The sequence below is a fragment of the Acinonyx jubatus genome, chromosome C1 (genome assembly GCF_027475565.1).
Source record: "Acinonyx jubatus isolate Ajub_Pintada_27869175 chromosome C1, VMU_Ajub_asm_v1.0, whole genome shotgun sequence".
Classification (NCBI taxonomy): Eukaryota; Metazoa; Chordata; class Mammalia; order Carnivora; family Felidae; genus Acinonyx; species Acinonyx jubatus.
The window spans coordinates 167,785,793-167,857,881 of record NC_069381.1 but is presented as its reverse complement, the minus strand read 5'-3'; the positions used below and the strand labels follow the sequence as shown (position 1 = coordinate 167,857,881).

The 72,089-nt window shown below is 39.1% G+C and overlaps 1 protein-coding gene across 1 annotated transcript; it reads left to right on the top strand.

Moving 5' to 3' along the window:
• The first annotated feature begins 24,947 nt into the window (after positions 1 to 24,947).
• Positions 24,948 to 66,717, top strand: FRZB (frizzled related protein). Its single transcript, XM_015086920.3, has 8 exons — positions 24,948 to 25,033; positions 34,717 to 34,812; positions 35,583 to 36,330; positions 43,779 to 43,823; positions 57,839 to 57,904; positions 62,031 to 62,235; positions 62,610 to 62,673; positions 66,312 to 66,717. Exons 3-8 carry the CDS (start codon positions 35,853 to 35,855, stop codon positions 66,426 to 66,428), a joined length of 975 nt encoding a protein of 324 aa, XP_014942406.1. The 5' UTR covers positions 24,948 to 25,033; positions 34,717 to 34,812; positions 35,583 to 35,852; the 3' UTR covers positions 66,429 to 66,717.
• Positions 66,718 to 72,089: the final 5,372 nt, after the last annotated feature.

Below are 72,089 nucleotides of genomic sequence, written 5' to 3'. Positions count from 1 at the left end.
AGCTGCAGGCCAGTGGCAGAAGATTAAGCCTAAGTTGAGCCACAAGCAGCCGCAGGGTCCTGGCTGCTGGTGTGCTCTCCCATGGGTACCTATATGTCCCAGGTGTACAGACTGCGGTGGAGGCTTGTGACAGGCGTCAGGCCAGCAGCTGGAAAAGCTGGCTCCAGTGCATGCTAAGTGATGGAGGACAGCCTCAGGAACCTATGCTGCTGTCTTGCACTCATGCAGCCACCGAAGTCTGGACTGGCTGCCAGTGCAGTTCCTGGGCTCTGGCGTGGGTGAGGGATGAGGCAGCAGGGACGGACTCAGGAGGCTGGTGTCCGCAAATGCAAGTATCTGTGGGGAAAAACCTGGTGGAATCAGGAGGGGGTCTGTAGCAGCTGTGCTGGCATCAGCTTCATCAAAGTCTTCTCGATTTGTGTACAGAGCAGGTCACTGTGAACCATGATTGCTTCTGCTGTGTGGTTGCTGTTGGTACCCCCTACTCTTCTTCCTTGTTCCTCACGGTCTCTATCCATCTCAGCTTTGCCATTTTCTGGGTGGAGTGAAGCTGAAGTACGACCTTCATGGGGTGCCCCAAGGCTGGAGAAGCTGGTCACTCACCCCACTCTTTCTTTCCTGGTGAGGGAACTCTTTCTAAGAGTTGGAGGATGGGTTGATACAGGCAAAATGAAGCTGTCTTCTTTCTCTTCTTCAGTGGTTATTCTCAGATTTTGTTGTTGTTTCACTGTGCTGCCTAACTTTTAAGTGGACTCCAAGGCTCTCCCAGCATGGTTTTAGTTCTTAGGTAGCCAACTGTTGCTCTCTTTGGGGGGAATCAGACTGGGGTTTCATATATCACCATTTTCGTGATGTCAGTCCTGCCATTAAAAAAAAAAAAATCTCCATCAACGGTAGTCCATTCTCCAAATGAAAAAGCAGGTGTTATTCAGCATAAATGTCAAAATACCTGAGGTGAAGGAAAAAAAATATTAAAACTGATGACTTTGCTAGTTCAAAATCATGATGATGGTCACTCCATTGATGACTTAACATTTTGAAGTTTATAGTGTCAGAATAGATTTCACTTATGTTTTTATGGTTTAAGATTTTAGGTTTCAATTTTTTTAGATAGTCTGTTTATAAGAGATTGTGTAAAATATATTAAATTAATTAATGAAGTCATGCATTTATTGCCATTTTTTAGTTTTATTTAGATATTTTAGACCGTCCTATTGAAAGAGCGGACCTAGGCTGGCCGACTCCATTTTGTTCTGTGTCCTCCATCTTGAGTGACTACGTCCCCGACAGATGGCCCCCTTTCCGGGAAAACCACAGAAAGAAATTCCCGCTCAAACCTCAGACCACGCCTCCTCCCCTTGAGTAACTTCCCGTTCAAACCACGCCTGGCAACCTGCACAACGGGACTCTGACCCTTCCCCAGCCAATCGGCTAAGGCCATGACCATCACCCCACCAACTGCCCCTAGATCTCTATAAAACCTTTGTGCTTTTGAAACTCGCTCTCTCTCTGGCATCTCACTGCTGCGTCGGTGCAGGTAGGGGATTGAGCTTGAGCTAGCTCGAATAAAGGCTCTTTGCTTTTGCATCAGACTCGGCTCCCTGATGGTCTTTGGGGATCACGAATTCTGGGCATAACACTATGAATTAATCGTTCCTATGTATTTGAATTCTTCATTGCATAAGGCTTGGTGGGGTGCAAAAGCTACTTCAAACCCTAAAGGTCTATTTTCCTAGCTTCCCTTGTGTGTTTTGTGGGGTACATGACTTAGGCTCATCTAGTCAGATGCAACTACACTGGATACAAAGTGATGCAAGAAGGTAAGGATAGATAAGATAGATAAGACAAGATAAGGATAGATAAGGACTCTTGCTGGCAGCAGAGAAGGGCATATCCTCACCCTATTTCCAGGGCAGTAGAGACAACATTCTTAACAGTGGTGTCCAGAGTTCAGCTGTAGCAAGCTGTATTTTTTAATATTCTGGGTGGTGTCAATAAGGTTCTCTCTGGATCATTTCTATGGCTTGATTTTGACACTTCTGGTTGCCCAGTTTTCAACTCTGGTTTTCTAGCTGTCCTGGCTATTCAGTGACATGCTATTCAATATCCTTTCACTAAACCCCCCTTTTACTTAAATCAAAGTTGTCCTTTTTTGTTCTTGCAACCTGGAGGATTATGACTGCTAACCCCATAAATTGGTCAGATAAGCTCTCTTTGTACATTTATAATCCATGGGAGTTTATGATCCACTACAGTGGGTTCATTTGTACAAGTTATGTTGCTGCAGTGTCGATGTAACAAAGATGTATACTTGCTGTAGTGAAGTCGACAGGAAGAGGTTATACAGCTAATATGTGGGAAGGGAATCATTTGAACTCCAAATGTACATTTTCCAATATACAACATAGAACTATATATAAAATTCCTTTGAACATGGTTAGTTATGACACAAATATAGTGGATGATGTTGGTATATCATAGTGAAAAAATGGTCAACTTTCACATATTGCCTAATTATTTTGGGAAAATTCTCATTCACAAATACCACCAATTTTACTTATAGAAATATTGCAAAGTGGATGAATATAAAGCAAGTATTCAATACATTTGAGTAATTTTCAATGTAACACTATCAATATATTCCTTCTTGCAGTGGAGTTCTGCCTGAACCAAATTAAAGGTGTCTTCCTTGGCCTGACAATGTTGGATTAACTTTGGGCCTTTAGGACATAAATTCAGATTAAGTCTTAAATTTGTAAATACTTAGCAATACTTACAATTATGCAATACTTATAAATACTTACACCTCCAATCTCCTTTGAAGATTGATAACAATTCAGATGCTCTCAATGTCTGGCCACCCACCTCTTCAAAATGAGGAATGAGAAAATGGGATTGGATTGCCAAAGATGTCTTTGAAAAATAGGTGCTTGAGGATGTGTTACCTCTGAGGATGCAAGGATCCCTTCCCACAAAATGAAGACCAAATTTATAGTTGTTCTTTTACACTCATTGTCTCGTTTGAGGCACACAGCAGTGCTATAAAGAAGGTGAGCAGGAATTATTTCTGACTTTTCAGTGAGAATCCTGAAGGTCGTTATATTAGATACCCGGCTAACGTGTGCTGCAGCAGGGACTCAAACCTATCCTTCTGACTCCTGGCCCTGTCCTCTGGCCACCATGAAGGAATCTGACAAAAGATTCTTCTCATTGCAGTCTGGGTATGTTTAAGTTTCTCTCTCTCGGGGTGCCTGGGTGGCTTAGTTGGTTAAACATCCTACTCTTGATTTTGGCTCAGGCCATGATCTCACTGTTTGTGAGATCAAGCCCCACATCAGACTCTGTGCTGACAGTGCAGAACCTTCTTGGGATTCTCTCTCTCTCCCTCTCTCCCTCTCTCTTTGTTCCTCCCCTCCTCATGTGCTCACACTCTCTCTCAAAATAAATAAATTAAAAAAAAAAAAGATTCTGTCTGTCTCCCTCTGCCCCTCTCCCCCACTTGTACTTTCTCTGTCTCAAATAAAAAATTAAAAAACTAGGGGCGCCTGGGTGGCTCAGTCGGTTGGGCGTCTGACTTCGGCTCAGGTCATGATCTCGCGGTTCATGAGTTTGAGCCCGAGTTGGGTTCTGTGCTGACAGCTCGGAGCCTGGAGCCTGCTTTGGATTCTGTGTCTCCCTCTCTCTCTGCCCCTCCCCACTCACAGTCTGTCTCTAAAAACTAAATAAACATTAAAAAAAAAATTAAAAACTAAATAAAAAAAGATTCTTCTCACTAGGTTTCTTCACTTTAGAAATCCAAGGTTTTTATCTGAAACATTGATTTATCTATACATTTCCACTGAAACTACTCACAAAACGTTTTCTGCTTACTGTTTAAATTTTGTGAAATGCGGTGGTGCTTTGATATGATGGAAAAGACCAAGGCCACTGGCATTCCTAGGTTACCGCAGAACACAGTCTCAGTCCTCACAACACAGCCTATCTAGTTCTGAATCCTCACTGGTCCAGAGCTCTCCTGGAGCTGAGATTTTGCTTTGCAGGTCAAGTGAGAGAAAGCATCTTTTTTGCCAAGGAACCATAACCCACATGTTGCCAACACTCCAAATGTGTGTATATATGAGGACACATCAACATCCATGCCCAAATTCTAATCACCATTTCCCCTCATATACTTACCCTGATCTCTAAACCTCTGAAAAATACTTCCTTCCACCTTCCGAAATTATGGGATGTTCATCCGAGTATGACACATGTCATACTGGCTGTCTCACGCAAAAACTGCAGCTAGAATGGGCCACTCTGAGTTGCCTGCCCCCCTCACCACTGAGCTACAGACCTGTACCACCCACCCTCACTAGTGTTAGCATGGTGGGCTAGTCTCCCATGTAAGGAGGAGAACTTCATCCTTCCTCTGGATGATGCTTGGGTCAGGATGGGGCTGGAGCAGAAGGGGATTGTCCTCCAGGAGGGTTACTTGGACCCCAAATGTAGCATATAGTAAGATAGCTCTTTGAGTTTGCATTCAGTCTTTTTGGCTTCCAGGGCACCTCTGGACCACGAGGGTAGTTGAATCTGGACCTGGTTAAAGAACTATCTACCACATCTTTGCATAAACCATCATTTCTCCTTAACTCTAGGGCCCAGTGGCTGAATTCCTTAGAACAAACTTTCTCTTTGGAAGTCTACAGTTTCCTTTTGTATTGTGGTCTTCACCGAGTCCCTTCTCTCAGTCCACCCCTATTCCAACAGGCATGTTTAGATGTGTCTGAACACCAAATGTGACAGAATTTGTGGTCTTTGACCAAAAAGCTGTTTTGCCTTTATATAAATCAGATGATGGAAATGGAACTGAGGGAAGGGTTTTCTTAGGAGTAACCAAGAACCTCACTTTTTTTTGTTGTTAAATCCAATATTTATGTATGTATGTATTTATTTATTATTTAAATGTTTATTTTTGAGAGAGACAAAGTATGAGCAGGGAGGGGCAGAGAGAGCGGAAAGCCCAGAATCCGAAGCAGTCTCCAGAGCCCAATGCAGGGCTCGACCCCGTGAACTGTGAGATCACAACCTGAGCAGAAGTCAGACACTCAACTGACTGAGCCACCCAGGTGCCCCAAGAAGCTCATTTTGAACTTCATCTCAGGTTGGGCTCTCTCCTTTACTCTTAACACCTTCAATCAAATTCAAAATGGAGCATCAAAAACTCTGTTTCTGGTCAAATTATTTGTATATGTGCTGCCGAAGTGAGCACTCTAGTCAAATTATTTATATTTTGATGCTCTGTGCCAAAAATATCTTCTCAGGGGAAATTTTGCTTTAAAAGTTATTTGTTACTTGAACAGATAAACAAAACAACAACACATAAGGCAATAAACCCAAGTGTTTATCAACAGAAGAACAGATAAACAAAATGTAGCGTATACATACAATGGAATATTATTCAGCCTTAAAAAGAAAGAAAGATTTGACACCTGCTACAGCATGGGTGGATCTTGAAGACATTATGCTAAGTGAAACAAGCCAGTCACCAAGGAATAGATATTGTAGGATTTCTCTGACATGAGATTCCTAGAGTTGTGAAACTCATAGAAACAGAAAGTAAAATGGTGGTTGCCAGGGGCTGGCAGGGAAAGGGGAATGGGGAGTAAGTGCCTAACGGGGACAGAGTTTCAGATGGGGAAGATGAAACTTTCTGGAAATGGATGATGATGACTGCCATACAGCAAAATGATGTAATCAAGGCCGCAGAAATATACACAAAAATTGTTAAAATGGTAAATTTTTATTACATATAGTTTACCATGATTTAAAAAAAAAGAGTAGTAAAAAATACTCTCCAGAAGTTACCATTTTTATTTTTCTGGTGTATTCCTCCAAATATTTTCCTATGCATATATGTATGTATGTATGTATATGTGTATGTATACCTAGAATTGTGTTTGTATATTCAACATAAAGTATTCTCTATGCAGCTTTCTTTTTCTTACTTATTCCATCTAGGACCCAATTCCAGATCAACATATAGATCTACTCTGTTCCTTTAGGTGGTGTCAAAATATACTCTTATCTTGAAATAATCTAAGTTGGCTTTTTTGTTTTTTGTTTTTTTTAGAGGGAGAGGGTGCAAGTGAGCGAGGCTCAGAGAGAGAAAGAGAACCCCATGAGGGGCAGAGGGAGAGAGAGAGAAGCAGGGCTTACCTGAAGCAAAGCTCAAACTCACCCAATGCAGGACTCAAACTCACAAACCATGAAATCATGACCTGAGCCGAAGTCAGATGCTTAACTGACTGAGCCACCCATGCACCCTAAATAATCTACGTTTTTTATTAGTGTCCTACTGCTGGACATTCAGAGTATATTCTTCTTTTTTTAAATCAAACAGGGATACTTGGCTGGATCTCAGGGTCATAAGTTCAAGCACCACATTGTGTGTGGAGCCTGATAAGATAAGATGATGAGATGATGAGATGAGATGAGATGAGATGAGATAAGATGAGATGAGATAAAAATGGGTGAATGCTATCTTTAAAAAAATAAATAAAAATAAAAATAAAAAATTAGGAGCACCTGGGTGGCTCATTCAGTTAAGCTTTTGACTCTTGATTTCGACTCAGGTCATGATCTCATGGCCTGTGAGATCTAGCCCCCAGTCCGGGCTCTGTGCTGGCAGAGCCTGCTTTGGATTCTCTCTCTCCCTCTTTCTCTTTACCCCTCCCCTACTCTCTCTGTCTCTCTCTCTCTCTCTCTTTCAAAAATAAGTAAACATTTTGAAAAAAATTTAAAAATTAAAAAATCAGGGGTGCCTGGGTGGCTCAGTCGGTTGAGTGTCCCTCCGACTTTGGCTCAGGTCATGATCTTGTGGTTCATGGGTTCGAGCCCCATGTCGGGCTCTGTGTTCACAGCTTGGATTCTGTGTCTCCTTCTCTCCCTGCTTGTGCTCATGCTCTCTCTCTCTCTCTCTCAAAAATAAATAAACGTTAGAAAAAAGTTCTTTTAAATTAAAAAATCAAACAATACAAAAGTGAACATCTAAATACATGTCTTTGAGCACTTGGGTCAACATGTGTGCTTGACAAATTTCTGGAAAAATGGCCTGTAGCTGAAAAAATATCTGTTTTAGTAATATGCTAGATATTGTCAAATTTCTCCCTAAAATGTTTGTACAAATTTACACTCTCACGTACAGTGTATAAACATCTATTCACCACTCTCCAGTAATGGATATTATCAAATTTTTAAAACTCTGTCAATTTAGTGAGTGAAAACTAACCTCTGAGTGAGGTTGAGCATCTTTCCTAAGTTAGTTGATTTGTAAGAGCTTTTTATGCCTATTAACAAAATTAACTTTTTTGTCTATTAAATATTTGGCAAATTTTTTTTAAGTTTATCATTTGTCTTTATGCTTTTTAAGAGTTATACAAAACTTCTAGATCATCATGTAGACACAAAGGTATCCACTTTCTCAAGATGAAAAAAATTCTTCCTGTCATTTCTAGTACTTTTATGGCTTCTTTCTTTACTTTTAAATCATTGGTATATTATTTTGGTGCAATATTGAGGGCAAGAAACTTGGCTCTTTCATAAAAATAGTAGCTACTCATTAAACACTTTGTGAAGCATTATGCTACTGCCTTCTCTTCGTCGCAATCTAAGCTGTATAGCACACAGGGAATGAGGCAGGCTCAGCAAATTCCGATGGCCTACTTGGTAACATAGCTGGCAAATGGTAGAGACAAGTCTTGTGCCCTAGCAATGGTCTCAATAGCGAATCTGTTTGCAGAATGTATGACTCTAGAGGTGAGCTCTGTTTTCATACTGTGCCACTTTCTTCATTTTACGTAAGAAGATCTGAGCTCTAGAGACATTACACGAATAGAAGCAGCAATTTTAAAAACCTGTCAGAACTCCTGAGTCCCAGCCCAGTGTAAGGCTTCTCTTCCAAAAAAAACCCTTTATTCTCAGACTTTCGTGGGTCAGCACAAAAGGATATGCAAGACATTTCTCCATGATGCTGCCTGGCAATTTTACCTACAGGGACTGTGAGCCTTCCTAGGTGCTCCTTTGGCGCTGTGGGAGGCAGTGAAAGTCTGTAGGTGCAGTGGTGAGGAGCACACCCAAGCACTCTCACAGGATTGAAATCCGGGCTCTTAACCCGGGATGGGGGGGCGGGGAACTTGGGGATATACTGCGGGACGTGTGTGACCTAGGCTTTGTTTTTATGCGTGTGTATTCTTTCTCCTGGGGACATAGTTCATACCAGTCATAAGGTTTTCAGAGAAGGTGGGGAAAAAGGTGAAGAATTTTGGCACTGTACATGTATAAAATATTTCTTGAATGAAAGCTTGCATTGGACTGTATTTCTTCTTGAAAGATTTCTCGATAGAAATTCCTTGACTAACAAAGGTAAGAGTCTGTTATTTTACCATCAGCAGACGTGTAAACATTTAAAAAATTGTTTCCTTTTCCAGAGCTCCCTGCTCCCTTTTTCTGGAATCTTTCAAGTTTGAGGGGCAAAGTACTCCTGAAGGTCAGGGATGCTACCCAGATGGTTGTGATCTGAACACTTCAAGGGCCATGTGTTCCCTTAAACATAGAGTCCTGGCTGTGCTGTGGCCAGAAACACAGCCATCCATGTCTTCAATTAGTGCAGGGCCCTGGCTCCCATGAGGACACCGCGTCCCATTCAGCCTCAAGCAGAGACGTGATTTCCGCTAAGCGGGAGAGAGAGGAGGGATGAGATGGCAGAGCCTGACACCCGGCAAGTGAGATAACCTTTGGATTGATCTAGAATGAAGCCTTTTTTCCCTCCTAAGCTGCAAGTCTTTGAAATGCTCACTGGTGTCTTTGGGGTGGGAAATTAGCATAACTTCCTTCTCTCACAGTCCGGTCTTCCAGCCTCCCAGTGGGAGCTCTCTTTGAAATACGAGGAGTGTGTGTGGAAAGGATTCAGGAGCAAGGCTTGCGGGCCAAGAAGAAAAGCAACCGGCCTATTTCCCATCCAAAGAGTAACCAAATACAGCTGTAACTTTAGACTGAGGTGCTTGGGAAAGTGATTTTTATTATTATTTATTATTTTGTAAGAAGCAAGTGTCCATTGCTAAGGAAAGGATATAAAACGTGGTTGAGAAAACCTAGCTTTGATGATGTAGTCTAATATATTATGTAAAATTTTAACAAGTTAGCTGATTTTTTTCTTAGGAAGAAAAACCTCACAAGTGCAATTTTTTTTGAGACAAAATGACTAAATATCGACTTAGAAATACAGATAGGAGATTCCCAAATACCCCGAGGGTACAAAATGCTTACAGCCTGTTCCTATTTCCTTCCGCATCAGTTACATTCAAGTCTGAGCAGTTATTAAAGGAAGTTAACATTCTCTTGTGTTTTGTCTACCTGTGGGAGCTATCACAAGATCTCAGCTGAAACAGGAAATATACAATAAATCCCCCTTTTATGACTGGAAGTGAACATATTTTATGGTGTCTGCAAGTCATGTAACTTTGTGGGGGAAACAAGTAAATTACATTGTAACTTATGGATCACTAACTAGTTTCTGCTGAATAATAACCTATTTTGTAGATTCGCCACCTCTTTGTAATTGTAGCTTGCGTCTGCATCGCAGGTAGCACATAATCAACTGTGATACTGAAATAAAGAGAAAAGACGTATTTGACATTGGGTTTGTGAAAGGTTATGTGTAATGAGATTGCCTATGAGCAAATGAGACCAACAATGATATATTGTGTCTTATTAGATTGAATAGACAAAAGTTAGGTGACTTAAAAACTAGTAGATGTTTCAAGAATATGGTTTATTGGCTCAACATTTTTTCTTAAGGAGTCTTTAACTTACGAGTCTTTCTGTCATTTCAAGAGAAATTCAGAGAAGCTATTCTTTAATTACCGTTACTAAAAAGTTAAGTTTTAAAAGAGACAGGACACAAGACACAATCTTATTTTTTACATATTTTTATTTTTATTTTTTATTTTGAGAGAGAGAGACAGTGAAGGAGAGGGGCAGAGGGAGAGAGCGAATCTTAAGCAGGCTCTACACTCGCTCAGCGTGGAGCCCAGTGCAGGCTCGATTCCACGCCCCTGGGATCATGAGCTGAGCTGAAATCAAGAGTTGGACAGTCAACCGATTAGTCACCCAGGCACCCCTCAATCTTAATTTTTTAGATCCAGTTTATTTGGAAAGCCTATACTGGCAATCACCGTATCATGTGCATCTGAGCCTCTTCTTGCTCAAGTCAGTGTATCCACCTCACACCCAAATGTGGTGGTTGGTGTCTCTTGATTCCTGCAGCACTTCTCCCATGTCTGACTTTGCATCTCCAGTCTATCCCCTTTGCATCTCCAGTCTATCCCCTTTGCATCTCCAGTCTATCCCCTTTGCATCTCCAGTCTATCCCCTTTGCATCTCCAGTCTATCCCCTGGCCAGGAGCACATGTAATCAAGATAAGACTCGCAAAGCTTATCCCTTGTTTGGACCCTATGGAAGGTTCCAGTTTCACGCCTTTAACGTCTTGAGAGGCCTGGGCTCTGCACGTCTGCAGTGTCAGGTTTTGATATGTGATAGTTAGTGACCATGAGTCCCGCTACAACCAAGGCCGTGTCTCTAGAAGGAAAGGCAACATTTCTTCAAACAAATGGAAGACTAATTCATCACAGAACTCATTCAATCCCAAAAGAGACCGAACTGCAAGTGGAGTAACGGGATTTCAGTATCAAATACATGCAGAAAAATCTCGGAATCAACCTGCCAACAGTCCTTGCTCTGAGTGTTGTGATTGGCGACATTCGTAGTGAGGCATTTTGTGAATCAGAGAATAGACTGCAAATACCAGAAACTGCTGGACTATTAGCTAAAGGATTCAGTCTTGAGTGAGACACGGTTCGCATGAATGCCAAAGGAAATGCTTCCTTGTGGCTGCATGCATTATGAGTAAATTAGGGAAGGGCCTCATAAAATGGGGGGGGGGGAAGCACACAAACCAAATTAAGAAAATGAAAGAATAAAAAAGAATCTCCTTCCGTGAGACTAATGCACCGAACCTTTTAACACATATACATTTCTGCTCTATGTGCTGTTCACTAGAATACACTGTAACTTAAATAATAATACAAGAATGGATTCAGTGATTGTTACTTCCTATATTTTTTGTGCACAACATCTAGGCCTTTTGTCATGTACCAAGTTGAATCCCAATCTTCCATCGTTGACAAAGAACACTTCTTCTTCTTTAAGAAAATTTTTACTGTTTTATTTATTTTTGAGAGAGAGAGAGAGACCGCATGAACGGGGAAGGGGCAGAGAGACAGGGAGACACAGAATCGGAAGCAGCTCCAGGCTCTGAGCTGTCAGCACAGCTCACAGACCGTGAGATCATGACCTGAGCCAAAGTCAGACACTGAACGGGCAGAGCCACCCAGGCACCCTGACAAAGAGCATTTCTATATTTGTTTCTTTAAAGCAATCCTCCTAAAAGCCAGAATTCTGCAGAGGATATTATACCAGAAATATTTGACATAAGGTGATATTCCCTTAGTGGAGGTGACCACATTTCCTCCTTTGTTATTAAACTGGTGAGGCAGTCCTTGATGAATAAAACAAGAAAGAATCGGATGCCAAAACAAATTTTCCGATTCACTGTACTACCCAGCATTAGTACTTGGTTTGACAGATTGGCTCCCTTTTTGCTTGCTATCTAAAGGTACAGTGTGGAATTAGGTTCATCTTCACTTCAAAAATCCAAAGATGTTTCCCAGATGAATTTAGAGTTCATTAAAGCAACCATTAAATGCCTTTTTGTCATATTTCATATGAGAGGTAGTTCAGTGTCCTCGAATTTGCGTGAAAAGTCAGATATACCTCAAAGGATCCTAGAAATCAAAAGGAACCAGTGCAGTTGTCCCTGGCCTGATGCCTGGGGTGATGGCTGTGACTCTGTTTCCATGTAGCCTGGCCATGTGTCACAGGAGATACAGCTCTGCCTGCAACAAAGTCCAAAGGGCATGAGACAACATGGGTAGAATTTGAACTTAAGTATAAACACATAAAGATACGCATGATAATATTTTTCTTCTAGAGTGAAGGTAGTATAGTCTCTAATTGGTCTATATATGTAGTTTTCTCATCTAATCCACTTGAATACATATTATAAAGTAATACATGTTTATTGAAGAAAACATGTATTTATTGCAGAAAATACATGTTTATTCAGGAAAAATAAAGACAAGCAATAAACACAATGTTATTAGATCACCTCAAATCCCACCTTTATGAACATTTTATCTAGGTATAAAGAGGTATCTATACAGATACGTACATATATACATTCTAGAGTTATATGTATTCCTTTTTTAAATGTTTTTTTAAAGTTCATTTATTTTTGAGAGAGGCAGAGCATGAATAGGGGAGGGGCAGAGAGAGGGGGGGACACAGAATCTGAAGCAGGCTCCAGGCTCGGAGCTGTCAGCACAGACCCTGACACAGAGCTAGAACCCACCAACTGCCAGATAATGACCTGAGCCAAAGTCAGATGCTTAACCAAATAAGCCACCCAGGCACCCCCATTTTATAATATCCAGAATTTTCTTCGGTTTAGGGTTTCAAACAAATCGTAATATACAGGAGTTTAGTGCAGGGTACCTTCCCAGTACCAAGACAAAAAAGATTTTAAAGAGACATGTAAGAATAAACTAAAATTCCTAGATATCGAAATATCCTTTAAAAATAATTGGGAAGTAAAGTATAAATTAATAAAAAACATAAAGATTAAGTGTTCTGACAATACTCACTGATATAAGGGAATTATTCTGGTTGGAAAATGCATTTTGCTAAACACAAACTATTTCAAAAATAGCTTACAGCTTTTGCTAAGTCTGCAATATGCTAGAATTTACTGAACCTTAATTATTGTTACATTTTCAAGTAATAACCTCTGGTATTTAATAGCATCTTCACAAAATATCTGTGTGTAAATGGATCTTGCTATGTAAACTGTGTAACACCAATGTTGCACACTTCAGGATAGATTTGCTCCAGAAGTTACTGCAAAAATAGAATAATCTGCATTGGATTGATGTACTCTATCAAAAAAAAAAAAAAAAAACATGTAAGAATGCATTATGGAAAGAAAGCACTTAATGACAGAGGTAGGCATGGTCTGGGCAGAAATAGACATCCTATGAGTCTACTGACCATGAGTGGTGCCTGCCATTTTGCATACACACTTGCCTGCATTCATTTTGTTGTCTTTCATGCTCATCTCTGCATTTCTTCTTTTACTTACTCTTTTCTAAAAATTTTTGTATTTATTTAATGTTTTTAATTACTTTGAGAGAGAGATAGAGCACAAGCAGGGGAGGGCAGAAAGAGAGGGAGGCAGAATCGGAAGCAGGCTCCAGGCTCTGAGCCGTCAGCACAGAGCCCCATGTGGAGCTTGACCTCATGAGCCGCGAGATTATGACCTGAGCCGAAGTTGGACGCTCAACCGACTGAGCCACCCAGGTGCCCCTATTTCCTCTTTTCTATATATTTCAATTTTTTCTTGTCTTTTTATCCTCTCCCGTAATTTATTTTAGGTTCATGGAGGTTTCCATAGCCTTGTTCAAATGGAGGAGAACGAGAGAATCTGGTTCTAATTGTAATTCCTTATATTGACTCACTTTATCTCCAGTGAAACATTGATATGTTTCTCTGATACTAAAGAGGTAAACACACAATGGAAGGGAACCTTAGTACCATTAGCCTGCAATGTTATCTTTTAGCCGTATGTAGGTGGTAAAAGGAGAATACTGCCCTTGGAGTTGATGACATTAAATGGATTGGGTCAGGAGTCTGAAAGCCCTGGGTTCAAATCTAACTCTATTACTAATCAGCTCTTTGCTATTGGGCTGACCTAAAACTTACTGTGTTTTAGTGAGAATTAAATAAGATAATGTATTTCAAGTACTTAGCATTGAGCTTAGCATACAGGAAAAAAAAAAAAACTTTTTAGCTTGGCATGCAGAAAAAAAAATGTTTTAGGATGTGGAATAGACAATTGTTTAGGACTCCATTAATTAAGTTGACTCCACCAAGTGTTACTGGGGGTTACTTTGCCTCCATAAGATTAAAATACCTTTCCAGTTAGTGTGAAAAATCCAGTGCTTTCCCACCAATGACCATGAATACCTGAGAAGCATTTGGTCATGGCTGCCTATGGCTCCAGTCTCCTGCTTCGGCCAAATTATTTGTTAAGGGATTCCCTCACTTTCCCATGAATTTGTCCATGTTCCGTGCCACTTCGATTCTGATATGTCACTCAGAGATTTTCTTTAACTTCCATGTACACTCAAAAATTACTCATAAAAGATATATGTGTCTGCGTAGAAAACCTGAGTTTCAGGGAGAGGGATTTACACTATAGACACATTAAGTTACAAATTAAATGTTGAATATTTCTGATTTTGAAAATGCCTTGGCCATTTATGAAAAGTGGGCTTTAGTTAAAATGATGGTGAATAATAATACCTAAACCACCAGGTTGTTATAAGGGTTAAATGAGATAAACCATAACAGAACACTTAAAACAATGCCTGGCAAGAAGTGGTGAGCTGCTTTTACTCTCCCTCTCACTATTACTGTTATCTGGCCTGCCATCATGTGACTTGGTCCTCCTCTGTCTTTGTCCCTTCTCTTTCTCCTGTCAACCACATTCTTGTTTGTTGTCTTGGCAGCTGCTGCCCTTGAGCTCTGGCATTCATCCAAGGTATTTATGAAAACATTTCCCAAACAGAGACAGTTCCCTTTCTAAGAAGAATTCTGCTGCCAGCTGTTAAGATAAAACTTTTTTTTTTGTCTTTGTTTCTTTACCCTACTACTTACATATTTCAAGCTTATAAATTTATTTAAGAAGGCAAGTTCCAGGTGTGCCTGGGTGGCTCAGTCTGCTGAGCATCTGATTCTTGACTTCAGCTCAGGTCATGATCCTAGGGTCATTTTCAAGTCCCTAGTGGAGCCTGCTTAAGATTCTCTCCCTCTCATAGCACCTGGGTAGCTCAGTCTGTTGGGCGTCTGACTTCAGCTCAGGTCATGATCTCGAGGTTGGTGGGTTCAAGCCCCGCGTTGGGCTCTGTGCTGAAAGCTCAGAGCCTGGAGCCTGCTTCAGATTCTGTGTCTCCTTCTGTCTCCCCTCCTCGACTCACGCTCTGTCTTGCTCTGTCTCTTAAAAATAAATGTTAAAAAAAAAAAAAGATTCTCTCCCTGTCTCTGTCTCCCTCTGCCCATCTCCCCTCACATGTTCTCTCTCTTTCTGTCAAAAAAAAAAAAAAAAAAAAAAAAGGCAAGTTCCAGATATATCCCAGATTCAGATCACATTCATCTTCCTGTCCTAAATGATCTATACCTACTAACTCCACAGTTTACTTGTTGACCAAAGAGTGTGTTTCTTATCTTTGTTACAGGAACATATACTCCTTGATGGCAAGGCTGTGTCTAACACATTTTGGTTTGACACAGAGACTTGAATGCAGATGGATGTAATAAATAATAACTGAGTGACTTTCTCCCTTTGCCCACCATCATGTTATGTGCGGTTGACAGCTTTCCTTGTCTTGTCTCCTGTATGACCTTCAGGATCAGGTGATTTCTGGCCAAGAAACAAAAGCAGAGTCATTTTCATTCCTCAATGAATTCACAGGAAAACTCATGATAAACCATGTACAGCTCCAAGAGGAGACATTGGAGAAAAATCAAGCCATGTCCATCAAGAGTCACACATCTAATGGCTCACATTGATGCTGTTATCAAGGTCACTAGTATTTTCCCCTATCAAGCTGAAAAACTGCCACTATTGGGACTATTGGGCACATTTTATTGGGAAAATAATTTTTTCCTTATACTTCTGCACCAATCTCTTAGGATTGGTTCAGTAATAAATATGGAAGAATTTTCGTTTGAAAAAAATAGCTGATTAAATAAATAGACTGTACAATACATATATTTAGTGCCAAGGAAGCAAAGTATTTTTTTTTTTTTTAAGAATTTTAAAGAGCCAGCAATCTTGTTAAGGTAGTGTGGAAAGTTGTAATGCATTCGCTCCCTCACAGAGGGATGGAAGAGGTGATAATGGTTACACGAGAGACAACCTGTCTGCCCCAGCTGAGCCCACCGGGCAGAGGAGCATTCTGGGAACGCCTCACCACCGCTCGCTGCGTGGCTCCCAGCATCGCAAGTGCTGAAGACACCTGCTGTGGGAGCAGGTGGTGTGGAAGGTTTGCCAGTGGGGGGGTGGGGGGGGGAGGGTGTGTGTATGCGCGTGCACGAGTCCGCCTGTGTGGGTGTGCGTGTGGGTGTGCTTATCTGTACCGGATATGCACTGCGCAGCCACAGGGGGCTGGACGTGTGTTGAGGAGGCGGGGTGGGGGGCGGGGCTTCTCATCCTTGTGTCTAGCTGGGCCATTGTCGACAGCTTTGGATGCATTTGGCTTCCTAAATGATCTTAGAGGTATTCCACTAGCCTCGGGCATAATACGGTTTAGGACATTTTGTATGAAAGAGGACGTTTATGTAAGTCTCAGAACTCAAAAATCAATTTTCACCATCTGCAGAACCCACGGATTTGACATCTGTTCTGCCTTTCCTGATGTGGCCTGATAACTGAGCTGGTCCTGTGTTTCACCTCTCTTGGAAGGAAGGAGGAAAATGAACGATATTTATTAGCTTAATAAGCTATAACTTGTTAGTGGCTGTGGAAGACCAACATCTCTGGGCTACGGCAAGGACAGCTTCACTCCCTGAGCCCTTAGCCCTGCCTCTGCTGAGGTCATCGGCTCCGTTATTTACACGAGTGCTAAGACAACTGTTCCCTTTAGAACTGGCTAGAAAAAACTGTGCGAATGAGGGGCAAGTGATTGGTGTGGTGATTAGTTAGACAGAAGTAGAGTTATAAACAGTGCTAATGAAGAGGACAAAGAGAGAAAAAGGAAGGAAGGAAGGAAGGGAGGGAGGGAGGGAGGGAGGGAAGAAAAGGAAGAACAGGAAGGAAAGAAGAGAAAGCAGTGGGTGGTGTGGGAGATTCTAGCCTACTAGGGATTTATTCACTGTTCACCACAGAAGGAGTAGGGCCTGGGAATGAAGAGGGTCACTTCTTGTTATGGCACTGATTCTCCAAGGGAAGTTGTGGAATATTATTTTCTGAAGGTCTTTAGATTTTGGAAACTTTCAGGCTTTATTTCCGAGATCTATGTTTTGTTATCTCTGACAAGACAGTGTGGTTTCTAGTCTCCTGGCTACAGCACACGAAAGATTGTCTCCCAAACCCCCTAACCACTCCCTGCTCAGGTGGTTTGGCCTAATAGAGGCAGCTGTTTGCCCTACTTGCTTCTGAAGCATTGCTAAGACTGCTTGGATAGCTGTGGAAACAAACCTTTTAGATTTTATTTGAAAAACAACAGGAATACAATAACATAAAAATCATTTATCCAATCTTTTTAATGTCATGGCATAAAGTGGCTAAATTCCCCCTCCCTCTGCTTGCACACATGCACACGCACATGTGCGCGCGCACACACACGCACACACATTTAATCCCATCCTCCTGGGAAAATTTTACCCTCTGTTACGTTTCTGGCTTGTCCTTTCTAACTTGTTCCTAAGGAGACACAGTGATATATGCAGATATATGCAAGTATTTCTTGCCACAAAATGGAATAGCTCTAGGTATATTTTTTTGCAGTTTTTTTCATTTCATACATTTCATACATCATGGATTTGTTTTCAAGGCACAGTGTGCAAGTCTGCTTCTTTCTTTCCAGTGCTATACAGAGTCCCTTTCACATAGGTACCATCATTTATTGAATCAGGCCCCTATTAATAGCATTTATATTGTTTCCAACTTTCTGTTATAAGGTATCCAGCAACAAATGTCTTTTTAAAAGCAAGTTTTAATTTTAGAGCATTTATCTGTATTTCTATATTTTATGAATGAGTTTAGTTGTGCAAAGCTATCATTCTTGAAAGCTGATCGAGACAAGAATCATGAAGACCAAAATTCTGCATTTCCTCCTGAAAAATGTGGGATGGATTAGACAGAGTGAGATAGTGATACCAGTAAGTCTGGTATATGTAATTAACTTGCTGTAGCCATATGTCTTGGTCTGCTTAGGGCTATAGAAAAGTAAGGATCTTTTATTATACTCTTATCAGTCTTAAGATCATTTGAACACAGTCCTGCTTCAAGGTAGGATAAAGAAGGAGATAATATGTAAGATTACAATCAGTGTGATATTCTATTCTATTCTAATTTGTTGAATACTTGGAATAATCTAATTATGTAGTAGTATTCTCTAATAATGATATATTGCTTTGTACCTCAAGTCTAAGTCAGTTGGACCTGACTTCTGTAAGCCAGTGTTTCTGAGCCACTTCCCCCAGAGCTTGCCCTGTTTAGAAATCTATTTAAGATAAGTTTACTTAATAAAAATTTATCCATCCACTGTGTACTAAGAACCTATTTATAAAAGAAAAATACAAAATACATATTTCACAAAATTTCTGCCCTTCAGAATCTTACTGTTGTAAGCAATCAGAAAATTTTCATATTAATGGACACATATGAAAGGTTGAATGAATAAATATAAATGACAATTCTAGAAATTTCATAGAACACCATGTGATAAAATGCTAAGTCAAGCAGTGCGTTTAATGAAGAAATGAAGAAATTGAGCCAACTTAACCTTGAAATTTCATTATTAAAATGATTTAACATTGTCAAAACTACAACTTACAGATTTATACTGTTTTTATGGACATTGTCTTATTTCACCCTCAAAATTGATGTAGAGTGAGAAAGGACTGCTAGGCTCTGATTAAGTGATGTGGTTGTGAATAAGTCATGCATGCTTCCAGGGTTCGGGAAGAGTTCATGAAGGCCATGCTTATACAACAGCCTTCCTGGAGCAGAGAGTATATATTGAAAGACAACTCTGTGTTGATTTGGAAAGAGGAGTGGGTAAGGTCTATGTAAGGGGCATGAGAGACCAGGACCAAGGGAGCTTTGGGGTGGTGGTGGTTGGGGATGGGAGCATGCCCCAAACAGTGGGAGAATGTCAGGGTCTGGCCATTGTGGGCCAAGTCTCTAAAGGGTTTTGACTAAAACTTCAAAAGGTAAGTCTCAGCTCTCACCATTTACACTGGTTTAAAGAGGCATGGGCTTGGGGAAACCTGGACATCAGAGTTCTGGGTACCTTCCCATACTGGAGATGGAGGTTGAGCAGCCCCTCCGACCTTCTGGTCCTTCCTAAATCTCAGGACATGAAGGGCACAGGGTGACTTCCAAGGAATGCTTTCTTTATTCCCTTTGCCTCCCACAAGTGTTAGATTTAACTTCACTAGGAAAATGTGATGTGAAAAAATTTTAAAACGTGATCTTTTTGTATCAAAACATTTTTAAACAACATAGTAAAGTTGCTATACTAAATGAAAATGACATGTATTCTTTTGTTCATTTTTTCATTCACTCTCTGCTCCCACAATCCACATTCATTGAACATGTATAGAAGACATTGTGCTGAGAATAAAAAATGGGTGGAAAGTAACTTTGGCCTTCTGTGGCAGTTCCTGACTATGCTCACAGCATACTATGTTATAGTTGGAATATTTTTGGTAGAAAACAATCATTAGGGTATGTACCCCATCACATGCACTCTTCATAACCTCAAACAGTGGGTTCAGTTTAATTTTGCACCTGTGTGCCTCAAAGGAGAAAGTAATGACCAAGCATTTTGTTAAAAAAGCCAAACTGTTCTTTTTCGTTCAATCACCATGTGCTCACCATGAAGGTTAACAGCCTACAGAAAAATCTAGTGCTAAAGTTATTGAATTTTATAATTTTATTCCAATAACAAGTTTTCACTAAGCAGGAAGGAGGCATGTGGCATTTGGTAGGATAAGTCATTTCAAGACTTCTAGTCAAAGGATTTTTATTTCATTATTAACAACATCAGATTTTCTCTGAAAGCATTCTTTTGGAAAGACCATGTTGAACCTCAGAACGTATTTTAAGTGACTTAATTGCCATAATAGAAAAAGATAAACACTGTGCCTGTTTTCATAAATTTCAATGTTCATTTTATGTTTTTGCTGCCCAACCAAGTCTAAAGGGAAAAAATGAGCACTAGAACTTTTGGTATAGTTCATCTAAAATTTGTTTTGGTGTTTTGCTTTCTTAACAGGGCTATAGTTACCATTTAGGACTGGGCAAATGCAGCAACACTGACCTTGGCAAAAACTTTTTTTTAAGAAGTTGAGAATTTTGGAACATTTTCAAAACATTACACTAAGGAATCTTTAATTGGTAGCAGTAAAGTTTTGTTTAAGCTTAGCCATTTGATATTTTATGTTTATCTGAAAAAAACTGCCTAGTGTGTGGCTGCCAAAGAGCATTAAATGCACACAATAAGTTAAATTTGTGATTCAGTATGCCATCTTGAAACAAAATGGCAACCTGGGAGAATTTTCAAGTCAATGTAACATTTTATGGGTTTCTGAAAATATTTAATGTGAGTTATTATAGAGTCTATTTTATTTTTATTGTTTATTTATTTTAAAATGTTTTATCTTTTTTTTTTTTTTTTTTGAGGTCGAGAGAGAGAGGGCCAAGTGAACAAGAGGCAGAGAGAGAGAAGCGGGGCTCACCCGAAGCAGGGCTCGCATTTTACCTGAAGCAGGGCATGAGCTCATCTCAGGTGGGCCTCTAGCTCATGAACCATGAGATCATGACCTGAGCCGAAGTTAGATGCTTAATGACTGAGCCACCCATATGCCCCTAGAGTCTTCTGTTTTAGACTGGTGTACTAATCAAACTGTAATGGAAAGTCTAAGTCTAAAGCTTTTCTACTTAGTTTATTTTAAATCAAATGGATTTAAAATTTGTTGGTGGATATTCATAAATTGGAAGAACTTAAATTAAACATTAAAAATCCTCTTTAGAATAGAATGGAATGCCTTTCTAAAGAGTTGTGTTTTGCTCATGTTTAATCCAATTTCAAAGCCTCCTGTCTTCTTATCAAGCTGTGCTGCACAGATACAGGCCATAGGCAGATCTTGGCTATAGTTGATGGCATTATCACAAGTGTAGACTATCATGGCTTTCCTAGAGGCCCTAATAATGAGACACTGAATCTAATTCTAACCTTATGGTACCTCATTTGTCAAATCAGGGCAATCTAATCAGAGTTGGAAAGAGGGAAAGATGTGTTGATAAATCTCTGATGAAACTCGCTCAGAAGGTTCTTCCCTCTCCCTGCTCCTGTAAGCTGATTCTGAACCTTAAATGGTTTCTCTGCATGTCTTAATGATCTGTTTTTTCTCTTTCCTCTTTCTCCCCTAAATTATTGTTATCAATAAAACAATTAATATGCACTTCTGATCCAGTAGAGTGATTTAAGTTACATAAATATAATTGAGTTTTCTTATAATTAAAAAGGATTAAAAAGCCCCAACAACCAGATAAGTCAAAATTCTATTGTATTCAGTCTGGTTTTTTGTTTTTATTTAGTCAAATTTGTTTGTTAATATATAGATTCAATCGTAAGGATGGGTAAATAGTTTCTGTTTTCTAAGTGCTTAAAATATTGATCTAAAAATACAATTGAGTATGTAGATATAAGTATATGTGTGTATGTATAGTGAGAGAAGGAGATAGAGGAGGGGAGAAGGAGAGGAAGGAAGGGAGAGAGAGGGGAGAGAAAGGGAGAGGGATGAAGAGGTAGAGAGAGAGAGACAGAGAGAGAGAGAGATTGAACCTTTGGTTTGGTGAGGGAGTAGCGTTTGAAGGTCACAGGTGAAGTTATGCATCATTCAATAGAATATTTGCAAATGTAAATAATTTCTAGGCCATGTCTGCTCTTGAGTACACAGATACATTTTGAAGTTTTTAATTTCATTTTTCTTCTCTGTTCCTCTGTATTTTCCTCTTTATTAGTTTGAAAGTTACACTTGTAGTGGTTACCTTAGATACTTTGAAGGACAAATTTAACCTAATACAATCTAATGTTAATAATTAGGCAATCAAATAATCCTTCCAAACAATAAAGGATTTTAAAATGCCTTAGCATTGATCGCCACACCTTTTGGAATAACATACTATTGTTATCCAGTAAATAGATACCTATGTGTGGACATTCTTTAAAAAAAAAGAAAAGAAAAGAAATTGGTACAGATCGGTTGAGGTTCAACAGATGTAAATTTTTATAAACAATTTATAAAGTAGTTAATAATGGAAGTGTACAAGAATTTTTAGCCCTAAGGCATCCATATTTTGTAACCATTCCATCATGTGAGAACATATTTATGTCCTGACTCGAGTCTTGGCTCACAGGCTCCTGTGAACATACTCAGAATTCATTACTTTTATCAGTGAAGAGTTGCCAATAAAACAAACAGGAGAATCTTGGTGACAGCACATGATAAACCTGGTAGGATACATGGCAGATAATAAGCAGATTCACACAGAAGCTTCCTGGTTTTCATAGATATTGCCTCAGAAACGTATATTATTTAATGGCTTTAGCTACAGTACATATCAGGTTACTGAATAGCACTCATACCTTAAAAAGGTACAACATTGGGGCGCCTGGGTGGCGCAGTCGGTTAAGCGTCCGACTTCAGCCAGGTCACGATCTCGCGGTCCGTGAGTTCGAGCCCCGCGTCAGGCTCTGGGCTGATGGCTCAGAGCCTGGAGCCTGTTTCCGATTCTGTGTCTCCCTCTCTCTCTGCCCCTCCCCCGTTCATGCTCTGTCTCTCTCTGTCCCAAAAATAAACGTTGAAAAAAAAAAAGGTACAACACAATTTTGGCCTTATGGAAACATACAATATGCTAAAAGCACCTTCAGTCCTAGGTTTTCTGGCCGGGGGGGTGGGGGGTAGTGGGTGGTTATTTAGCACACCATCTGTTCCATCTTATATTTATGTAATACTTAATCTCCAGGGCATTTTTGTTTATAGATAGGCGAAGAACAGGCAATATGAGAGAAAAATTGGTGGGACGGTCATGGCAAACAAGAGAAAAATGAAAATGGTAAGAATTGAAAGATTGGTAAACAGTATATCATCTGTGACTTATTGATTCTTTGTAATCCTATTTATAAATCAATTATAATATTATTTAAAAAACAATAATATTAATAAAAGTAGTACTTTGGCATCAAAACATCTCTTCGGAATTGTGTCCTTTTTGGTGGTATATCACTGAGGTACCACACAGAGGTCCCATTACTGTCCATATTATAGGGGAACTAGATTCCAGTGGCATAAAGTTGTCCCTGAGGCCAATGGAGTGAAATTAGACTTCAAGTAAATCTTGAAGGAGTCCAATAAACAAACCCCTACCTTATCACTTCAAATTAGGAATCCAGTTGGAAAATAAGTTACAGCAGAGAAACTAATGAATGTTATTACTAACACAGTTGATAGGGGAATGTGGCTTTAGGTGTATGGCTAACAGGGCTTGCTAATTTTTGACTCCAGGATTAATAAGAATTAAATACCCAGTCACAGGAATGCTGGACCCCCTCAGGCTTTCCCTCCAGTGGCTGAGCCCCCTGGGGCCACCTGGAGAAGAGTGGAAGAGCTTCCCAGGAGAAGGGAAAAGCCTGAAGCACTCTTTGCTCAAATTCATAGGTCAGGAAAATGGCTCCTCTGCTCAGGTTCCTCCCATGATTTTCCATCCTGGGGAGACAAGTGGACATCTCCTCCTCTCTGACAAAATATCTTCTTGTTTCCCTACTAGCATTAAGTTTGTCCCCAGCACCCTAGCAACCTGTTCCTTTGCTCTTTCCTTTGCTCTCTTTCCCTTCCTGGGATGAAGGGGGTAGTTTTACACTGTATTGATCATGGTTAGCCAACAAACATTTTTTTCTGCATTTTTTTCCTCATAACTTAGTTCAATTATGTATCACAGTCTTGGAGATATAACATTAACAGTATACCCATTTAAGATGTGAAAATGGGAACATGCATTTTACCTATTTTGAGATCTATATATGAAATGACACAAATCGTAATGATCTATATTCAAGAAAGAAAAATTCTCTTTGTACATTGGTTGAAAACATGGAATGTGTGAATGCCTAAGGAACATTACATTTGTTAAAACTATAGAATAAGTTTATTTATATACAGAACCTAGAGATTTGTTTTCCTAGTAGCAATAGCTAGATAGAAGCAATTGATTGGCTATCTATTTGGGTAATTTTTTCTTTTCTAAATCTGCTTGAATTCTGTTTGATGTAAAGTAGTTTCTTGGTTGCCTTGGTTCCTTTGTTATAATCTAACTATGAATTGAGTGTTACAATTTTAGAGTTTTCTGTTTGATTCTTCTTAAATACTTCAGGGAAAACCATAGCCGGTTGTTGACCACATTCTTCAAAGAAAAACAAGTTCTAAGCCAAAATACATAGCAGATGTAAAGCGCTGCTAAGTTCCCCACCTAATCCTTCACTAGAAATGATATTTGTAACACTAGGCAGCACACTGAGTTATTGATGCAGTGCTGAGTGACAGAGAGTTCCCTGTGGCCTGTGCAAACCTGGCAATTAGGGTCTTACAGATACTTCTGTTAACATTTTTTTACATCTAGATGAGAAAATGCAATTTCCTGCAAAGAAAAACATGTCCATGGATGATGTGGGGAAAGAAAAAGAAACAGAAAATATGGACCTATAATTTGGTAAAATGAAACATTAAATGTCACCTGCAGGACAAATAATGTACACACTTAGAGTATTATTATATGCAAAGTGACTAAATAAATACATACACCAACGTGAAAATATGTGTCAGTGAAATGTAAGCAGTTTTTCAAAAGCTGTTTGTATGCATTATCAAAAATGACAAATTGATCATTTTCTATCTGCCCATTCTTTCTAAACCTCACCTCCCAGGGCCTTTGTCTTCCACGTGAAGTGTAGGACCTGTCTGAAGAAAAGAATGAAATTTGTGGCTTGGTTTGCAAGGTGGAGTCATCTAAACTCTTGGAGGAGAAAGGTATTCTTTCAACAGTAACTTAATTTTTAAGAGAACAATTTCAGGACTTTACCAACTTCTACCCAAAACATTCTTTAGATCTAGTATAACTCTCTTGCCATAACATACTGTTGTAACTTAGTCTTCCCTCAGTTAAGATACAGGGCTGACCATTTATGGTTCTTTCCATTTTGTAGAGAAAAATTTTATCAGAATGCGAGTTTTATTACGGTCCTGACTTTGCTTTGTTTATTGTGCTATTTATTCCACCTAAAACTATCTGGAACTTAGAAGGCCAACAACAAGTGTTCAATAAATGAATGGATGAATTATCTCCTCCAGGGTAACAATATTCTTTAAGGTTTTTCCAGAGATTATATTCCATCACTTCCCCCCTGCCACATCTCAAAAAAAAGAAACATTTCATGTTTCTTCTGAATCCTGTCCAGTTTGGTTCAACTGGGCACAGATTTTTAGACCTTAATAGCTATGTTGTCATTGTGTTAATCACCATCATCATTATTGTAATAAAAAACATGAAAACATTTATATTGTTTATAACAGTATAAACGGATGTCAATGGACACCTGCCTCCAAGGCCCTCTTGAAGAACTATAAACTGTTTTCATTCAAAGCAGATTATATTATGCTCACAAGTTAAAATCACTTTAGTTTCGAATTTGGTGAGAAAGGAAATCTAAGAAAAGGGATGCTATTTTTTACTGTTGCAAAATATTTAAAAAATTCAAAATGTTTTTGTTTGGCAGTTACTAGTGAAAAGTCAAAATCTGAGCTTCCATCAGAAAAGAAGGCAGATTTACAGAAATTCTGTACTTAGGAAATACCTGGATGGCCTTAACTGATCTTCATGTGTGTTGTTGTTTTCGTAACTTTGCCAGGCTTTTATTTTTGGCAGGACCAAGAGATGTCTAATTTTTTGTCCCTATCTCCCTTTTCACCTCAGATGGAATAATTGAGTGATGTTAACTCTATGTAAGATCTTTCCCTGATTCTCTCTCTGGGAAACTTTCCCAAGTACCACGTTGCCTGTTATAGAACACGTATCTAGGGGGAAGGGAGTGGTTTCCCAGAAGACCTATGTGCAAAATCCTATCAAATCCTAAACCTCATCAGGTCAAGCAAGGAATTGGAGAGGCTCTCACTTCTCTGTCACTTTAATAATGTACATGATCAGATTGATAGCAAATACTGAGAATCAAAATAACACATTACTTATTATTAACTATAGTTCTTAAATATTTTCTATATAGCCTTAGAATCTTATTTCTTATAAGGATATAAGTAAAAACAAGTTTTTATTTAGAGATAGAAGGTATAATTATCTCCTAGAATTATTCCAGAGACTATCCTACATCATAATGTTATAATAAGTAGTGGGTATAACCAGATGCTTTTCCTTTGGGTTCAAAACATTATTTGCCATTGTGTTCAATTAATAACATATCAGCCATACACTCAAGGCAGGATTTGAAAATTATAATCTTCCTGTCTTGCCTTATTATTTCTGAGAGGTTGCTCAAAGAAGATAGGCTTTACACAACGTTTCCTAAATAAAACCAATCTTGGTGTTAAGGTCTTCACTAATTATCATCAGAATGAACCAGGATATCAAGAGAATCAGTAGAATAGAACTGAGAATCCAGAATGATCCTTTACATTTACATTCACTTGATTTTTGATAGAGATGTCAAGACAATGAAATGGGGAAGGAATAATCTTTTCTGCAAATTGTGCTGAGACAACTAGATAAGCACATGCAAAAGAATGGAGTTGGACCTCTTCCTCACACTGCACAAAAACTAGCTCAAAATGGATCATAGCTCTAAGCACAACAGCAAAAACTATAAAATTTTTAGAAGAAAGCAGAAGATTAAATCTTTGTGATTTTGGGTTACTCAAAGCCTTCTTAGATATAACAATAGAAAGCACAAGGGGCAAAAGAAAAAAAAATTGAACTTCATCAATATTGAAAACTTTTGTGCTTCAAAGAGAACTGTTAAGCAAATGAAAAGACAAACCATAGAATGGAAAAGATATTTGTAAATCATCTATCTGATAAGGGACTTGTGTCTAGACTATATAAAGAACTCCTACAACTCAAAACAAAACACAACACAACAAAACAAAACAAGCAAAATCATCAAGGACAAACAACCCAATTAAAAAATGCAAAGAATCTGAATTGAGATTTCCCCAGACATGATATATAAATAGCAAATAAGCACTTGAAAAGATGCTTACTATGAATAGTCGTTAAGAAAATACACATTGAAATCACAATGAGATGTCATTTCACACTCATGAGGATTGTGATAATAAAAAAGACAGACATTTATAGTAAGTGTTGACAAAGATGTGGGGAAATTGGAACCTTTTACATTGCTGGTAGGAATGCAAAATGGTATAGTGACTTGGAAAAGAGTTTGGCGGTTCCTCAAAAAGTTAAACATAAAGTTATTTATGATCCAGCAATTTAGTTGACTCCTAAGTATATACCCAATAGAAATGAAAACATAGATCCACACAAAAATGTGTGCACAAATATTACAGCAGCATTATTCATAATAGCTCAAAAGTGTAAAAAAAAAAAAAACAGATGCCCATCAGCTGATGGATATTTGGATTTTTCCCCCCTTTTGGCTACAATATAGATGAACCTAAGAACATTATAGGAGGTGGAAGAAGCCAGTCGCAAAGAACTCATATTGCATGATTCCATTTCTATGGACGTGCATATATATGTCTAAAACAGGCAAATCTATAAATACAGAATGTAGATTAGTTGTTATCTAGGGCTGAAGGGATTAAGGGGAAATGAGAAGTGACTGCTAATGGGTATGGTTCCTTTTATGGATTCATGGTGTTACATAACTCTGTGAATGAGCTAAGAACCACTGGATTGTAGGCTTTAAAAGAGTAAAGCTTTTATATTTTATATAAATTATATCTTAACACAACTGTTATTAAAAATAGATACCTGAGGAATGTCATGCAGTTTAGTAGGTAGAGTATTTATATGAAATAAAAGCATACCAAACTTCTCCTCGTGGGTGCTGCGTCTAGGGAAGGAGCAACTTCTCACGTAGAGCGATGCAGTGCTAAGTGGAAATGTTCAGGCTTTGCAGCTGGATTGTCTGAATCGGAATCCTGCTATGACCTCTGATGAAGTCGTAAGTTCTTGGGGAAATGATTCCCTCTGTGGCTCAGCTTCCTCATTCATAAAATGGGAGTAACAATGTTCCTGTGTTATAGAGCTGTTATGATGATTGAATGAGTTAGATGCTTTAATCGTGCCTGGCATATCGTGAATCATAATAGATGCTGTATAAGTGTTTGTTATTATGATATAGTCTACAAGATTCAAACCTCTGGTCTGATGAAATTCCAGCTTTTTCTGCTTCCAACTTAGTGAATAAATACATGAAAAAAGGAGCCCAAGTTTGAGTGAGGAAAAATAGATTTCCCAGGGACAAATTTCAGACAGATAATAACAAAACAAGATACAGAGGAAGAATAAAATAACATCTGCATTTGCCTCCTCATGATCCAGTTCTTTATGAAGGAAAAATGGAAAGGGTGAAAGAGTGTTAGAGGTAGAGTTATTAGCCAGTGATGGGAAGAGTAAAGTAGATGAGGGGCATCTTGAGGGTCAGGGCATCAATTAGAAAGGATTATGGGGGTGCGCCTGGGTGGCTCAGTCGATTGAGTGTCCGACTCTTGATTCTCACTCAGGTCATGATCTCATGGTACATGGGATTGAGCCCCGTGTCAGGCTCTGTGCTGACAGCATGGAGTCTGCTTGGGATTCTCTCTCTCCCTTTCTCTCTGCCCTTCCCCGGCTGATGCTCTCTCTCTCTCTCAAAATAAATAAATAAGCAATAAAAAAAAAAAAAAAAAAAAGAGGAAGGATCATGGGGGAAAGACTGAACAAGATGATTAATGTTCTTGGGTTAGCAAGGTCAGTGGGCCAGGATTCTCACATGGGGTAAATTAGTTGATTGGTGATATAGAGATAATAAGCCTAGTCTCAAGAAAGGTTTTGTTAATACTAGGAGGATCCATGTCAAGATTTAGGCCTTTTCCAATGGCTAAATTATTTTGAAATATCTCATTTTGACCCTAGAAATCTTTCAATAGCAATTTCTGATATTCTGATGGACATTTATCCTTCAAACCTGAAGAAACAATTTTAGACTTTAAAAAATTCATTGGGTCTAGTAATTGATATATTTGCTAATTTGGCAGATTCATGTTCTCATTATTTATATATGCATGGAGGAGAGTGATTCATCTTCCAGGTTAAACATGAGGTATATGACTCACATTTAACAAATCTCAGATGACTGTGAACTGGCCAGGTTATTGCTTCTTACTGTTTTGCAGGATTTCTAATATTGTGGGGATTATTTTAAGGCCATTTTCTAACTTGGCCTTGATGGTCACAGTCAGTTGCTCAGTTATTCAGTCATAACTCAAGCCAAAAGCCCATGTTGGAATGACCTCTGTGCCACTTGACTTCCCTTTATCACCATCAGAGGGGGAACTGAGGAGTAAATAAAGATTTTAAATATATAAGATGAAAGACGTAGCAAAACATGCAGGTCTATTCTAGAGTAAGATGGCAAAAGGGTATTCTAGAAATCATCTGTAATTAAATCTTGTCAAAGGGAGATTTGAAAGAAATTCAGGTTCATCTGGGTTTCAACTGACATTAGACAGGGGAAGCATTACAGTCTGAGGTCCTCTTGGATGTGTCCCTTACCTCCCCTTCTGGACCCCAAGTCCATTTGGGTTGTTTGGGAGGTTTGGATGATTTTAAGGGATTGTGAAAGCTGAATACCATTATGTTTAATTGTCATACATATTGTATATAGGCGTTGGTGTTTCCAAATATAAGGAAAACACACTTCCAACAGAGAAGGATGGTGTAAGTGGAAAGAATATTGAACTGAGCCCGTTAACTGCCATTAACTGACTTCATGGCTTTACCTAAGTTATTTTTCTGAGGTTTTTTTTTTTCCCCCCCAAATAAGATAGGGAAGCCTAGGAGGTTGGGGGGGGAGGAACAGGTGGGTAGGCTAAATTGTTGAGGTTCATTCCATTACTAAGATACTATGGTTGCTTCTGGAACTTCTTTGAAGTGGATCTATTGTTCTTTTGTAGCAGTGGGGGTGGAGTGTTGCTATTTTCCTTTAGGAAAGTACATTAGGGTCAGAGAGTAGCTGATTGTATTGTCAACTCTCACTGGGGCTCTGAGGTTGACCTTTGAGTAACTAGTAGACAAATCTAGTCCTGTCTTCCTCCCTGGCCTCCCTTCAGAGTATAATTTAGATATAGGCTGCTTTATTGAAATTATGTTTCTAAGTTCCTCGTAAGAAAAGATAGGCAGGAGATTAAAAAATGAAAGCTTTTTTTATTTTCAATATATGAAGTTTATTGTCAAATTGGTTTCCATAAAAATGAAAGCTTTATAGCATGCAAAGTTTACTAAGGCAAATCAAGGCTTCATATCTAGTTCAAAAGAGTGATTCTCAAAGTGTTGTCCCTGGACAGCAGTATCAGCATCACATGGGAACATATGAGAAATGCAAATTCTCAGGCCCTACCCCCAGAGGACCCACCATACCAGAAATTCTGGATGAGGCCCACACAATCTGTGTTTTCAATAGTCCTGCAGGGGATTTTGCTGCAGGTCACAGTTTGAGAGTCACTGCCTTAATGTTGATGTACCTAACAGGTGGGAAGCTTTTCTGGATTGTTTGGAGACTGGACAGGTAATATCTTCTTAAAGTGGAACTTGAGGAATTTCTAGGTGCACAGAACAGCTTGAATGAGGTCATGAAGCAGGAAGGTCTCCCCATTCGAAGCACAAGGATTTGCATTCTATTCCTGGGTGGCGGGCACAGTCAGTGTCTGATAAGCAGTGTGGACAGGGTTCAGGCTAAGACCTAGGTCCACAGAAAGCCGTGGTCTTTCCCATTCCCAAATCCTTTCTGCTTAGGAAAAAGTGTGATTGTTGGAGTTGGGGAAGGAGCATGGATTCAAGTCCCATCTCTGACTGGCCCTTATCTAGCTGTGAGAACTTTGGGTAAGTCCTTCTTTCCTCTGAGCCTCAGTTTCTTCATCTTTGGAATTAATACCTCTTGTAAAGTATCGTATGGTTTATATGCCTCACAGATAGTAGGCACTCAATAAACACTAGTTCTCTTGCTCCCTGGGTACCTAGGGCTGATCCCCAGTTGGTACAGAATGGGACTGGCCTCAGTCATTCTGACTGATGGATTCCCATGCTGTACTAGTTGTTAATTATTGCACACATCAGCCCTGCTTGAAGAAACGTAAGCACGTTTTTTTGGGTGCCTGGGTGGCTGAGTCAGTTGAGTGGTTGACTCTTGATTTCAGCTCAGGTCATGATCCCAGGGTTGTGGGATTGAGCCCATGTTGAGCGTGGAGCCTGCTTAAGATTCTCTCTGTCTGTCTCTCCCTCTTCCCCTCTCCCCTGCTTGTGTGTGATGTCAAAAACACAAAACAAAACAAAACGATGTAACCACATTTTCTTAAAGGACAGATGTAGATTGTCTTACAAGCACAAACCTGGGGTAAGTGTAAAGTGTATTTACCAGATGAAAAAGCATATTAATACTTAAATTGTTGACAAAATACATCACAAATTCTTTTTTTTTTTTGAAATTGGTCAAATTTAAATTTTGGAAAGAAGGCTATTTCACAGTGAAAGATCTTTTATTTCTTTTTTTTCCCTGTCCATATTTATTTTTATTTAAAACAATTTTAATGCCAGTATAGTTAACATACAATGTTATATCAGTTTCAGGTGTACAATATAATGATTCAACAATTCTATACAGGAAGATCTTTCCTTGAAATCACCACTGGAACCCTTGTCAGGAAGTTAGATGAAATGCCAATGCCATCATGCATTCTAAGAAGACTGGCCATGCCTAGGTCTGGGGGTACTTCCAAGCAGCTGTTGAGCCCAGAATTGACTCACAGTCCCAAATAGGTGCTGGAGATGGGTGCTATGCTGCCTCTCAGAGAGTCACGTGCCACATGGTTACTCTGAAGTGCCCTCACCCCCTTGAAAGGCCCGAGATGTGTGTTGGGGAGCCTTTCAAGGTCCTGAAATCTAGGGTTCATAAGATATTTTTCAGTAGGGTATTGGTACACTAATAGTTTGCATTTGCCACCTTCATAACTTTCTCAAACATAAAACCCACTGTAAAAATCTGTGATTTTCATCCTTAGTTCTAGAGAGTGAGTTTTAAAAGATCCCTGTTGCTCTGCCCATCAAAATTTCCTTTAAAAGCTTCAATTCTACAGCCACTTATGTGTTCCATGCAGATTATTTACCTTAATGCCTTTTCAACAGATGTGGAGAGATATCTAAAACAGGCGGCTATCACACAGCCCTGGTGCACTTTTACATTAGGATCAGGGTCCTAATGGATCAGGGTCAGTTCAATGCTTGTTAAATTAAACCTTAAAATAACATAAGAGGAACAAATTACCTATGACCCCATTTCCTCTGAGGAATCAGGTTTCAACCTTCCCTTAATTTCTGTAAATGTGGGCCTTTTGGAAGGCACTCACTTTTAGGGGCATGGCTCATCTACTAGTGGAGACTGTATTCCTTATCTAATTTGTGTTTCCTTCATGATCCCATAGCTTGGTTTTAGACTTCACTCTATTTATTCCAACTGTATTTTCTCTTTTCTTAAATTTTTTTTTTACATTTTGTTTTTTTTTGAGAGATAGACAGAGACAGAGCATGGGTGGGGAGGGGCAGGGAGAGGGAGACACAGAATCTGAAGCAGGCTCCAGGCTCTGAACTGTCAGCAGAGAGCCCCACGTGGGGCTCAGACTCACGAACCCGTGAGATCATGACCTAAGCCAAAGGTGGACGCTTAACCAACTGAGCCACCCAGGCGCCCTTGTATTTTATTTCTCTTTAAGGCATTTATTTATTATATGTTTTTAGACATTTATGTTTTAATATTTAAAATATTGCATTCCAAATTCCATCAGCTCACATTTCTCAAATGCTTATTTCAAAAGACATAGAGGATGAATTCTCTTCTTGAAGAAAATCATACATACTATTTAGGAAGGCAGGGCACGCCCAGATGAAATAACAAAAGAAAAATATTTTAAAGCAATAAATTGACAGGTGCTAAAGAATAATTTGCACAAATGAACAAAGTTCAAGAGGAACTAACTAGAAAAATGAACAAAACCAGGCAGTGTATTCAAAAAGACATGTGGGAGGCAGTGAAATTTATTTTGGGTGTTGATAAAGACAAGTTTGGATTAGAGACTAAAATTGTGAGGGGACATGTTAGACAAAGTGGATAATTAACTTCTGTGAAGGGGAAGGAAAGTAAGCTTTTATTTCAGACAGTTGTGGAACCATAAAAACAATTAGCTTGTTTCCTCTTATACTGAAAGACATATGGCAAACAGGGAAACACATATAGCAAACAATCTGTTGCATCTATGGTTCACTTCCTTCTTCTAATTTATTGAAAATTCCACCTACATTTTAAAATATGGATTCCCCCAAATGTTCTAATATTGACTGTTTCAAATTTGTTTTTTCCCCCCAAATTTTACTTGCTATAGCATCTTTCATCTAATTCATTTATACAATTTTAGCTTTGTTTTCTTACATTACATGAAATAATTGTAGACCAGGCAAAGTTTGTACTAACTAAATGACTCCCTATCTACCATCTGTTGTGTTTTCTCCTAAGTGGAACAAACTTGCTTCTGAAGAAATTTACTATAGTCACAAACTGCTCTTTATGGTCATTTTAGAGATAAAATTTCATAAACTCAAGTGAGCACTGATGTTTTGTAAGTGCCATCAGGTCAGTGATGGGGAATGGACACCCACAACTCCCTGTGTGCTCTAAAGCGGGGGCCTCATTTTTCTGCTTCTTGTTGACTCTGAGAAATGGCTGGATTAAAGCAGTGAAATATTTCAATGATGCAGGGCAAAGGTGACTTCCTGTTTTGTTTTAAGGTTTCTTTCTCTTCTCAATGAAAGCTGTGTTTTCTGACATTCTACAATCCTTTTGCTGGGTTAAAGGGCAGGGTGCAGGGCCTCAATAGGTCATTCCATTTACAATATGCCCTGAGAAGGCAGAGGGGGAGAGGAAGGAAAAGATGTGGCTCATTAGTGACAGAGAAGACCAGGAGGGGATCTGGTTTCTATTTTCTTCTCTAGATTGAGCTAATTTGGATGGGAAGGGTTTTATTGTTATCATCATGATTATTATTACCTGTGTGGTGTAATTTTCCTACACATTTCTTTCAAGTGTTAGGTGAAATCCTTGGTGACAAGAGTTGAATAATAAATGCCATTTTATTTTAGTGAGTAAAATCAGAAAACAAAACAAAACAAAAACCAGATACTTCAAAGCAGGTAGTTTTTCACTCTTCACCTTAAGAAGCAAAACTCCAAAGTTCTAATTCTGCAGGGCAAAGAAAAAAATGCTTTTTAAAAAACCTGTTTCTTGCTTCTGGTGGCCTACTTGTATTATGTACAGATTTCTTTCCTTTTTATGAAAGGCAGCCCCCCCTCCCCCGCCCACCACTTTGTTATTCATAATGCAGACTTCTGTAGTCCTGAACTCTGGGTGATAAACCTTCACCACTGCATGCAGGGGGCTGTGTTTTCTGTGACTTGGACATTTAAAGTGACACTGCTGAAGTCCTTCCTCCTGAAGTCTGACTTTGTGCCGAGCTGGTGATGCGCAGAGGTAAAGCGGTAGTTTGCCTGAAGAGCTGTCTCCAGGGAGTGAGGGTGCTTGGGTGGGCTCCCAAGTGGGGAACTTGGTACTCCTCCGTCAGGGATTGGGGTGGGCTTTCAGCGAGGGTCTGGGGGCTTTTCTTTGGAGCTAGCGTGGGGATGGGAAAGAGGTGCACGTCTCAAGTCAGCGCTGTGTTGCGTTACGGCATCCTGGCTGCTTCTCGAGGCTCCCCTCCCCTCTGCCTCCAACCGGCAGACCTTGTCTTTCCCCCCACCCCCACCGCCGCTCCCATCCCAGGAAGAGGAGCTGGCATTGGAGGGCTGGGACTGCACCGAGGGGTTGGCGGTAGGGGGTGGGGGCGGGGCTGCCTCTCTGGCCCGGAGGTGGGAAAGTGGAGCGCAGCGGGGCCGAGGCACAGACCTCTCGCGTCGAGGCTCCTCCGGCTGGTCCTTCCTGCCTGCGGCGGTCGCTGCTGCAGCAGCGTCAACTCCCACCAAGAACTGGATCTTTTTGCTCAGCCTACAAGAACTGAAACTCTTACAGCACCCTCCTCCCCCATTAGGAGTCTTTTCCCTCTGGTTTCCCCTCCCCCGCCCCAGCCCCTCCTTCCCCGGTTGGAGAATTTCATGCTTCTGTTAGCACCTTTTCATAATCCAGGGGACGTGACAGTCCAGAGCTCCAACTGCCTCAGCTGAATTTTACTTTTGATTTTATTTCTCCCTCGCTTCCTCTTGTTTTCCTCTAATCTGATTCATCTGCGAATCTGACGCTTCTGCCAGAGGGAGCGAGGAATAAATAGATGCTGCTGCCCCAGAAGGCTTAGACGTCGGGGAAGAACAGCCAGAGAGGCAGGGGCGGCGGCGGCCGGAGGTCGGCGGAGCTCGTGGGACCCCATTGGGGGAATTTGATCCAAGGAAAGAAACTGAGATCGTCGGGGGAGGAGAAGCTCCCAGATCATTGTGTCCACTTCCAGGGGGGAAGAGGGGACCGCGAAGCGGGCCTGTCGGCGTCCTCGGCACTGCTGAACCCTGCCCCGTCCTGCCGGGATCATGGTCTGCGGCGGTCCAGGAGGGATGCTGCTGCTGCGGGCCGGGCTGCTCGCCCTGGCTGCGCTCTGTCTGCTCTGGGTGCCCGGAGCACGAGCTGCAGCCTGCGAGCCCGTGCGCATCCCCCTGTGCAAGTCCCTGCCCTGGAACATGACCAAGATGCCCAACCACCTGCACCACAGCACCCAGGCTAACGCCATCCTGGCCATTGAGCAGTTCGAAGGTCTGCTGGGCACCCAGTGCAGCCCGGATCTGCTCTTCTTCCTCTGTGCCATGTATGCGCCCATCTGCACCATTGACTTCCAGCACGAGCCCATCAAGCCCTGCAAGTCTGTGTGCGAGCGGGCCCGGCAGGGCTGCGAGCCCATCCTCATCAAGTACCGCCACTCGTGGCCCGAGAGTCTGGCCTGCGAGGAGCTGCCTGTTTATGACCGTGGCGTGTGCATCTCTCCCGAGGCCATCGTTACCGCGGACGGAGCGGGTGAGTCCGGCTCTGGCCCAGCCTCCGTCCCGACCTCTAGCTACCCCACTTCTCGGAGTTTTTGTTACTCGCCTTTTACTCTCTAATTCTGCCTTTTTTTTTTTTTCTTGGGGTCGCTGCTCTTCATCACTCCTCTCTGGAGCACCACTTCTTTCTTCTCTCTTCCAGACTGATGCACTCCATTCCGATAGGCTATCCGTCTTTCTAAAACTTGCAGTTCATTCCACTCCCCGTCACACTTGTGCTCAACAGTGACCCTGCGCTTTCCATGCTTTCCATGTCTAAGTAGCCACATCTTGCATAGTGATGCTCTTTTTTTACTTTCTTAATTTGTTTACAGTCACTGAACTTTCTTGCCGGATTCTCTTGCATTCTCAATCACGCATTTTCCGTATTTTTCCTGTTGTAGCTGCTTGTCAAGATTGTATGGTGAAAACAGAAAAACTGAAGCACCATTTTCTTCTAATCATTAAAAATGCCTAGATAATTTCAGTAATCTTACTCCAACCCACAGATGTTAGTGATATGTGTTTGCTCAAAGTCCAATTTGAGCAATTACCTTCACCTTAAATTTCTTCGTCCTTTCAATGAGATAAATTGTTCTTCCATTCCAGACTGAAACAGCTGTGAAACATTGCTATGCACTGCTAATTAGCTTCTGTGACTTGCTCCCAGCCACAGAGCTGGCGAAGTGAATTGCTGGGCTCTTTTCACATTCCCACATGCCTTCAAGTCCTTTTGTAAGTGACATATGGACGAAAGGAGTTATATTTAAGGTGTGCTATCGTCATATGCTCACGTGATGTTACTTTTAATCTCACCCCTTGCCCTACTGTTTGTTATGCCTGCAAATATGTCTTTAATACCTTATTTCATGCCCTTTGTGCTGTGTGCGCACCAACCACACATTCATTTTCATCTTTCCCTACTGTAAAGCTTGATTGTAGTTCTGCATTTAATGGAATCAACCACAAGTTGTTTTCTCACTAGTATTTGGTCTAATCAGGACAGTCATAACTCTGAAGACCCCAGCTAAACCTGGTTCATTATGGTTCATTTAATTCTCACTTAATAGCACTCCTACCAATTACCCCTCAACTCAAATTTCACCCTTCATAGAATTTCATATTTGTTACGGTCTGTTCTCTTTCATACCTTCCCCAGATGAACTCTGTTATTAAATGTGCTGACTCGATTGCCTCCTCTGTTCATTTCCTGGGCGTCACATTTTTCTTCCTGCCACTTGACCTGCTCAGCCTAAGCTCATGCCCATAGTCCATCTCTAGGTAACAGTTCTTGGCTGTCAGAGAATTGATTTGGAAAAATTGTTTTCTGTGCACATTGGCATGCTTACCATAAAATGAGTGGAGAGGCAGAGAGTACAAATAGCTGTAAAACCAAAACTGAACAGAAAGATTCCAGAAGCTTTTCCATGGTCCCCTCACTTAATCACTCTTTGAATATACCTATTAAGTCGTCTTGGTTTTAATCAAGAACGAATAACTGGCTGTATAATGTAAGCAGAAAGAAATGTATTTCTTCTTAATCTTTGGGCTCAAAGAACACTCTTGAGTCACAGTCTGTGCAGCTTCTGGAAGAGCTTGGTCAGTTGCTGCTCTGGTTTGCCAGACACTTAGAATCTGTTAAATACTGGTGCTTTGCTCGGGCCAATGACCTGGAATGAGGTGGCTATGGTTCACTCTGAAATGCTTTCCTCCCGTTAAAGGAAAAGACTTGCTCTGAAACCTCTCTTCGAGATGGACCTCAAATGAGAGAGGTTTGGCAAGATGAACAGCTTTCAAACGCTGTGGTCAATATGGATGGGAAGCAGCTTCCTTAAGTGTCCCTGAATTACCTATCGTTGGGGACCAAATGCAGAACAACTGCCTCATTGAAGCTCTCAAATAGGACATGCATGGAAACAATTTGTCACTAAGTGGGACATGATTTCTGAGCTGCTTTCAAAGGCCATAATAGCTGCTTTGTTGACAGCATCCTTGCTGGAAAAATAGGTAGGGGTAGGCGGCAGTAGGAGCCATATTTTTGTGATGGTCTCCCTTTTCCCTCCCTTTACCACAACCTTCAGTGTGAGTCCTTGGCCCTGGTGGCAGGTGGGAGCTTCAGGGGAGGTGGGGATGGGGAATGGAGAGGTGGATTCTAACCTGAAGGGTCCCCTGGCTTCCAAGGCCAGCTTGCTGAAAATTTCATTCCCTATCCTGGGTCAAACTGTTGGACACCTGGAATTACTTAGTAACTACCATATGTGGCCAGTTTAATTTACGATGCAATATACTGCTTGGTTCAGGGGGATAGGATAGTCCGTGAAGCAGCTTTTTTTCTTCCTCTAGGTATAAACAGAATCACTTATGTTTTATGACTAGAATCCAGCCGAATACAAAAATGAGGTCTCCCTGAATAAAAGAGGCCACCCTTCACATTCCTTCAATGCCAAGAGGATTTGCAAGTCCTACCATTTTCACATGGGTCTCTTCCCTCCTAGCACAGTAGGATTCCACAAACAAGTTTAGGCCCATTTACGTGCTGAAATGGGGCAGTGCTTCCAACTACTTTTTGCTTTTGAAATACTAGGGGCCAGCATATGTTAAAAAAAAAAAAAAAAAGATCCTATCCTGACCCTTCCCAACAAATTCACATTAAATGTATTCTTTTTCCACATTGTATATTTACTATGGAGTTGTGGCTTCATGCACAACTGCTTTATCGGAGGATTCATTTCTGCCAGTTAAGACCTCTAGTCCTGTCTTCAGTATTGTATGGCGAGTAAAGAGTGTGGGTAGGAGCCCAGCAGGCCAGGTGTTGAATCTGGACTCTGCTTCCTATCAAGTGTTAGTGCAGGGAAATTCTATAACCTCTCTGGTTTAAAGTTTTCTGATCTGTATCATGGCAACAGCACTGCCTACATCCCACAGGCATGGTGAAGATGAAGTTAAAGATCATGGTACCTGGGACATCGTCCCTAACAGATTGGTGCTTGCTGCTATTGCTTTTTCGCCATGGTTATCATTGTGGTATCAAAATGATGTTTTCTTTTTTGAAACGGTAGGCTGGTCAATGCAGATACAGCCTAGAATTTTTATCACTTCAGCTCTGGAAAACAAGCTCCACATGGGGACCCAACTGGACAAGCAGATCTTACTTCTGAACACACAAGCTTAATATTTCATTTTACACAAATTAACCTGGACTTCAGGATCAAGAACAAATCCCTTTGGGAGCAACAGGAAGAGAGAATGAGTCTGATGGATGTCTGTTAATTATAAATAGTTGATCTTGGATGTGTAGAGATCAAGAATTTAAGAAAACTTATGTGTGATATTTCCCAGCTATTTATTCAGTACCCATGGTTCACCATGCCAAGGGTTTTATAATCAATCCTCAGTCATTGCTGGTTTCTGCGGTAGTATTAGCTCGTCACCTCAGTTCTTGCTCAACACATTTCGCCAGGCCCTCTCTTGCTGCCTGGACCATGCCAGCTTTCACATGCATGTACTGCTGTTTAATCCTATCTCTGCTCTCTGAGAAACAGGCAGCCTTTTCTTCAGCCCTGCTCTACAAATATTTGAGGGGCCAAATACCAAGAAGGAAAAATTATTTAGTGTGATAGGAGGAAAACGGAATGGAAAGAAGAAATGGAAATTTTAGATTAAGACTGGAGAGAACACAGTTTTAAAGATTTTAAAAAAAATTTTTATTTAGAGAGAGACAGCATGAGCAGGGAAGGGGCAGAGAGAGAGAGAGAGAGAGAGAGAGAGAAAGAGTCCCAGGCAGGCTCCATGCTGCCAGCTGCGGAGCCTGACACAGGGCTTGAACTCACGAACTGTGAGATTGTGACCTGAGATGAAACCAAGATTCAGATGCTTAACCGCCTGAGCCACCCAGACACCCCTAAAGATGCTTCATTACATAAAATACTGAAAGGCATTCTGGGTGGGGTAGGGAAGAGACTATCTCAGAGTTATGGTATTTCATCACAGCTAACCTAATAATCTTATGTAGCCCCCAAATCTTAATGATTCATTTTTTAAAATTTCATTCCTACCAGACTTCCAAATAGTTGTTGCTATAAATAGCAAAACTGACTTAAGTTCTATTTGGCCTTTCTCTTTCTGCTAGGTGTATAGAAAGAAGAGACATACAGTTTTGAATAATTAAGAATTGGTTATATTTCTGCAATTGCACAGTTTTAGAGCTCTAGACCCTTAGTTGGTATTCCACCTTTGCCATTAATGTTAGACCTTGAGCAAGTCATTCAAGATTGACATTGTGAATAGAGAAGAATAAGAGAACTATTCATGTGAAGTGATCGATGAATGGCAAAGCACAATGTAAGTGTTTAATGACAACGTGATCGAGGAAAGGACATGTCCTCTCAGGGATTGTTAGCAGCAACCAGAATAAGAACTAATAACACTAGCATGTTTCATCTGCTGTTTTAAGTGTGTTATGCATTTCAATTTACTGTAATAACTACCTGGTGGGTACTATTATTCCCATTTTGAAGAAAAGGAAGCTGAGGCCTATAAGTGACTTGTGCAAGGTCATAAAGCTATTAAGAGAGAGAAGATTCAAACCAGAAATCATTCTCCAATACACTTGCTGTCTTAAGAAGAAAGAGGTGATTCATAACTTTTGAGAGAATCTGTGTCTTTTGACTGTCAGATTGCAGTTAATGGATCAAGTTTTGTCCATTGTATTTCGAAAGCTCACTTATATATAGCTTAAGGGAATAAAAGACAGCTCTGGACGGGGATTCCAAGAGATAAGAGATAACTACTTCACTACACTTTTGAGATAAGAGTACATTCCAGATTCTCACATCTAATCCCGAGCCCTTCAATCTCATCATGCCACAAAGTGAACTCCTCCTTTCCTTCCCCTCATCTGCCTATTCTTTTTGAGTATTTTTTTATATGGTTACGAGGCACCAGCATACCCATGCTCCAGGCCTGGGAGTCATCCTTGATTCTACCCTATTCTTTACCACCCCCCTCCCCCCCCCCCCCCCACATTTAATGGGTATTAAGTGTTATGGATCTACTCTGAATCCAGTTTCCTTCCCTCCTTCTCTGATGCTGCTCTCTTAGTTTGGGTCTCCACATCTCCACATGTGTCACATGGATTATGGCCACGGGGTAATAATCGGCTTGCTTACTTCCAGTATTGTCCCTCCATATTCCAACAGGGTGATCTTTCTGAAATGTCAATCTGTTGCTTAAAATCCTTTGGTGTCTGTCTCTAGCCTTTGTGACTTCATCCCTTCCTACCTCTCTAGCTTCATTTCTCTCTGCTCACAGCTTTCTCTATTTTAGCCACACTGGAAGACTTGCAGGTCCCTTGGTGAGTACTGCAATTTCTTTCCATATTTCTTACACACGTGATTTTCTATGTGGAACACACCCCCCACCCAACCCTCCCCAGCTCCTTTAGGACTCTTCTTCTGGAAACTTCTATGACCCCTACTAGAAATTCTTGGGGCATACAACCTAATAATGCCTGCTATTTTAACTTAGGATGATATTGTTGGAATTCCTAAGTTTAACTTTATGAAAACAATTTTTTTGGATTATTTATGACCAGATAACTTTTTTCTCTTATAATTCTACCAATTGACTTCTAAGCACTTTTAAAAATGAAGAAACATTTTTCTGTAAGAATGAGAGTAGTAAAACCACTTTCCTAGATTCAACTATATCAAAGGGTTGTTTTTTTTCAAGAGATTTTTTTCATTTTTCTTTCAACCTTTCGACATTAAACAATTATTTTACATGTGGCTTAATATAATTTCTTCATTTACAGAAAGATCATTTTGGTATAGGTCATATATGTATTATGATTATTGGAATTATTCAGAAATAAAACCATTGATTGGCATGTTACTTTAACACTTGGATACATTTATCATGAATAAAGTCTTTGCATAGAATAAAAGTCATTAATAGTATATGACTAAGTCAAACCTCATGTTTTAGAATCAAGTATTTGTTGCCTGCCTATTTGATAGTTACTGTCTTTCCTTGTACAGAGCTTTTTAAATACCAGACGATGATTACTAAGCCTGAGAATGTAATTGATTAATAGTAATTTTGAGTACTATTGTCCTAACATGTCCTAACTATTAACCACTCCTTTTAAAATTTATTCATGATATATCCTATGAAGAAAAAGGACAGAAGAAGAATGTTATTTTCTGTTAGGATAAACAGATATTGAAGTTATTTAACATAACGTATTAATACAAATCTAAAACTTATATAAAAGTGCTGAGTTGAAGTAGCAATAAGAATGGATAGCTGGGGCGCCTGGGTGGTGCAGTCAGTTGAGCGTCCGACTTCAGCCAGGTCACGATCTCGCGGTCCGTGGGTTCGAGCCCCGCGTCGGGCTCTGGGCTGATGGCTCAGAGCCTGGAGCCTGTTTCCGTTTCTGTGTCTCCCTCTCTCTCTGCCCCTCCCCCGTTCATGCTCTGTCTCTCTCTGTCCCAAAAATAAATAAAAAACGTTGAAAAAAAAATTTAAAAAAGAATGGATAGCTAAGTTCAGCAAGTCTCAGCAGGGTGTTTTGCTGAGGCACTCTTATTCACTAGAGGCAGCTTTTTTATTCTTTTTCCTTTTTTAAAAATATTTATTTATTTTTGAGAGGTGGGTTGGGAGGGACAGAGAGAGACAGAGAGAGAATCCCAAGCAGGCTCTGCACTGTCAGTGCAAAGCCTGACACAGGGCTCAAACTCACAAACTGTGAGATCATGACCTGAGCCTAAATCAAGAGTCAGACCTTAACTGACTGAGCCCCCCAGGCTCCCCTAGAGGCTGCTTTCTTAACTAGAACACCGAAGAACTTTATATAATTACTATTTATCATTCATCATTACCATTTTCTTGGATTATGGGATCATGAAAAGAGTCCTTGACAATTTCCAATTATTACCACGTCTATTAATTGCACTGGTCCCTGCATGGTATGCTTTCTTTCTGCTGAAGAACTGTTTACAGGTAACAAAGGGCATGAGAATGTTTTCTTTAGGCACCAAGAATTTAAATATATGCTAGTAATGTGTGATACATCTATTTATTGAAGAGATGTGTTGGCTTCTTTTAGTCATCAAGACCCAAGTGTTGGGTGAATGCCTAATATGTGCATGGACTACATGGTGTCAGAAATTGCGTGAGACTCAAAAACTTACTAAATCCTGAAATTTTATGCACAATTGAGAACTCAAAAGAGCATATCCTCTTTCAGTCACACAAAATAGATCTTGTCCTTATTTGACCTATAAGTAATAGCGTGCCAAGCTCATGGCACTAATAAAAATCCACTTCCTTGAGACATGACTGAATTAGATTTAATTAAATTGATGACTGAATTAGATTTTTATATGGGAATTCTCAAAATAATAATGAATAAATTATGATTCTTTATTTTATCACTTTCAGATTTTCCTATGGATTCTAGTAATGGAAACTGTAGAGGGGCCAGTGGTGAGTACATCACTATCTTCCTAGTTTTCATTTGTAGTCAAATTAGTCTTTGTAACCTAGATACTCAAGTCTTATCTGGGGACATCTGTACACTATGTTTTTGTTTTTAATATTTATTATTATTGAGAGGGAGGAAAAGAGTGGGGGAGGGGCAGAGAGACAGGGAGAGAGGGGGATAGAAGATCTGAAGCGGGCTCTGTGCTGACAGCAGAGAGCCCGATGTGGGGCTTGAACTAATGAATTGTGAGATCATGACCTCAGCTGAAGTTGGACACTTAACTGACTGAACCACCCAGGCACCACCCTGTACCCTAAGTTTTAACAGTAAATGTGGAGACCTGGGTGGCTCAGTTGGTTAAACGTCCATCCAGCTCTTGATTTCAGCTCACAGTTTGTGAGACTGAGCCCCACATTGAGCTCTGCACTTACAGCGTGGAGCCTACTTGGAATTTTCTCCCTTCCTCTCTCTGCTCCTCCCCACTTGCCCGTGAGTGCTCTCACTCTCTCTCTTTCAAAAATAAATAAAAATAAAACGTTTAAAAAGTAAACTTAAAGAATTATTTATATTTTATTTTAAAAATGAACATATAATAAAACTGACCTTTTGGCCATTAAAAATTGTATGGATTTTATGAGTTCTATGAATTTTAATGCATATATAGACTTGTGTAAACACTACCACAGTCGAGACACAGAACAGTTGTATCACCTCAAAAGAAACTTCCTCATACTATCTCTTTATAATTACAAGCTTCTCCCACCCTTAACCACTGGTGATCACTGATCTATTCTCCACTATAGCTTTGTAGTTTTGAGATGATCGTATAAATGGAATGGTAGAGTATGTAACCTTTTGAGATTGGCTTATTTCACTTATAATGCCTTTGAGATTCATCCAAGTTGTTACTGCATGTAGCAATCGTTGATTCATTTTAATTCCCAAATATTTTATTACTTGAGTCTATTACCATTTGTTTATCCATTCGTGCCTTGAAGGATAATCGAGCTGTTTCAAGTTTTTGTAAGTCATGGGTAGATCTACTGTAAACATTTGTGTACAAGTTTTTGTATAAACATACGTTTTCATTTCTCTAGGGTAAATATCTGGGAATAAAATTACTGGGGTTAGATAGTAAGGGTATGTTTAACTTTGTAAAAAAAAGCTGCCAAACTGTTTCCAAAAATGGCTGTTCAATTTTGCACTAGTGGTGTGTAAGTGTTCCCCTTGCTGTGCATCCTCTCTGGAATGTGGTTTTTTCAGTTTTTAATTTTTTAAATCTTAGCCGTTTTAATAGGTGTGTAGTGATAGCACATACCTATTACAGAAGTGATATATTCTGAATATAAAGAACCATCTTTTGGTTTCATTGATTTTTCTCTATTTATTTGCAACTTTATCGATTTCTGCTCCTCAGTATTTCCTTCCTTTGCTTGTTTAAGATTTACTTTGCTGTCTGTTTTTCCTGTAAGGTAGAAGCTTAGGTTATGATTTGAGACCTTTATTCTTGTCTAGTATAGTAATTTGATGCTAAGAATGGCTTTATTTGCATCTCACAAAGTTTGATAGGTTTTATTTTAATTTTCTTTAGTTTAAAATAGTTTATAATTTCCCTTGAGACTACATATTTGACTTATGAATTATTTAGGATTGTGCTGTTAAATTTGTTTGGAGATTTTTCTCTTTGCTTTATGTTATTCTAATTCTACTATAGAGAATACACTTTGTATAATTTTGATTCTTTTAAATTTGTTAGGGTTTATTCTATGACCCAGGATATGAGTTGGTGAATGTTTTGTTTACACTTGGGGAAAAAAAATATATATATATTCTGCAATAGTTGGGAGGAATGTTCTTTAAATGTCAATTAGATTAGTTAATACTGTTGTTTAGGACTTTTATAGTCTTGCCTGTTTTCTGTCTACTAGATCTATTGATCATTGTGAGATGAATAAATCTCCAAATATTGTAGATGTTTCTATTTCTCTTTCAGTTCTGTTTTTTTCATGTACAGTTATTCTGAAACTGTTATTTGGTGCATTCACAGTATTTCTGTAATTTTTGTTTATTTATTTTGAGAGAGAACAAGAGAGAGCAGGGGAAGGACAGAGAGAAAGGGAGAGAGATATTCCCAAGCAGGCTCTGCACTGACAGTGCAGACATGGAGCTCGAACTCATGAACCATGAGGTCATGACTTGAGCTGAAATCAAGAGTTGGACACTTGGGGCTCCTGGGTGGCTCAGTTGGTTGGGCTTCTGACTTTGGCTCAGGTCATGATCTCAGGTCATGAGTTCGAGCCCCGCGTCGGGCTCTGTGCTGAGAGCTCAGAGCCTGGAGCCTGTTTCATATTTTGTGTCTCCCTCTCTCTCTGACCTTCCCCCATTCATGGTCTGTCTCTCTCTGTCTCAAAAATGAATAAACGTTAAAAAAAATTTTTTTTAAAGAGTTGGACACTCAATTGACTTAGCCACCCAACCGCCCCCACAATTAGTGTTTTTATGTCTTATTGCAGAATTGACCCTTCATAATGTAATGTCGCTCTTTATCTCTGGTAGTTTTCTCTGCTTTAAAATCTATTTTCTTTGATATTAATATAGCTACTTCAGTTTTTCTTTTTATCAGTATTTACAAGGTGTATCTTTACCCTTTTACTTTTAACATACCTACATTATTATGTTTTAAACAAATTTCTTGTAGACCTAGTATAATTGGGTCGTTTTTTTGTTCATTTAACCAATCTTTGTCTTTTGATTGGTGCATTGAGATATTTACATTTAATGTGGTTATTGTTATGTTTTTATTTAGATCTACCATTTTATTATTTGTTTCTGTTTGTTCCCTCTCTTTTTCATTCCTGTGTTCTATTTCCTGATTCATGTTGGATTATTTGAATCTCTCTTCCTCATGCACACCATGTGTATGTATCTGTGTTATACGTTTATCTTGTGAATATATATATATATAATGACAATATATGTAGTTGTATTTTTTCTTTAAGCCATTAAAAATGTTTTAAACAATTCAGGGGGAGAATAGGGGTGCCTAGGTGGCTCAGTTGGTTGAGCGTCCAGCTCTGGATTTCGGCTCAGGTCATGATTGGTCCCAGGTCATGGGATCAAGCCCTGTGTTGAGCTCCACACTGGGTGTGGAGCCTGCTTAAGATTCTCTCTCTCTCTCCCCCTCTGCCCCTTTCCCCCACTCATGTCCTTGTTCTCTCTCTCTCTCTCTCAAAATAAAAATAAAAAAGAATAGCCTACTGTGTTTACATAGATGTTTCTATTTCTATTGTTTTTTCCTGATTTCCAGTATTCCTTCTACCTGAAGAACTTCCTTCAACATTTCTCTTAAAGCAGTTCTGGTGGCAATAAATTCTCTCAGTTTTCCTTTATCTGAAAATGTCTAGATTTCACCTTCATTCCTGAAGGGTATTTTCATTGGATATAGAATTCCGGGTTGGCAGTTCATTCAGTGTTTAAAAAAGTTATTCCACTTACTTCTGTGTTTCTCAAGGGAAATTGGTAGTCATTCAAATCATTGTTACCCTGTATGTAATGTGTCAGTTTTCTCTGGTTGCTTTCAAGGCTTTTTTCTTGGTGTTTAGTTTTTAGCAGTTGGATTGTGCTATGCCTGGATGTTGATTTCTTTGGTTTTAACCTATTTAGGGTTAATGGAGTTTCTTGAGTCTATAAATTTTTGCCTTTTGTCAAATTTGGGAAGGTTTCAGCAACTATTTCTTCCAAGATTTATTTTTACAGCACATTCTCTTCTATTTCCAAATCTATGATGATGTGAATCTTAGAGCTTTTGTTATTGTCCCACAGGTCCCCAAAGATCTGCTCATTTCCCTCTCAATCTTTATAATTTCTCCTGGTCTGTCTTCAAGTTCGGTGACTTGATCATCACTATTCTTATACTGAGCCCATCTAGTGAATTTTTATTCCAGTTCCTGCAATTTTCAAAGTTCAAAATTTCCACTTGGTTCTTCATTATATCTTGTAATTCTTTGTTGAGACTTTCTATCCTTCCATTCATTTCAAGGGTGTTCACTAATACTTTTTGGAGAATTTTTGTAAGAACTGCCTTGAGATTATTGTTGGATAATTTTAACATTTGTGTCACCTGGTTGTTTTTCCATACAAATTGAGATTTTTCTGGTTCTTCATATGCAGAATAATTGTTTTTTTCAACGTTTATTTATTTTTTTGGGGGGACAGAGAGAGACAGAGCATGAACGGGGGAGGGGCAAAGAGAGAGGGAGACACAGAATCGGAAACAGGCTCCAGGCTCTGAGCCATCAGCCCAGAGCCTGACGCGGGGCTCGAACTCACGGACCGCGAGATCGTGACCTGGCTGAAGTCGGACGCTTAACCGACTGCGCCATCCAGGCGCCCCTTGCAGAGTAATTTTTTAATTGCATCCTGGTCATTTTGATTATTTATGTTCTAAGACTTTGGTTCTCATTTAAAGTTCTATAGAGAATGTTGATATATATTTTTTTAATGTTTGTTTATTTTTTTGAGAGAGAACAGTCAGCGGAGGGGCAGGGAGAAATCTTAGGCTCTACACTGTCAGCGCAGAGCCCAAAGTGGGCCTGATCCCACAAACTGTGAGATCATGACCTGAGTTGAAATGAGAATTAGACACAGCCGACTGAGCCACCCAGGTGCCCCGAGAATGTTGATGTTTTTATTTTAGCACATTGGGTTTAAGCAGCAAATTCTGACTTGTCTTCTGTAGGTTGTGATTTCAGTATCTGTTCCGCTGTCAGTCTTTGAAGTGCCTTTCAGATCTATCCCATGTGCATCCTACCCAGGGGCCAGTGTGAGATCAGGGCAATGATCTATCCCACAGTTTAGTTTTCAAAGTCTACAGTATACTGTTCAGTGTCCGATTCATACATACCCAGAGGTGAATCTACCAGCTCATAAACAATTTTATGGAATTTTTTCTAAGTTCCTCTCTGTCTGTGGTCTTCTCAGCACTTTTTAGTTCCTTTGGGGCTCCTCTTTGGCCCTTTGGCCAGAAATCTGGAGCTTTATTTATCCCACTCTGTGATGTACTTCCTGTGACTGACTCCACATCTGAGGCCAGATGGTGGAGGACAAAGCGATGGGGCTTTGCCCCAATCTCTTGTCATTACACGTCCAATGAGAAAGGAAGGTTCTCCAATGTTGCCAGTTTAGACTCCTGAGGGCCTCCCTTGGTGCAGCTGTTGTCAGCACTGCCCCAGGATTGCTTGAATGATGGGATACCAGAGAATGGAGTAGTAGAAGACCCTTTTCTCACTTCTTGAGTCAGAAGTAGAGGGATTCTCCTAAAGAACTCCATCTGTATCATGCCCACTTATAGGCTATGGGCTGTGTTGCAACTAGGCTGGAGGATACTAGAGCGGGGGAAGTTAATGAACAGTTTGAGAATATCAGTCTTCTTCCCCAATCTTTCTATTATTTACTTTTCAGAATCCTTAAGTAGTTGCTTCATGCATTCTGTAGCTGTGTTCAGTTCAGGGAAAGACATGGTAGAATCTAGTTACTTCATCTCATCATAAAATAAGCTTTCAGATGAAGTATGCTATATGTTCAAAAACACAAATCATAAGCATGCAGCTCAGTGACTTGTAACAAAGTAAACACTGTTGTGAAACCATCACACAGATCAAGATTTATACTATTAGCAGCATTCCAGAAGTCTCCTTGTGCTTCTTCCAAATTATTACTTCCACCTTTCTTTCCCAAGGTAACTGCTAGCAGAAATTCCAATACCATACATTAATTTTGTCTAATATTGATCTTTTATGAATATATATATATATACACACACACACACACACATATACACATATGTGTGTGTGTGTGTATAGTGTATGGCTTTCTTTGCTACTTATTATGCTGTGCATACCAGTACTTCTGAATTTTCGTTGCTGTGTAGAATTCTATCATATGAATATACCACACTTTATCCTAATGTTCCTGGATATTTGAGTTATTTCTAGTTTTTGTTTCTGTGACTAATGCTACATTTGCTCTTACAAGAACATTTTAACTGCAATTAGTTATAAATACCTTTTCGATTTCACTTTCCTCTAGTAGTTTGCACTGATTTGGGTCTGTGCGTCCTGCTTTGTAAGGTGTCTTATATGTGGAAGTGGAGCATTTATTTTACTGAGTTGTAAATAACTTTGAAACATCAGTTTTCATTAGATTGCGATAGTTTTCACTGTTGATTTCCATTGAATCTTGTCAAAGTGACAAGTGTCTGACCAGAGGCAATGTCTGCCAAATGTGCCCAACAAACAACTTTTAAAAAACATAAGTGAATGAAAATGATTTATTTAGACTTATTTCATTACCTTCTTGATACAATTGAGAATGTTTTGCAGTGTCATAAAATCAGCTGGAAATTATTGGTGTCCAGCAATGTTTCTGTTTTAATGATCACGTCTACTGTTGAATTTGATCAAAACAAACCACAAAGCTCATTTGTATAGTACAACAGGTAAGTCAAAAGTTTTAGTCAAGTGCATACATGTGCTATCAGTCTATGCAGAAGTTATGGTTATAATAATATAGCACTTAGTGTGTAAATGAAAGATATGACCTCAACAACACTATAAATAATATACAAAAATAGTTCAATGTGTAAAAAAAAAAAATGACCTAGAATGAATGTAGTACTCCTGGGCTTCGTGTGTACTGTTCCTCTTTTATAAATGTTTTCCTGTTTCCTGGTATAATGGGAATGATGAAAACAAACAAGCAAAACCAAGCTTATTCTGCTTGTGGAAAGATGCACTGACGTATTCACATGTTCTATAAGGAAAATACAAATTATTCATAGTCAAAATTTTATGCTTTGGAAAAATGTAGCTGCTGAGGTTGGTAAGGAGAATATAGAGAAGATACAAAAACATTGTAACCCACATAACCCAGCTTTCAAAAGTGTCAAGCTGTTTCTGCCTGGAATTTAGAAAAGAAATTCTTTCACTCTAGTTAATTTATCCTTTGCCTGGAAGCTTAACAATTTTTTTTTTTTAACTTGAGATAATGACTTTGTCTGAACAGCTTCCAGTTTGTGAGTGTGCTCTACTATTGTAAACCCACTGTCCTAATAAGGAGAACATCATGTCTATTTCCCATAACATGGCATATGGGGAAAAACAATTTTAGTTTTATTCTACCGAGTCATTTGGTCTGTCAAATCAACCAGAAAATTGAGGCAGGTATTCAAATGATACAATGAAAAGGTCTTTTTTTATTATTAAAATGATTCTGAAAAAAGAATTCTCCCAGTTTTCTACTTTGTGGTGGTGACTGATTTGTGAGGTTTTTTTTTTTGAAGTGTTTTTCTTTTTTTAAGAGAGAGTGAGCTCGCACGTGAGCAGGGGAGGGGCAGAGGAAGAGGGAGAGAGAGAATCCCAAGGAGGCTTCATGCTCAGTGTGGAGCCCGAAGCTGGGCTGGCTGTCATGACTGTGAGATCATGACCTGAGCCGAAATCAAGAGTCAGATGCTTAACCGACTGAGCCACCCAGGCGCACCTTATGAGTTTTTATTTTTGAAAAACAAAAACTTTTCCAGAGAGCAGGTATAGTTGGTAAATTCTGACACTAATGAATTACATGAGCATAACCCAGTTACTTCTCTGGTTTGTTTCTGATTATAAAGTCAGACTGTATTGACCTTGGAGTTCCCGTGTGACATATTGTTGAATTAGGGAAACATTAGCGGTATCCTCTAGTGTAAGCTGGGTACCCTACACAGGTTTGACTAATGTCTCTCTGCCCCTATTTCTGAGGTGCTTCAGAGAAATTCTTAAGTTTGAGTGGCTGCTGCTGAGTAACTAGAGATTTCTGACTGCCTGCACCTGCCAGGCCTGCCCCAGAGGGGGCGCCCTCTTTGCGGGATGGCCTGTGCCTGACTGGGGTGGTAGAGATTCATTCTCTCTCTTTCTCCAAACTTCTTTCCTCCCCTTGACTTCCTCCTAATTTGGGGAATTTAGTTTTTTGCTTTGGTGCAAATGTTTACTGACTATAGCAGCTGAATTAACTTGGGGCAACTTCTGCCATTTATTGAAAATAAAAATTAGGATAGATAAAAAGAATATTTACAATTCTATAGTTCCTTACAAGTATATGCTTTTTTTTTTTCGTTATTTCGCGGTATTTGACACTTTGACCCATTTTTATTCCTAAGCATTTTCCTCCTTGAACTGTTACCCAAGTCATGCTAGTTCTTCCCCTGTCCCCTAGCCATGGGCATTCCCTGAGACTTTGTGCTTGGCCTCTACTGCTCTCTCCTTATAACGGTTTCTTCCCTTTGGAGTATATCCAGCAAGTAGGCTTAATTATCACTCTTGTGACTCCAGTTCTTATCCCTGTCACAGGTACAGCACCATATTTCTCCTTCAATAAACACTTCTACCTAGGTCGCCTATTTGTACTTCAATTACAACCTAGTTAATAATTAAAGCTATCTTTTTATTACAGATTTCCTTCTTGTAACTTTTTTAGTATGTGGCACCATTGTTTTCCCAGGTCTCCAGCATTGAAACTTCATAGTCAGTTTATTGGTTCATCCACCCCACCGTTCATTAGAAATGTAATGGCCAGGGGTGCCTGGGTGGCTCAGTCGGTTAAGAGTCTGACTCTTGATTTTGGCTCAGGTCATGATCTCTTGGTTTGTGAGACTGAGCTCCACGTCGGGCTCTGTGCTCTCTCTCTCTGCCCCTCCCCACTCTTTCAAAATAAACAAATACACTTAAAAAAAAAAAAAGAAAGAAATGTAATGGCCACCTCCTTGTACCAGGCATACTGCCTGCCCAGGACATGGGGTGAGGGGGGTGAGCAGGGACTGCACCTCCCTTTTCTGTCACCTCTTTTCTATGTGCTTGGGAGGGGTAAATGATGTTCTAAAAGACTATGGAGTCCACTTCATGTTTTTGTTAATTGACCTCTTTATAGTACTTCACTGAACGTAACACTTCAGATCTCATGGGAGAAAATGGGCAAATCGCATGGACTGTATTTTGTATATCCTGAATGACTCTTGGATCCATAAATGTTGTGAAGGAAAGTTTATTTAAAAATTTCCAAAGACATAAATCCTAAAGGAATAAACTAAATTTCCTTTTCTTATTAGTACAGTGTTAGCCCTCTCAATCTTAAACAGGTCCCTTTTATAAAGCACAAATTACTATGAATAGGGACCTTTATTACAATTTTGAGGTTTGTTTTTTTAAGCTAAACCGAGCAAATGTTATTTTTGCTTTTTAAAGCCTTATTATATTACCTAGGTTCACCAATCAACTGCATTGCATTTTCCACATACTGCTCTTATCCAAAATAAAATCTAATATATTCTTTGCCTTATGCATATGATTGGGAAATAAATATTATTTTAAACATGTAATGAACAGCTGCTAAGTCATGGCACACTTCAGTTTATGGAAATATGAAAGGAAGGTCTCATGAATTTTTATGTTAATGGTACTTCATTGATGTATAATTTACTTACGGTAAAATGCATAATTAAGTGTATGCCACACTGAATTTTGACAAATGTATATACCTATGTAGCTATCCCCCAGCTCAAAATAAAGAATATTTCCATCATCTCTAAGAATTCCCTTGTGCTCAGTCACCCACCTCACTGTGAGGCAAGCATAGGTGTTATTTTTATTACCATAGATTAGTGTCTGTTCTTCACATCCATGTAAATGGAATCATATAGTACATACTCTTTTGTGACTGGCTACTTTTGTTTTTGCATAATGTTTTTGATATTTATCCATTTCTGTGCATCATTTCATTCTTTTTTTGTGGAATAGTGTACCCTTGTGTGAGCATAATACCAATGTGATTTCTAAATTCTATTTTTTTTAAACCCGCCCAACCAAATGTAACATATATAAAAGTTTCTATCTCTAGGGAAAAATTCAGCACATTTTCATCTTTAAGCTTAAACTTTTAAGTATAAACTTTAAACTTTAATCTTTAAATCAACTTGCAGATGATTTTTTGTTAGAAAATTGTCTCTTATCAGCTGCTCTTGAATTTGCATAAAATATCTGAAGATCTTTTTGGTGTGTTTATATATTACTATTCCTAAGAGCTAACAGTCGGTGAATGATTACTAAGTAATAGTCTCTGTGTCAAATTCCTCAAGTGAATTATTCTTTAAATTCTTAACAATAACCCTGTGAGGTAGGCAGTATTAATTTAGAAATAGGTTTTGCCCAAGGTAACTTTCTCAAGGTCATACCACTAGGAAGAAATGGAGCTGGGATTCAAATCCATGTGCCCTTAATTGTGTTGTCATATTCTCTTGCATTCTAATACTTATTAGAATGGTCACATATGTGACCATTTGATGTGTCAAATGTGTATTTGATGTGTATTATGTCATTTAATTCTCCTGGTAACTCTAAAAGATATGTTTAAAAATCACCTTAGGGCATACTTATGGGCACATCTTAAAAATATAGATCTGAATCTCTAAAGAAGTTATAGTTAAGAATATAGATTTTCAAATAGTAAAAATTTATTTTTTATGTTTGTTTTAAAATTTGTGGTTTGCTTCTATGTTTCTTAAAATGGAGAGAAGGGGACAAGTGGGCTTCAAGGGTCAAATGCCAAGATCTAAAACATATAATACAGTTGGTACAAATTAAAATCATTTAAATTCTAAACTGATTAGAATGAGCCAATCTTGAAAGAATTACAATGGAAACTGCAATGCAAATAGAATTATATTTTCTTTCATCCCCATGTACTTTTTGACAATAAATCCTGCACACAGACCTAAGACGTCTTTTCCTAGAAAAAGCAGAAAGATACTAATTCCTAGATAGTGGTATTCCAAAGTCATTGGACATGAAAGGTTATAGTGGTTTTGGAATCTGGCAAGAGAAGTTAGTTACAGTCTTATGGCCCTGGATGAGACCCAACAGTAGTCAATTTCAAATAAAGGTCACGGTTAGAGAGTTGTATAACACTTAAGCATTAACTTGAACAGATTGCATTAAGTAGGGAAGATCCACTGAGAATCACATTTCACAGTTGTATCAGGTACTTGGAATTCCTTAGACTTTATAAAACCATCTGACTCTTTAAAAATACTATCATAATTATGTGTTTTCAGTGAGCCTATTTTTATGAATAAAAATTGGAATAAAGAAGGATGTGATTACTTTCCTCCCTGAACTATGTTAATAAGATGCCTTCTTGTTGAGACCACGAGGCTGTTTGTGGCTCGGGCACTGCACTGGGAGACATCTCTGAATTGCAAACCAGATTCTGTGGAGCTTAGGGATGTTAATTTTGCAAACTAATATTTGTATGAGAGTGATAAACTCATGTTTGTACTAGTATAATAAACAGTCGTCAGTTTCATTAGCAGAGAAGTAGGAAATCGTTGATGCTAGGAGAGAGTGCCTGAGAGAACCAAGCAAGAACTTGAGGGCGAGCTGCCAAAGATGGTTTCCTGATGGAGGCCCGTAGATGCTTGTGAGATGTAGGATGATGTGCTGTTCTGCAATTCGTGATGTTACATTCAGTTCTAGACATTGAGGCAAGTGAATTGTTAATATAAAAACTTACCCACATTTGAAGAATTCTTTGTCACTTACTTTGTTGCAGCCAGCTCCTTTAACTTGTTCATATATTTTTTTTTCCCCCGGATAAAAACACCAAGGCAGTTCCTTTACAACCTTTTCTTCTCAGTGGTGGAATGTAGGCTAATCAGTATCTAACGGTTTTTGTGCAAAGCTCAGTAAATAATACCACTGTATTTTGCCACTGTAGAAACCAAAATTTAAAAACCTTATGCAATTGGAAGCTGAGAGAGGAAGACTCCTAGCAAAATTATTAGCAAATTAAAGAAATGATAATGGTATTACTGCCTCTGTAAAAGTCTGAGAAATCAACTGTTGATAGTTAAAAAAAAAAAAAAGCTGTTGCTGTCTTACTTAGGGTGGCAGGTGCAAAAAACATAATTATGCAAGCAGTATATCCCTCTATGGTTTCTTTGTAATTTCCCAGTTCTTGGCGCTTTGGGGATATATATGTAGATGTGAGTAACTGAACTTGAGAAGAAGAATAATTCTCCAAATTTTTTGATCTAAGATATATTTTTCATGAATACACTTAGGTATGAATATATTTGGTTTGAGCTAGCATAAATAGGTGAAAGGAAGTTCTTCCACATTTGAGCCTTGTAGATATAAATTTCCACGTCTCTTTATTATTTTATTGAGCTACTAGTTACTTCAACTAGGCAGATAATTGTTTATAGCGAAAGGGATTGGAAGCATGGCAAGGGTAACATATATGGTATGGTATTGCCACCTCCGAGGCTAGCAGATGTAAGTGCACTGTAGATGAATCAAATATAGTCCCACCAAGAATGTAACTGCTTCGCTATTAGCTATTAGGAAATGGTCTACCTATGAGCATGTAGTTGTGTATATATAGTTATGTAAATACTTGAAATCTTCCTAAATCACTTTATAATAAAATTTTTAAAAAATCTCTGGGAATGTTATGGAATCCATTTGTCTATGCTTCAAGCAAAATTATATGGTAACAACATCATTGAATCATATTAGATTCAATGCAGTGATATTTGGTATAGTTTTGCCAAGAATTTTTATTAGAGTATGAGCAAATTTCTAAAGAATTCCAAATATGTAGATAATTTATCTACATGCATTACGTTTGAAAAATACCTATTTTTAAATGATAGAAAAAGTACAAATCCCTTTCTGTATATGGGTGAGGATAGTTTGTAAATCAAAGACTGTATCAGTTACTTCTTCAGAAATAGTCTCATCTTAAGAATCTCTCCCTCATGAACTCTTCATAGGAATGTAAATTGGTACAGCCACTGTGAAAAATAGTATGGGGGCTTCTCAAAAAATTAAAAATAAAAGGGTGCCTGTCTGGCTCAGTCAGGATAGCATGCAACTCCTGATCTCAGGAGTGAGATCTCAATGTGAGTTCAAGCCTCACACTGGATGTAGCACTTACTTGAAAAAAGTTAAAAATAGAAACACCAGATGACCCAACATTTCCATTACTGGGTATTTACCCAAAGAAAACAAATACACTAATTTTTATAGATATATACACCCCTTTGTTTATTGCATATTTGAAAAGTATGGAACTTCTCATTTCAAATTATGTACTTAGTAAATTTCTTCCAGTAAGCATAAAAATATCATTGAGTTAAATAGCAGTTATTCTGCCTATACATGGGGCTCATGGCCTCTCTTAAGAACTTCACTAAGTTCACTGGGTTGTAATAATACATGCTTATCTCATTGAGTTGCTTTTATTTTTTTTTTTTATTTTTTTTTAACGTTTATTTATTTTTGAGACAGAGAGAGACAGAGCATGAACGAGGGAGGGTCAGAGAGAGAGGGAGACACAGAATCTGAAACAGGCTCCAGGCTCTGAGCTGTCAGCACAGAGCCCGACGCGGGGCTCGAACTCACGGACCGCGAGATTGTGACCTGAGCCAAAGTCAGACGCTTAACCGACTGAGCCACCCAGGCGCCCCTTGAGTTGCTTTTAGATACAGGAAATAGTATTTGGAAAAGTGCTATGTAATGTGTAAAGCATATATGAATGCAGGTGGTACCCCACAGGGGTAAACCAGTTGCCTGAGCATAAGCAGGAAATTGCCTTTCAGTAGGCATTGGTTCTGCTTCCATAGGCATTAAATGCCTTTTTTGGGGGATTCAGGGGTCATGATCTCTTCTTGCATGGTAGTGAACAGGGTTTCCTTTAGGATTCGGGTGGTTTGTTGAAGAGTAGGAGCTTATGAGCATACTCACATTAAATAAGAGGCTAGGTAAACAGAATAAACATGAATGTAGTTCCAGGAGAAAGAGATCAAACACATAGAATTACTAAGAGCCTCCTCGCCACCAAATTTGGATCTACCTTACCAAAAATGTGCATGAACAAAAGAAAGCTCATGTTGAATTTTTGCTGACAGCTAAAATGTTGTATTTTTCAGAACGCTGCAAGTGTAAGCCTATTAGAGCTACACAGAAGACCTATTTCCGAAACAATTACAACTATGGTAAGGATAACTGCTGTGCTAAGAAAGTAGTGTGTGTGTGTGTGTGTGTGTGTGTGTGTGTGTGAGAGAGAGAGAGAGAGAGGGAGGGAGGGAGAGAGAGAGAGAGAGAGAGAGAGAGAGAGAGAGAGAGAGAGAATTAGAGCAGTTTAAGAATAAGGCTTAAAACCAAACAAAGACAACTTTTAAGCACATAGTCTCCTGTCCCAAACAATTGAAATGTCTGATGGGCAAAATTCTTAACCAATGCTTGATTTTGAATCATATTGGGCAGCATTGCTGGCATCTAGAACCATGTAATTAAGTAAGTACACAGAGCTGCATTTCAAACTAGATTGCTCTCTGAGAGGCTGAGGAGGATTTGAGCTTGAATGTTTGGGGCTGCATGGGTTTTCAGTTTTGCTTCCAAGTCAGCTTCACTGGGGTGAACAGAGGAGCACTTTGATGCATAAGGGATGGATGGTTAACAGAGGACAGCTTGGTTTCTCCAATCAGTCTGTCTCATGGAACACATTGACAGAGCTGGAAAGTAACACAGAAGTTGTTAGTATTCAATTAAGGAAATGTTTTGTTGTCTAGCTTGACCTAGAAATGTGACATTTTGATAAAATATTAATCTAAGAGCCACCCATCTAAATGTAGCCAACAGACTTAAATGGAGGAAAAAGCCTCCTGTCTTTGTACCAGGTACTGTGCAAAGTGACTTCTATACACTACCTTTTATAGTTTCCTCAACTGCCCCATGAGATGTATTATTATCCTAATTTTATCAGTGATTATTGAATGTAAGTTGTCCTTTCTTAAATTATTTAGAATGTACTTTTGGGTACTGGCATGCTTCAGAGTCACAAATATCAATTACTCTTATATTTAGACAACTCAGAATTTTCCAGTTGATACAACAAGGAACAAAAAACATTTGCTGTAATCCATAGGCATTTTATTGTGATTTTTTCCCTGGGCATCTATAAGATTAATAAAGGTCATGTGACTATATCTCTGAAGATGATTGTTGATGTGGAGTCAATGAATAAACATGACAATTAAATACATTTTTAGGGGCACCTGGGTGGCTCAGTTGGTTGAGCGTCGACTTTGGCTCAGGTCATGGTCTCACAGCTCATGGGTTCGAGCCCCGCATTGGGCTCTGTGCTGACAGCTTGGAGCCTGGAGCCTGCTTTGGATTCTGTGTCTCCCCCTCTCTCTGCCCCTAACCCACTCACATTCTGTCTCTGTCTCTCTCAAAAATAAACATTAAAATGTTTTTTAAATACATTTTTAAAGGAAACTTTATTAAAATGAGAATTTTATTATCAAACTTACAGGCCTTATTTTAGAGGACATAGGACATATATAGCAAATTTATTTCCGTACTGTTGGGAGTAGGAAGGAGAGAAATTGGTAAGACTCTGTAAGAGTAATCTTTGATATCTATGAAAATATCATGTATTAGAAAGTATAAAATAGAAAATACTCAGGTAAATAAATCTCTTTGAAATAAATGTACTAATTTTACAAGTTTTTCTTCAATGGAATGAATTTTTATTTTTTGCTTACTACTCATCTTAAGAGGAATCTAATTTCTCTTAGCCAACGGTGGCTTGCAAGGTTGAAAGGTTGTTTTTCTGAGAAGTCAAATGCCTGGCTGCTAATTGGAGGATCCATTCTTCTAAAACCCAATGTGAAAAATCACAGGGAAATGGAGGTCTTGATTTTTAGGAGATTAGGTTTTCAAGATTGAAAAATGTTTTATGGACTTTTAAGTATAGTTATAGTAAAAAAATCATAATAAAATGTTATTTCAAGGGAATTTTGTTTACTTGTATTTATTTTACTTTTCTTATTGATTTTTACTTTATCTTTCTTAGTGCTTCAATGGTTGATGCTGCTGTTTTGATTAAAAGTTAAAAAACTAGTGGTTACAAGTCATGGAAAGAGAAGATTTTTGACACAGTAGTTGAGGGAATAGTATAAAGTAAAATGGAATACAGATCACATTTAATGGGAGAGAGATCATTTCTTTTTCATGGCCAAACAATAACCAGGTTGCCCAAGTTGAAGGATTTCATGTGTCTGCAGCTTAATGTGGAACATCTTTGGGGGAGGTCAGGCACTCAAATGATTAAATAGAAGGAAGAATGCTGAAAAGAAAATGCAATTTAATTTCTAAAATCTGTTGATTTTTGTCATAAGTATCTGCCTGTGTCTAATGAGAAAACAAAGTTGGGGCGGGAGTAAATGATAATTCAGATGACCTGTGCTTCATTCAGATTAATTCAGTAAAAGCTCTTGAGCTTTAACAAAATTACTTGAATAATAAAGTAAGTCTTGTAGAGAGATATTTGTTTTGGAGTGGGTACATGTGCTAAAAATTTCTAATGAAAATAGACACACTGGGTAAATAAATCATTAGTTTGAGAACATTTGCACAGTTTGCTAATCTCTAAGAGTTGATGGATGCTATGAAGCACATTTACATAAACCAGGACACAAAAAAATGCCTGCTAGCTGGGCTTGTCAATTTATCTGATTCCCCCAAATAACATTTCAAAAAAGGGCAATCTTACTTTTTGTTAAAATACAGACTAGAGAGAACACTAATAAGGGATTTCTTAACTCACAAGTTTCACCAAGCAGGGACAGCTGGGTAGTTATGTTTGTTTGCTGTAAGTTCTCATACTTTTCTCCAGAAACTGAAATACCTGAGAAGCAAAAATGAGATTTTGTCCTGAAGTTTTTAGAATTTGTAATTTAATTTCTATCATACATATATTGTACTGGTGGAATGTTATTGAATGTTTCCATATAGACTTGGGGCATTGATGAGGGGAATGGTTTATTAGCTAGCTTTATGTTTTCATGGATTACTTTTTTCCATTCCTATGTAGTCCAAAAGACCCTAAAATACATGGGAAGGAACTCAGATGAAAGTGGTTTGCAGATCTGTTCCTAAGAGGCTTTCAAAAAGTGGATTAATTTGGATATATTGTGTCTTCTTCCATATAACATCCCTAGATATTAAACTAGAGCAGCCGGGGAGCCTGGTCAAAAGCCATTGGCTTCTTACTAATTGATGTTTTTACTTCTTTGTAGGCTTTTCAAACTCCTCTTTCAAAAAAAAAAAAAAAAAGGATAACTCATTTATCAGAAGGAGGAATCTAAAAAATTTGGCTCTTCCAAAGGACAGAATACCCAGACTAGACACAGAACTGTGCTTTCTAGATTCTGAGACAAATACTTTGACTTTGCAGCGAAATTGGTTATTTTTAAGGCAGTTCATCTTTATGTTGAGGAGTGAAGCTGGCTCTTGTGAGATAAATTGGGTGCCAGCATTTCCACTGAGAGAGGTAGATTAATGCAATTGATACATTAGACCATTGTCCGTACCACATGAGAGGAAGAAATGTTGGAGTGTCTGACTTCAAAGCAGATGGAGGAAACAAAGTCAAGTGGTAGCAGTTTTTATTCAAAAACAAAGTGTAGTATACTCACAGGAAAATATAAAAGATAATCTGCTCTGAAATGAAGAAAGGAGCTGATGTCTAAAGAGTCACTAAGGTAAGGAGGTGGAAAGATGGTGGAAACAGTTGGGGGACACTGTAGAACAGGACTTGAAAGCACTGAAGACCCCAACTCTTTAGAAAATCTATGAATCTGATAGAAGAATACTGACAAGTAAACAAAGCATGTTCAAGTACTAGGTCTTTACATATAGTGAAATTAATATAAACTTCTGTTGGTAGCAATTGAAACTACATGCATGCACACATTCCAAATAAAATTTTGGAGGAAAATCACATCAGATTCACTCAACCTTTGATTTTCTAAATGGATTTTTCACTATGAAGTACATGCACACATGTACACACACATATACATGTGTATATATGTATACACAATATATATGTACATACTAATTGGAAGGGGATCAGGGCTGAACATTAAAGGGGGCAGGTGTGTTGTGAAGTGTGTCATTCACTAATGTCTAAGGCAAACATCTGATTGACTTCTCCATTCGTTGAGCAGGAAGTGGATATGAATTGACTAGAAAGAAGTCTACCTGTCTTTTTTGAATGGGGCATCTATCATGTGTCATATTACCATATCGACTTTATTTTCTTTTATCCAGTCATTCGGGCTAAAGTTAAAGAAGTAAAGACCAAGTGCCATGATGTGACTGTAGTAGTTGAGGTGAAGGAGATTCTAAAAGCTTCTCTGGTAAACATTCCAAGGGAAAACGTTAACCTTTACACCAGCTCTGGCTGCCTGTGTCCTCCACTTAATGTTAATGAGGAGTATATCATCATGGGCTATGAAGATGAGGAACGCTCCAGGTAATTCATTCCCTAAAGGTTCAGAATAATTGCTATACCTATCATCTCTTTATTTCATTTCTCTAGAAGTCTTACTCTGGAGTTCTTACCTGGGGATCTAACTCCTAGGGGATTACAGATAGGTTGTATTTGGGTCCCTCAATATCATTAATATCATATATGTGTGCAATTTGTGGGTGTGCATTTTTCTGGGGAGAAGGATCATAACATCATTTCTTCTTAAAGGAGTCTATGACTCAAATTATTAAGAATTTCTATTCTAAAATCTGGCTGTCCCATTGTAGAATAAACAGTAAATCTTGGCAACGATTCCTTGTATTTTTCAGTAATATCTTTTAATTTTTCAAAAATGGTTGCTTCTTTAAAAAATACAGGTTACTGTTGGTGGAAGGTTCTATTGCTGAGAAATGGAAGGATCGACTTGGTAAAAAAGTTAAGGTAAGCCTATATTTTATGTTCAAAGTGATACATAAAGTAGAAAACCAGACATTTGTCATTTAAACAAAATAGCTGCCCTTAACAGCATGAGAAATATTAAAACCTGAGCTCTGTGTGTGTGTGTGTGTGTGTGTATCTCAAATTCTAACAACTGAGTTTGTCTTTAATGTCAATTTCATTTAAGGAGTGAATTCTCTATAAGTGTATCAGAGATTTAACTACAGTTGCCTAACTTCTCACAATGAGAAGTCTGGCTATAGTCAGTCCAGTCCTGGTTGGGTAGCTCCACATTATCATTAGGGCTCCAGCTCCTTCTAGCTTGCTGTTCTGCCATTTTTAAGGGCATTGCTTCCATGCTCATGTTCACCAGGAGGTCGCAAGATGGCTTCCCACCTCCAGTATCACACCTACATTTCAGGGAGAAAAAAAAGAGGTAAAAAGAAGTTTCCAAGTGCCCCATCTAGCAATTTTTACTTAGGTCTTAGTCTCATATCCATCTCTAGCTGTAAGAGAGGATGGCAAATGCAGTTTTTTAGCTGGGCATAAATTGCAGTTCTGGGAGTCAAGAGGGGAGAACAAAGGATGGGTAGGAAACTACCAATGTTGTCCCAATTCGTAGACACCAGTTCTTCTGTACAAAATGCAACCATGTTCATCTGTGTATAAGACATCTGACCAAATTAGGTCCTTAGAGCAGTAATGTAGCTTTGTTTTTAAACCACTGATTCTTAGTTTCTGTAAGTGATACATTTAAAAATCACAATAGGGGCACCTGGGTGGCTCAGTCAGTTGAGTGTCTGACTCTGGACTTCGGCTCAGGTCATGATCTCATGGTTCATGAGATTAAGCCCCACATTGGGCTTTGCGCTTACAGGACAGAGCCTGCTTGGGATTCTTTCTCTCTGTGCCCATCCCCAGCTCATGCTGTCTCTCTCCAAATAAATAAATAAACTTAAAAAAATTTTAAAAATCACGGTATATAACCTTATTATAGAAGGTTAGAAGGTTTCATTTCTTTTCTTCTTACTATATACTAAGCTAATCTGTTCCAAAGAAAGGAATGTGTGTGCAGATTGGCAAAGAATTGAAAAGGGTGTGTGTGTGTGTGTGTGTGTTGTGGGCAGGGAGGGAAAAGAAAGAGTGGGAATTGTACCAAACATAATACATCCTCTAACTTCTGTGAGTTTGAAGGCTTGGGAAACATTTACAGGGTAAGTTAAACACCCCTGAGCAGTTTATCTTATACATCTGGCACTTGACACAGCAGACACATTTGAGTTGAAGTGACCTACAAAAATGTAAAGGGCATTATTTTGCACGGAGAAACTACCCTTCAGTAAGTTCTTTTTTTCCCTGGTATATTTGTCAAAAGTGAGATGTATTTCAAGTTCAGACTTGTGGGAATTCTCCATTCGTATCTATTTTCAGTTACTTTGGTGTTTATTAAAAAGTGGCTCTTCTTCAGTAAGTTGGAATCTCTTACTGTTCTTTTAATTTGGTTTTCTGCTTGCTAATGCAGAACAGGAATTTGTCCTAAATTCCTGTACCAGTTGGAAGAGCTTTCAACATCCCTGCTGCAAAGCATGTAACGAGGCTTGCTTGCTGCTTCTCTTTTGGTACCAAAACAATTACCATCATGTAAAGACCCAGGATACATGGCTTGTTTATCCTATTTCTTAGGCAAACATTTTCCATTGCTTTCTACAGGGGACTCATAGAATTGTTGTGAAATTCTTTATATCTCAGTCTGGATGTAAACATGCTAAAGGGAAGAAATAAATCAATAATGTGAACATTTTTTTAAAATTAATTTATTTATTTTGAGAGAGCGAGCGCAAGCAGGGGGAGTCTGGGACAGAAGATCTGAAGCAGGCTCTGTGCAGACAGCAGTGGGCCTGATGTGGGGCTCAAACTCATGAACCGTGAGATCATGACCTGAGCTGAAGTCAGACATTTAACTGACTGACCCACCCAGGCATCCCAACAATTTTTAATTGATATTGCAGATACTCATAGCTAAATATCTTGGGTAGGAAAATCTCTTTTGGCTAGAATTATTGAGATCCTTAGTTTAGTTTTCCTGTCAATTTGAGGATGTAAAAAAGAGTTTTATGGATTTTCCCTTTTCAGCTGATTTTTTTTTCTTCTTTTTGCTCAGTGAATAGAATAAGAATGAGATAAAGACCTTCTTTTGGTTTTGCCATACAGATGGTTGTCTACCTAAGTCTCTGTTAGAGCAGGTTGTTCAAATCAAAATATTTGGTCTGCCTTGGGCAGCTGAGAATCAGACTGTTTTTTAATATGAAAAACAATAAGATTGTAAAGTATGCTAAAACGAAGAATTACACTCAGTAATTGAAAAATGATAATTATATGCTAAGCCCTTCAGATATTTTTCATTTGTTAATCTTCAGAACAGTCTTATAAGTATATTCTATTAATTCCAATGTGCTAATGATTAAAATGAGGTTTAATAAGTTCAAGAAACTTTGCACGGTAACTGATAGAGTTAGAATTTGGGCTTGGGCCATCTGACATTAGCTCCTTGCTGCTCAAAGTGTGGTCTTGGGGCCAGCAACATTGGCATCACCTGGGAGCTTGCTACATATGAAGATCTTGGGCCCCAGCCCAGACGTATTGAGTGAGAATCTGCAATATTAATATCTCCAGGTGATTTCTGTATTCATTGAAATTTGAGAAGTAGTGCTGTGGTCCTTATTCACTACGTTTAACACCAATAATATAACTTCCTTTTATTATATTACATGTATACTATTGGTAGTGTTACTATGAAATATTAGTGAACTTGACTGTGGTCATTAGAAATATTGGTAATGTTGGCTTTGTAAAACAGAATGAGTGTAGGGCCTTATCTGTTGTGATTGTTGCACTTGGTAGATATTACTTGGAAATATGTTTTTAAGAGATCTCATTTCCCCCCCAAATTTCTATTTTTTTCACTGCTTAAATCACATATGTTTTAAAAGGCTATGTTCTGGGGGCGCCTGGGTGGCGCAGTCGGTTAAGCGTCTGACTTCAGCCAGGTCACAATCTCGCGGTCCGTGAGTTCGAGCCCCGCATCAGGCTCTGGGCTGATGGCTCAGAGCCTGGAGCCTGTTTCCGATTCTGTGTCTCCCTCTCTCTCTGCCCCTCCCCGTTCATGCTCTGTCTCTCTCTGTCCCAAAAATAAATAAACGTTGAAAAAAAAATTAAAAAAAAAAAAAAAGGCTATGTTCTGATGTATTGTAGAAGAAGAAGATGAAGAATAGCCCTTCAAATTCTCTGTGTAAATCTTCCATTGGTGATCCCCTGTGTAGTGCCAGACTTGTGTATGTTAGTTCTGGAAGTACCTGCAGATTTTGATAGATATTTTTGTCACCATTTGATGTGGAAATTTTAAGTTTAAGGTCTGATATGAAAACATAACTGATATATTATAGGTGGCCAATTTGGTGCTTTTTATGATCAGAGAATTATGTTCACGTAGCATCAATTTTGTTATCCTGGGATATGAATTTTATACTTTTGGAAAAGGATTTTGAGTTCTGACTTTGAGGTCTTACTTAGTTGTTAGAATAATAGAAATGTTGACCCTGGTGATACATGCACGTGAGCATTTTCTGTTTTGAATTTCACAGCGCTGGGATATGAAGCTCCGCCATCTTGGACTCAATAAAAGCGATTCAAGCCATAGTGATTCCACTCAGAGTCAGAAGTCTGGCAAGAGCTCCAATCCCCGGCAAGCACGCAACTAAATCTTGAAATGCAGAAAGAACACCAGTGGACTTCCTATTAAGACTTGCATTGCTGGACTAGCAAAGGAAAATTGCACTATTGCACGTCATATTCTATTTTTTACCACAACAATCATGTGGTAACTGATATTACTTCTATTTTCTCTTTCATTTTCTGTTTTTCTCTTCCCTCTTTCTTTTTTCTTTATTGTGTTCTGAGTGCAGCTCCTTAAATATATGTATTCTGTTTCACTAATCCTGGGAAAACTATTCTCTGCAATAATAATAAATTAAACATGTTGATACCAGGGCCTTTTTGCTGGAGTAAATGTTAATATGCTGTTCTGCACCCAGATTGGGAATGCAGTATTGGATGCAAAGAGAGATTTCTGGTATACACAGAGAGCTAGATATGCTGTGAAACCTAGTCTGCTCATCTAATTACAGCCTCATTTTCACATGCCTTTTGGGCATTCTCCTCACGCTTAAAAGTTCTGCATGTTTATAAAGGTAAAATGGCAGTTTGAAATCAAATGCCACACAGGCAAAGCAATCAAGCACCAGGAACCATTTATGAGGAAACGACACACAAGATAAATTATTTGCAAGATTGGCAGGAAGCAAAATAAATAGTGCTAGGAGCTGGGGAAGGAACATTTTGCCTGATTGAGAAGCACAACTGAAACCAGTAGCTGTTGGGGTGTTAACAGTAGCATTTTTCTTTCGACAATACATTTGGTTTGTTTGTGAATATATTAATCAGCATTAGGGAAGTGAATTGTAACTAGACATCTGCTGTTATCAGCGTACCTCTGTTAAGTTTGCTTCCCTTTAAACCCATTGGTGTAAGTTTTTTTTTTTTTTTTTTTGCATCTTTTAAAATAAATCTTGACTTGATGTGTTGACCAGGAAAAGAAAGTATGTATGCATGTGCACCAGGGTATTATTTTTGAAAGATACATAGCTCTATAAAATGCTGTAGTTTGCAGCATGATAAAATGTGCAAGGGTGTGCCTGTGTGTGTGTGCGTGAGCGTGTGTATGTGTTTGTGCACTCACACCCAAGCTGGACTGAATTACAGGCCTGTACTTGATCATTTGGATATGTGCTGTTTAATGCTCAGTAAAATATGCCTAATAAAAGGAATTACGGTTGTCAGGAGAGAGATTATTCTTTTTTCTTTTAATATTTTTATTTATTTTTGAAAGAGCACGCAGGCAAGGGAGGGACAGAGAGGAAGGCAGAGCATCCAAAGCAGGCTCTGTCCTGACAGCAGAGAGCCCAACACAGGGCTCAAACTGATGAACCGTGAGGTCACGACCTGAGCTGAAGTCCAATGCTTCGCTTAATTGACTGAGCCACCCAGGCGCCCCAGGAGAGAGGTTATGCTGACTTTTGAACCAAATGCACAATCTTGCTACCCAAGCTGCAGTGTGCCCAGGGACCTTGGGGAATAACTGATGCTTTTCCTTCCTTCCTCTAGCAAGTTCTTCATAGCTTGTGCCAATCACTTGGATGTCTCATTTCCTTCAATTTACGTGTTCGATATTAGTAGAACAGATTTCCAAGATATGGTACACTGAAAATAAAACATTTATGAAGCAAAATGGTGCTGTGCTTCCTTCTACACGGACAATCGTGTGGGAATGAAATTCAGTCTAGAACAAACATTTCCACAAATGGTAAATAATAATTCCTTTACATTCTCTCTTTTGAAAGTAAGTGACCATCTCAACCTTCTGGCTGATGTCCAAGCCCCTACAGTTTCTGGAATCCCACAAGAAAGAGTTCCAACCTTGCCTCCATGAAGACCGCATGCTCTTTTGAGCTGCTGTATGGTTGCTATCGATAATTTGGCCACCCGCTTTATTCTCAGATGGTTGGGGCAGGTGCATATCGTTCTAGATGCTACTGTTACAGCCTTAAAGAGGTAAGTTTGGGTGTCACAGGGCAGGAGTGAAGTGCCGCAAGGGAAGAACTACACCTTGGGATCTCTCGTCCTGATGCTGATGCCCCAACTGAGCTTCAAGGATTAAAGAGTGGAAAGTAGAATTCTGCCTTGTCCCGTGTTTCTCAGGCATCTTTCATGTTCACTGTGGGAAGAAGGGCAAGAATGGACTGCGGGAGATTTAAAAGAATCGATTTCTCAAATCCACACAATGTCATCGCTTATTCCAAAGCACAGTAAGAGGAATTTCAAGTGATGAAATATTTTGATGTACAACCGAAGCCACAGATGTATCCAAGCCCCTGAAGTATTTTTTTCGGGGCGGGGGGCAGTGGTGGCCGTAAGTTAGCTCCTGCGTAGAATGACACAATTTATGCACAGTACATATACAACTATAAACAAAAGAGGACTAGATTTTGGGATTCAGCTGTGTTCTTTACCACCTTCCCTTTAGTGATCTGCACTGGCAATGGTTGATTTTGTTTATCTGTGTGAGGCTCTGTCAGTTAAAGTTGCTAATGGTATGAGGTCCATGAATAAAGTACTTTTGGCATTCAGTTTGATAGTTGCAATGTCTTCATTAATTATGTGCAAGCCTCTTTTGGGAGATAACATGATTTTTATGGTGGTCATGTTTCTAATCAGACTGCAAAATCATTTCTACTCTGCAATTGCCATAATACAAATGCATCTTATTAGTGCCTCTCTACAGGCTTTTCTGACAGGTACTCACTTTGAAAGCCACTAAAATTTTAATCTATATGCATCCTTGTCAGTGACCTTGAGATCTATAAAATTCACTTAAAATTTCTTTGAAAACTTTTGTTCACCTTCAGGATTTTAATTTCCCCAGCCAAGTAACAGGAACAAAATGTTAGGTGCGTGCTGAGTAGCAAAAATTAAAATAACAGCAAACTTGGAGTCTCTTTGCAGATATGTGAGTATTTTACTGTGTCACATACAGAGTGTAATCTGACTCGGTGCCATATGTTGCACTGAGCATTGGGGGTGGCGTGGGACAGATCCATGGGTCTCCACATCTGTTATGTATTAAGAAGGCAAATACAAAAATTACAATCACTGTGAGTAAATAGCACTACTTATTGCCTTCTGCAAGAAATTACTTGCTATTATTTTTTCAGCAAGTAAAATGACAAATAAGTATTTCAACATTGGTATTTATTTAGACTGTGAATTTTATTACTTAGTATGAGCATTCAAGAAGATGGTAAAAATGAGATAAAGCAGAGATTTCTAATACTGTTAGTGAAATCTGATAGAATTTTTGAATATGGTTCCCAGCTGTATTAATAAAAAATGGTATAGTTGTACCTTTTGATAGTTATCTCTCTGGGTAATAATATCTAACAGTGGCTAGAGCTCTATACAAAATACATGCATGTGTATAACCTCATATAACCCTCGGAAGTCTGTGAAGTAGGTATTTCTATATTATGGATGAAAAAATCAAGTTATGGAAGGAGCGGAGCTGGGCCTCAGACTCTCTTTATTTCTTAAGTTATATGTTTTCAACCATTGCAAATACTGAGAAAGATCAACGCATCCTGACATTATGAAAAAGCATAGTGTCAGGCACGGAGTGGACTACTAAAATTTTTTCTTAAACTGAGGTCTACCGACTGAATGCCAGAAAGCATATGTAATATAGTTCCAATCTGATCCCAAGTACTGTCATTTTTGCTCTTCAGTTTTCCTTGCCTATAAAATTAAAATTTCATGGAATGATTCTTATAGAGGATGAGCAGGTAAGTGAATAAAGTGATTCTTTTGGCATTAATAGTTTCTTTTGTTTTGGCATTACTAAAGTTACATGATTCTCAGGAGGGAAAAAAAAGGTATTTTCCCTCTAAGTGTCCGTTTTCCCTTGAATTTGGAGAGAAGTATGGCGTTGAAAGTACTTAACAAGGTCAGGAAGAAAGTTGAAATTGAAGGTTGATGGTTACTACAAATAAAACCAGGTTGGCTGCTTTCCACTGAGAACTCTCTTTTCTCATTCTTACATCTTCCCTTAATCCCTCCTGCCACCAGCATCCTCCACAGCTGAGAAACAAAATGATTCTACATGACCTAATTCCTCTTGCTTTTCTTTCATTAAATATTTTTATTATGACGGGGATTCAACACGTTGAAAGACACCTAAAGCTGGGGTTTCTTTGGGTAAAGTGTAACCATTATTTGTTGTTTCTACTTTGAATGGCGGGTGTTGAGAAGTCAAGGAACTACGAAGAAGGGAAGGGCACGCTCAAGGAAGTGTGCCCGTCCGGAAAGGGAAGGATGTGTGGGCTGAGGAGGCCAAATCAGAAGTGAAAGGAAATGCAGAACAGAACTGCCCACTAATTTCCAGGCTGTGAAGGGGAACAGCATGTCTTAGTAGCATGGTAGTGCTGGGGCTACCCTTCCAAACAGCCAGCACTCCCTCCACAGACACTTAACATCATGAAATGGCATTGAGTGGGATTGCAGGGTTGGGTCTTAGGAAAACTTGAGGCAACAGCAAGGGTAGGTCAAGGTGATACTTGAAGCTTAGGATAGCTTGGGATGGTAAACAGTCTGTGAAACAGAGAACCAAGTATTTCTTGTCTATACTGGATGGCAAATAACGCTAATCAAGTTGATCTCGTTCCCTCTAATTTTATCTCTACATTATTTTGGTGACTCTGGGGGAATCAGGGCTTCTCAGAGATAGGATCCCTGCACTAGTATTAAGAACAGAATTTGAGGTAAATAGTTATGACTTAACTGGACAAAAGAATAGATGAATATAAACAAAATGCCTACTGAAAAACTCTTTCCCTGCGACTTATAACTCCAAGTGAGGTATCAAAGCTTTAAAAAGAACCACGAAGCTCAGAAATATACCCACAAAGGCTGCGTTGTCCTGTCTGTGCACATTTATCTCTTTGCCTCTTGTTCCTTCTCACCTATTCTGCTTCTTTTCATATTGTTCTGCTCATTAAATCAAATACAGTCCTGTAGGAAGTATTCAGAATTGCTAGAAAATCAAGCATGGAGCAAATGGAAGAGAGTGACATTCTTTAAAGCCTCTGGTCAATATCCATGAAGCTCATCTGAATTTCTTTCAAATCATTAGTTCAGGCAGTCTTGTCTTTAGCTTCTCCTGTGTACCCAATACCAACAGCCCAAAACCACAGCTTCCACACTCCCTCCTTAGAAACATTCAATCATCAAAATGGTCCCCTTATCACACCTTGAAAGGATCTTTGGAGTTAGGGCACCTGGGTTCAGATTCTTCCTTTGAAACTTTCTGACTGTTTAGCCTGCTCTCCAAGTTTTAAGATCAGGTGAGTTGAGCTGGGCAGAGCCTGTTGAGCACTGCCTGGAGCATGGTAGGGGCTTAATAAATATCAGAATTATTTGACCTTTTACTTTGGAATTTTCTCTGTAAGGTGCACAGTTCTCAAATAGGGCTCTAGTGAGTGCTTACCCAGTCAAAAGAAGAAAAGGCCGCTTCCAAGAGATCCTACATCCTGCTCTGTTCTCCCTCTGTCATCTTTAAGATGACAAACCCAACAAAAATCTCCTTCCTGCATTCTCAGGTTGAAGACTGAAATCTTTTTTCTTTTCTTCCTCTTCCTTAGCAAATGTGCTTAGACAGTAGCATGGTCAGGAGACCAGATGAATACTCATTCCATAAAAAAAAAAAAAAATAAGATTCTGAAAAAACTACATAATAATTCTACAAATACTATTAT

Excerpts from the sequence above, each read along its gene's own strand:
- FRZB (XM_015086920.3), top strand. The coding sequence starts at position 35,853 with ATGGTCTGCGGCGGTCCAGGAGGGATGCTGCTGCTGCGGGCCGGGCTG. Across the intron at positions 43,824-57,838 it reads AAACTGTAGAGGGGCCAGTG|AACGCTGCAAGTGTAAGCCT; the intron begins GTGAGTACATCA and ends TGTATTTTTCAG. Across the intron at positions 62,236-62,609 it reads GAAGATGAGGAACGCTCCAG|GTTACTGTTGGTGGAAGGTT; the intron begins GTAATTCATTCC and ends TAAAAAATACAG.